The sequence below is a fragment of the Tiliqua scincoides genome, chromosome 2 (assembly GCF_035046505.1).
Source record: "Tiliqua scincoides isolate rTilSci1 chromosome 2, rTilSci1.hap2, whole genome shotgun sequence".
Classification (NCBI taxonomy): Eukaryota; Metazoa; Chordata; class Lepidosauria; order Squamata; family Scincidae; genus Tiliqua; species Tiliqua scincoides.
In genome coordinates this window covers 102,891,168-102,962,325 of record NC_089822.1, presented here as the reverse complement: position 1 = coordinate 102,962,325, position 71,158 = coordinate 102,891,168, and the positions used below count along the sequence as shown (strand labels likewise).

Genomic DNA, 71,158 nt, shown 5'->3' with positions numbered 1-71,158 from the left:
ATTAGTGTACAAAATCCAGTTAAAATAATGAAAATCACACACTCATTCACTCAATCCTGATTTTATTGTTAGTGCTATTCTTGTGCAAACCCTGATCCAGTGCTGTGTCTGATGGTGTGTGTTTGATGGGTGAATAACCTTGCTGCAAGGGCAACAGTAGCTTGCTGCCCATGGAGAGCTATAGCACACTTTAAAACAAACAGGCTAAATATGCATATCAATACTGGCAGAGAAAGTGCACAGCCTACAAAGGACTTTGTAAGGTGAAAAAAAATACCCATTTCTACAAAGCAGAAGGTTTATGAAGGGTTGGGGAAGTGCTGTAGGGCAGTGTTTCTCAAATGGTGGGTTGGGACCCACTAGGTGGGTCATGAACCAGTTTCAGGTGGGTCCCATTCATTTCGATATTTTATTTTTAATATATTAGACTTCATGCTACTATGGTATGTGGCTGCATTTGGGGAAATGTTACACATCTGTACTTTTAACAGGCTACTCTGTGTATGCTTTTAACAATGACAGCCAATGGGGCTTAGTCCTGGGTACATGTTGGTAGGATTGCAGCCTAGAATTGTTAAAAATTGTCCTGCTTGATGATGTCACTTCTGGTCATGACATCACTTCCTGTGGGTCCTGACAGATTCTCATTCTACGAGGTGAGTCCCAGTGCTAAAAGTTTGAGAACCACTGCTGTAGGGGATTGGTTTGCTATTCTGTCACTTGGTGAGGTGAACACTTCTACACAGGCTGGTATAGGTGGAAGAGTTAGAGTACTCAACTCTACAAAACAGTAATAAGCAAACTAAAAAAGTCTTGAATTGCACAGTCATGGACATCAGATGTCATGTCACTCCTTACTAGTGACGCTGCAGATGATGTCCAATAGGTATCCTATTCATGTTCATTTACTGAATGTTCAATCACTTTCTACCTGGTGCTCATGAGAAATAAAAAACCACAGGTGCTATCTGTTGCTGGGGGCATGTTTCCAAGGACAGAACACTTGCAAGTTTTGTGTTGGGAAAATGCAGCTTTCCCCAAGATGAAAGCACATTTGGAGGGAAGGTGTCCAGATCTCACACAACAAATGAACATACAGTATTTATTTATTGTTTAATAATGTTTGTGGTGCAGAGAGAGAGAGAGAGAGAGATGGCCTGGAAAAACTCAGAGAAAGGAATGGAGAAGCAGACACAACCTCTCCAAGTGAAACATGACAAAAGAGAGAGTGGCAGCAACTCAGTGGCTAAAGGAAAATTGTGAGATGTTTTAAACTAGTGTTTTTCAAACTGTGGGTCATGATGCACTAGGTGGGTGCAAGCCAATTTCAGGTGGGTCCCCATTCATTTCATTATTTTAATATATTAGACTTGATGCTACCATGGTATGCGACTGCATTTGGAAAAATGTTACAGACCTGTACTTTTAACAAATTATGTATATACTTTTAACTATGATAGTAAATGGGACTTACTCCTGGGTAAGTGTGAGTAGGATTGTAGCCTAAGATTGGTAAAAATTATCCTGCTTGATGACATCACTTCCGATAGGTCCTGACAGATTTTCATTCTAAAAAGTGGGTCCAGTGCAGAAAAGAGAAGATTAAAAATTTCTTGGACCTTTAGTCCAAAGAACCTTGGAGAAAAATGCACACTAGCACATGCCCAATAATGAAATTGTTTTTATATATCATACAACATTCTGTATATTGTATACATATAGAAGGAAAAACCATAAATGTAATAAGGCTGCACTTTAGATGACAATTCTTCTAACCCACTCAGGCCCATGAAGTGACATCATCAAGCAGGAAAATTTTTAACAATCCTACGCTGGAATCCTACCCATACTTACTCAGGAGTGACCATTATTTTTAAAAGTATATACACAGTAACCTATTAAAAGTACAGATCTGTAACATTTCCCTAAATGCAGTCACATAGCAGTCTAATATATTAAAAATAAAATATTGAAATGAATGGGGACCACCTGAAATGGGCTTGCGACCCACCTAGTGGGTCCCAACCCACAGTTTGAGAAACACTGCTCTAATCACTTCAGGTAAAACCAGGTACAGTACTGAGGAATAGATGTCACCTCTGCTCTGCAGTTAAGCTGGATTTGCACAAGCAGCAGAATGGGAGGATGAAAGAGGTACAGCTCATTCTAACTGCAAGTGAAAGATTACCTTTTTTAATGGTCCTTTATGTTAAAAAACACACACAAAACCCTCTGCAAATTAAAAATTAGCGCAGCGGTGGGCAGACTGAGCTAAAATCCTTCTTCCACATTTTTATTTATAGGGGTTTTTGAATTTATTTATTTTTTCCGTGGTAAAGAAATGGCATTCCTCATCCTAGGTCTGAAATAAAACAGCCCATTCTGTAAGCTCAAGATCCTACCGCCTTATTCACAACATATATAGTATTCAGGCCTTAAGCTGCCCCTCCAAAAGATTAGAACTTCTCTACATGTCACAAGAATGGGAAAGTACCATAGATTGAGTTGGTAGAATTTTGAACTGTACCACTTCAGAATGAACCTATAAGGGTCTTGTGCTTTAATGTTCCTCTCCCCACATATGAGGCATTCTACATGTAGACATACAGAACATTAAGGATAGGTATTTTAAATGTGCTGGTTCACAAAAGGTTTCTGCATGGGTGAACATGCAAAAATACGACCCCACACAGCAATACGGAAGTATACAGTCCAGAATTTTGCTGCTTCAACCTACATTGTCATTCTGTACAGGTAAAGAGCCAGGTTGCATTGGGCCTTTCAGGGGGCACTGGAGATCTTTGGGCCCCATCTGCATACACATATACAAGGCCTTCCATGGTCACCCAATCTCTCTCTCTCTCTCTCTCTCTCTCTCTCTCTCATGCACTGCCTCTTCTCCTCCACTGAGGCTACCTTCTCTCTCTCCCTCTCACAGCTTCCTCCATGCTCCCATGCATGCCCCTATGCATCAAGCCCACCTGCCTGACCACCACTGACTGGGCTTGATGTCACAAATGGGTCAGGCCCTCCCCCTTCCATCCCTGGCTGATTAAACATATAATTCTAAATTTTCAAACTGACTGTGGCCTGTGAGGCTTTTTGAGGGCTATGGGCCTCCAGCACATGCTCTTAGGTGAAGATTAAATAATCAGCCTCAGAGTATTTGCCACATTAATTAATTCTCTTTACACACACACACAAACATGAAAATTGTGACAGTATTGTGCATAATGTACAGTAGCTTAAATGAATCGACTACTTTTGATTCAGTCATACAACAACTGTATATTCAGACATGTTTTATAGTAAGATGCGGATATTTGGAAAAACTTTATTTCCATTTTATAACTTCATAATGCATGATGGTTTTGCCTGTAATTTTAATACAATGAATATACCTTTAGCATTCTTAATGCCAGTCTAATATGTTTCCATGCCAAGTACTGAAGCCCTTAATTAATAGCAGTGGTAGCATCTGCTGTTGTTTAGGAGAAAATGCTTGGATGACTAAAAGCACTTTCCTATCTGGGCTAGAATCTCCTTGGTGATTGGTATTGTACTAAACTGCAGTGGTGTACCTGGCAGGGGGTCCAGAGGGTCACATGGTCCAGGGCAACAGATGCCTAGGGGTGGCATTCGCATGGTTTCCCCGGCCCTCAGAAGGCCTTCTGGGGGCTGCAAACCATCACTTCCAGTTTTCAGCAAGATAGATTGGGAGATAGATTTTTAATATCTCTATTTTACACAGAATAGAAGTTGAGATTTCCTGCCTAAGGTTGCAATTCTCTACACACTTACCTGGGAGTAAGTCCCATTGAACTCAACAGAACTGAGTAGAGATGAATCAGGTTGCACTGTTAGCCAGGCCAACGCTTTGTCAACTACTCCACTTTCACAATATGTGGTATTAGTAATTACAATGCTTTACAATGTGTTTTTGACCAATCACATACTTTGTGACTGAAATCCTACTTTCTGAAATATCTGAAGAAATGTACAAACTGTGAAGTAATGAAATCCAGATTGCAAAATTCTGGACTACACTGATCTAAACTCACATTGCACATGTGCGAAATTATTGCATTTGAACACTGTGTTCACAAAGTCGGTTTGGAATACTAAAATTAGGTAAGTCACAAGATCGGTCTTTTGTCTAACTTGTCTTGTGAGATCAGCAGGAAACGTCCCAATTCCTTGTTGCTCACACATATGCAACCTGATTCAATGCATCAGTTACTAAGTCCCACTTTCAGTGGTGCTTTACTCCCAATCACATGTGCATAGGATTGCAGTCTTACAGCAGAAGCCTAAGCATTTTGTGCAGGAGTAAGTCCCACTGAGAATGAAGAAGAAGAACACAGTATCAGTTCAGTGGACTTTCAGTTCAGTGATAAGTAGGCTGAGGATTGTAGCCCTGCTCACATTGCAACATCAACTGTTCCTGCATCTCAGGGCTTAACAGCTGGAGGCTCCTAGGCCTCCTACCTACCTCCTACCTTTCCCCCAAGTAGTTTAATTTGGCCAACTGCAGAGGCAAAAGTGGATGCTGTAGCAAGGGAATTGGCAGCAGGCTATTTGGGAAAGGATGCTTGCAACCTCTACCCACCATCCCCCAAATCCTTTCTTGAAGCGGCAGAACTAGTTGCTTTAACATGTGCCGATTGCTTGGACATTCTCACACAGACAAATGACTCAGAGCCCAATCCTGAGCTCACACTGCGGGGAGTGTCACAAACAAGCACATTCATGGCCCTCAGTGCTGGTCTGCCCTGGACCACTGGGTGGCGGAGAGGTAGGTGGGGAGGCAGGGAGGAGGTGTTCCAGGGTGAAGGGAGGGCAGGGAGAGGGCAGGGAGGAGGTGTGTGGGGGAGGGAGTGGGGCAGGAGGGAGGTGGGACCCGAGGAGCTCTGCTTCTCTTTATCCAGAGCCTCCACGTAGGGCTGGTGGCCCAAGGGTTGCCTCAGAATGAAGTAGCCCCATTGCGAGGCTGCTTACCTTACCCAGGGGAAGGGGACAAAAGTCCCCTTCCCCCAAGGAGCCACTGGCAGCTGCCCGGTTGTACTCAGGATGCCTTGGCAGCCATTTCTGGCACCGCAGCAGCCCCGTGCTCCATGCAGCATAGGACTGAGTTGCCTGGCTGCAATCCTATGCACGCTTTCCTGGAGCAAACCCAACTTAACACAATAGGGCTTACTTCTGAGTAGACCTGCATAGGATTGTGCTGTAACAAGCCCAATCCTATCCCCTGCCACCAGCATTGATGCAACTGCGCCAAAAAGTGCATGCTGCATTCTATGATGGGGGAAGACCCGAAAGCAAACAGAGGGTAAGTAAAAATAATTTCAGCCCTAGGGCTGCCAATGGATCTCCTTGGACATTCACCACCTATTTTCTATGTCTGAGGACAGAAAAGGGGCAGAGAGGTTTGCAAAATGCAGGATAAGATCTAGTATCCAGTGTTGCTGTCTCACTCACCCACCGCCTCTTCCCTGTCCCCCAGTTCCTCTTCTTCCCTACTTCCCCCTCCCCATTTCTCATACCCCCAGCACCACTCACCAGAGCCAGCAGACGGTAGCTTTTCTGCCAGTCTGCACATGCAGCCACCAGTCATTGCACTGGTGGCCTTGTTGCCCTTGTTGGCAGAATGCACATTCCGCCAATGTAGCCAGCAGGGAGAATTGGGCCATACGCTTTTGTAAACAAACTATGTATATCGCCTTTGGTAAACTGTATAGAAAACATACTTTTTAAAACAACAAATTATCCATGATTTCCTCTCATACTGAGCCAGTGTTGGGTAACAGCCAACAACAAGCACTGCAATCAGTCAGTAGCTTCCAGATCTCAGAATGCTGAGGATGTCTGTTGGGGAAGAAAAGGAAAATGCAGAAGGCTTAGAATTGGCTTGGTTGACCATATAGGGGTGAGAGAGTAGCATGCCATGATTTTTAAAATCTCCTCCCTCTACTAGTGGAGAGGGTTCAGGAAAAAAAGGAAAATAGCACCTTTTCCCTTTTCTTACTCTCCAGAAACCTGCCTATACAGGTGTGCACCACTTAACAAATGGGATACCTTCTCTGATACCCACTGTTATGCGATTAGGTCCTTAAAAGAACATCCAGCCCAGTCTAGTGTCTTTGTTGTGTAAACAGACACTCCCTGCCAGACATTCACTGGCTGCATACACTACTGGATAGGCTACTGGAGGTTACAATGCATAGGCTACATTGTCTCTTCTTTGCATTAAGAGCCTCTTTGTTGTGCAAACAGACACTCTGCTGCAGGCTGTGGGAGACCTGACTGCCTCTTTGTTATGCTTTGACCACATCATATATGCGGTCAGTCCTTAAGGGGAAGGTTGTTAAGTGGCACACGGCTGTACAGTATTACAGGTTTGGGGCTGCCAGCTAGTACTTAACCTGAATCCTTCAGAGGGATAAAGTCTAACACAGGGGTGTCAAATATAATGCCTGTAAGTTGAGTGTGGCCCCTAGAAGCAATTTCTCTGCCGCTGTTATTTGGGCTTTCCCAGCTTGATAATTGGGCACTCTCATATCTTGAAGATTTGCACATTTTTTCTTCTGTCATTTGCAGCTAATGTGTTTTTACGTGAGAACAAAGTGCTTATTCCTGGCCAACATCTGCTTAATGATGTCACTTTCTGCTTAATGATGTCACTTCTGGCCCTCAGCAGGCGCCATGAATGCTAACTTCTGCCCTCTGTATGAAAGGAGTTTAACATCCCCAGTTTAACACCTTATGAGGTTTCTGGAAGGTGGTGATGGGGGAAGGTGGTGCAATTTACCCAAAACCCTTCCCTGTCACAACCCCGGAACAGCAATATAGGCTAGCTGGAGCCCCCATAATTTTGTTCCAGATTCCAATGTGTGTAAGTGCATATGTGAATGTGAACCAGCCCTAACCACATTCTGTCCAAGGCCAATGCCTTACTGTGGGGTGAGCTGGCGCCAGCAGGGCTCTGCAGGGGAGAGAGTGCCCCCTACTGAAGCAGCGCCCACACCACTGCCGGCCTGATTGTGCCCATGGCTCCCAAGTCTTCCCCCTCCACCCCCAGCGCCTGCTCTTGCAACTCTTTCCACTGAAGCAGGTCAGAGCTCCATGCCTGGTCTTTGCTTTTGCCGGCCTGGAACTAATCAACATGCAGAGCCTTGCCTGAAGGATTACACAAACCGCACACACTTCAATTGCTCTCTCCCTCCACTCCCCCCCTTTGCCTCTCTCCATCTTTCCCTCCTGGAGCCTGTTCTATCTCCCCCCCCCCACTTTTTTTCCAGTTACCAGGCAACGGCACAAAGGGAGAGAACTAGTGCGGAGGCCAAGAGAGGGCCCTGAGCCCTTGCAAGAATGGAGGAGAATGTAATGTAACCCAATCGGAGCCTCTGTACCTGGGAAGCAAGCAAGGAATAATTGAGAGTGAAACCCATTGAAAGAAGTGGGGGAGGACTGGTGGAGAAAGAGGGACACACAGACAGGGGTCCTGTTATGGGAAGGGCAGGCAGGCAGGCCAAGTCACCCAAATGCAGCAGCACCGTCCACCACAGAAGCTGGAGTGAAGATAACAAATGTGACATTCAGGCGCAAGCTTGGTTCATGGAAAGATGGCCGGCAGCACACTTCAGGCTGCAGCCAAAGATCTTCCCTGCAATTTCTGCCTTGGAGCAGGCAAATGGAATTTAACTCCACTTCCTCCAAAGTGTGTGATTGGGGAGGGGGCATCTTCCTGTGAAAATAATGTAACTAGAAATAGAACAATATTTTTTACGGGTGCAGTTGGCCCCATCCGTCCTGTTCTAACCATGCCCGTTTAACGCTACCCACTCCCTCTCCTATCCATGCTCCTTTATAATGTATATTTTTAGAGTGTGCGTGCATTTAACAGATACAACACCCAAGGCCAGAACAGCCCTTTCTTTAAAGAAGCATATGGTGTAATGTTATTTAATAAATAAATGCTCATCTGAGAATGTACAAAGTGCCTTCACTGACCAACAGCAGCCTGGAGAGACATACTGAGAACTAAGGGGCAGACTTTCTTAGCAGAGCAGAATATTGGGCTCCCACACAGTTCTATGCCCTATGAGCACACCCTCTCTCTCTCTCTCTCTCTCCTGTCCCCAGTACCACCATCCAGAGGTCTGGTCTAGAGGGTAGAGCCTCCGTTAGCGGAAGATAACATCAGAAGGTCGCCAGTTCGAGGACACCGAACTGGCAGCTCCCTGAACGACTGAGAATGGCAAGACCTTATCTTGCCATTGGCAAGACCTAATGGCAAGCTGACAAGCGGAGCTGAGTGATTCCACCTGCTCTTGGAGTGAGCAAGAAGTGTCTTGGCTGCCCTCCATGTGAGAGATGGAGCTGCTTGTCAGCCTGCATGGGAGAATTGGAGGCCAGAAGTGAGACCAAACCAGGAAGATCCATTCTGAAATGTTGTTGGTTCTTGAAAGAGAGAACCTCTATGTTTGTAAAAATTCCTTGAGGGATTTAGAAATGACTGCCTACGTAAACCGCCTTGAATAAAGTCAGAGAAGTAATCCGATGACCAGAAAGGCGGTGTATAAATACCTAGTTATTATGATGATGATGATTACTAGCTTATAGTACTATTTCCATTCTACCACTAAACCTTATGCTGATCCATATCTGATCATATCTACTCACTTTCAACACTCAAAAATATGCCTTAGTTCAATGTTTCTCAACCAGTGTTACAAGTGCCACCAGTGGTACTTGAGGTGCTGTCTGGTGGTACACACAGGATCCCTGGACACCTGCCGCCCAGCAGTGAGACCAGTGACATGACATGACAAACAGTGGTAGCAGACTTGGCATGGTGGGCAGAGCTACGAAGCATGCTTTTCACATGCTTGAAAAAGCCGTCTCATCCATCCTAAGCCTCTTACTGGTGTTTTTCACATTGCATCTGGCTTTCCAACCCAGAAGTAACTGATGATGACATCATCACCAGTTACATCCAGTGGTACTTTCAACAGAGTGGACTGTGCAAAATGGTACAGTGGGGGACAACTGTTGAGAAACGCTATCTTAGGGCCCAATCCTATCCAATTTTCCAGTGCCGGTGCAGCTGTACCTATGGGGTAAGCACTGCTTCCTGTGGTGGTGGAGGTAGTCACAGAGGCCTCCTCAAGGTATGGGAACATTTGTTCCCTTACTTTGTGGCTGCGTTGTGGCTGCACTGGTGCCAGAAAGTTGGATAGGATTGGGCCCTTAATTGTTCTCTCATCGTAAATCCTTTTTTTGTATTTCATAAAGAAGGGTAAGCAGACATTAGGCCCACAGCATCTACTTTGTCTTACCAGAACCCCAAGATGCACCAACCAGAGCCAAATGCCAAACAGTAGCTCAGGGTAAGTTTGCTGACCCTACAGGATTGGCCTGGAGTCTCTAACACTCAGCATGAATCACCAGGTGACCAGTAAAAGCAATCCTGGAAATTTTAATAGATTTTGTTTAAAGAATCTGTAGGAATAGCTTTAGACAGAGTTGGCAATCCTACACTGGGTTGTGGAATCAGATGCAAAGTAGTGGCTTGGGGGTAGAGCCAATTACCTACTGTATCCCATGAGTCTTATACTGGGATAACCTGCATGTACAAATAATCAACATTTCAGTTACTACAGGTTAGAGATTCTTAACACAAAATTGGCCAGCAGAGCTGTACATGAATGACATCAACACCAACCAATGTACAGCCCAATCCTAACCACCACCATTGTCTGTGATGCAGCCATACTGATGGAGAGCACACTGTGGGATGGGGAATGCAACCGGAAGGCCAAATGGAGAAAAGTAAAAATTATTTAGGTAGGCCTTTGGGCCACCTATGGGTCAATTGGACGCACACCAGCTATGTAGCTACTGTGTGCAGCTATGTAGCTGGTGTACATCTGAGTAGAGAGAGGGGGTGGAGTGGCCTGGGAAAAGGGGGATAGGATCCTGGTTCAAGTTGCTACCACCAGGATCCATCCCCTCCTTCCCCACCCCCAAACACCCCTTCTCTGCTCTCACCACCACCCATTTTCCAGGGTCAGTGCAGCCTGGGTTCTGCAGAACCCAGTTTAAGTTGCTACCACCAGGATCCATCCCCTCCTTCCCCACCCCCAAACACCCCTTCTCTGCTCTCAACACAACCCCACCACCCATTTTCCAGGATCAGTGCAGCCTGGGTTCTGCAGAGGCGGACAGACAGAGTTGTCAATGCCCAGCAGCAGTGTGATGTTTGCACTGTCACTGGGCCTTTTGTGTGGAAGTCACAGAAGGCCTATACAATTGAGCTGTTAAGTTTCCCATTTTACAGGTAGGTACCACTAAAACTGAGAGACAATTGGCACAAGCCAGCTGTGGCACACAATTTTTTATTAATTTGCAGTTTTACTTATTGTTATGCTGTTGCAAGTTTGAAACCTTTGCTGATCTACTACATTACTTAACCTGTCATTTTAGTGGGTCCTGAACAGCAGAACTTCATAGGGCAGCTTTTCTTCAACCAGTAGTTCTTATACCACTGGTGGTACCTGGGCTGCTATCCAGTGGTACACCAAGCTGATACTCATCACGAAGCTTCACATCTTTGGCCTGAGCTGATTTTGGCTGGAGGATCCGCTTCTGACTCAGCAGGCTCCAGCTCACCAGCTGACTGTCAGCAGCACTGCTGACAATCAGCTGGTGAGCTTCTGGCCAGTAAGAGTGTGAATGTTTCCCGCCTTCCCCCCTCCCTGGAAGCTTCCATGCGGCAGGGCCATGGGTTGATGTCACCAGTATTGGTGGTAGTACTTAAGATAAGATAGACCATGAAAAGTGGTACAGTGGGGGGGGGGGACACAAAGGTTGAGAAATGCTGTCATAGGGGATTGTGCCTTCTCTGCCACTGGAATGAAAGTCCATTTTAAATAATAAAAGGACAATGTCTCAAACATTCTATTCATGGTAATGTACAATCCAGTGCCAAGTCCATGATATCTCACCACCATGTAATGCTTTGCTCTAGGATAAGTATTGGGGCACATACATGACAGGATAACGATATTGGAATGGTTATTGGAATGACCGTGCTGCTGTTGGCAGTTGTGTTTTTTTTTTTAAAGAAAAAGTCCAAAAACATCCCTAAAATGTTGATTATGGGAAGGGAACGTAGCTATTTTTTCCCCTCTTTTTCATTTTCAGTAGCACTGAGTTAACATTCCAACACCATACTGAGGAACACAAAGCCTGGTTTTTGTTTTTGAAAAGCAGGAATTCAGAAGGAACATTTTATTTTCCAGAACTCAGCACAGACATGGAGCGCATTGTATCTACTCTGACCAATGATTTCACTGATGCTAGCCAATAGGTGTCTGATACTCTCACAAAATCACATTCCATATGTCTGTTGTAAGAGCAATGGGATATACTCGCCAGGGGGCAAACTGCATTTTTCCAATGACAAATTATTGTGGCCTGAGGCATAGGGAAGTGTGGTAGTCCCACAATGAAAGTGGGGCTTTGTAAGCAAGTAAGCAAGCTGGATATTGTATGACCCCCACCCCCCAAAAAAAAGAGTGCAGAGGGGGGTGAGCAGGCACTGTGAGAAGGCCAGTATTACAAGGAGACTGAGGGCCTTCCCATCTGATCAAATTATTTAACCATTTGTTTGTCATGTTTCCAGAGGAAGGCTTACCACAAAACAGTTGATTTTGGGAAGCATTTTGGATGGCAGAGTAGGAGACAAACAGATCTGAACCACTAGGCACAGTCTAGCAGGAAATTCTCCTGTATCAGCCCAACTGAAACACACTGGAGTTATGCCTTGAATATGTGCTGTTCCTTTCAATGAGATCTGTGCATGACAACTCCCCATTGGATTTTGCATCGCGTTAATTTGAAAGGGGATATCTCATTTTGATATTGGCATTAGGCACCATATTGTCTTGGATCAACTCTTCTGCACAATCTTCACTGTGTCTAACCTATGATTCTGTCATGGGGGCCTTGATGTTGCCCAAAGCACAATATTTTGTACGTGAGAATATGTGTGATAATCCTCCCAGTTAGCGCATTCATCAGTATTGTTGTTATGCTGTAAAATATGGTTATGTGAGTGGCAAAAGCACCTCTAAGATACCGTTTGTAGTGTATTAAATTAATTCCAGACACCGGATTTCCCAGCAATGGGTTGCCCTTATGCCAGAGCTAGAAAGTCAGTTAGGATTGCGCCCAAAGATGATTACTGGGCTGGGGCACCTTCTTTATAAGGAAAGGCTACGGCGTTTGGGCCTCTTCAGTCTAGAAAAGAGGCGCCTGATGGGGGACATGATTAAGACATACAAAATTATGCACGGGAAGGATAGCGTGGATAGAGAGATGCTCTTTACAATCTCACATAACACCAGAACCAGGGGACATCCACGAAAATTGAGTGTTGGGAGAGTTAGGACAGAGAAAAGAAAATATTTCTTTATTCAACGTGTGGTTGGTCTGTGGAACTCCTTGCTGCAGGATGTGGTGATGGCATCTGGCCTAGAGGCCTTTAAAAGGGGAGTGAACAAATTTCTGGAGGAAAAATCCATTATGGGTTACAAGCCATGATGTGTATGTGCATCCTCCTGATTTTAGAAATGGGCTATGTCAGATGCAAGGGAGGGCACCAGGATGCAGGTCTTTTGTTATCTGGTGTGCTCCCTGGGGCATTTGGTGGGCTACTGAGATACAGGAAGCTGTACTAGATGGGCCTATGGCCTGATCCAGCGGGGCCGTTCTTATGTTCTTATGGTGGCTGCAAAACCCCGAAGTGAAACATCAGAGTTATTTGTTAGTACAGAAATGTGGAGCTACTGCCTCTAGTTTTATGCCACAGTTGCTGTCCATGCAAGCCTAAGAGATTTTGGTGTTTGAGTTGGAAAATCCAAGAGGTGCTTTACAGTTACAAAGAAAAATAACTGACAAGTTGGTGCCCTTTAATGACATCCATAATCTGCTGCCTTAAAGCTATACAGTTCCAGCCTATTTATACAAGGATTTCTTATACACTGATTTGACTCAACAGGAATGGCCCCTGCAAATGAGGAGTTTGCTGATCCCTGGAGAAGGGGAAAATGCATCCCTTTAAAATCAGTTTAAAAACTGAACAGTCCTTTAACAATAGCCTCCTTAATGAGAGGGGGGAGGCAACTGGCTGACAAACCAACAAACTCCAGTCTCTCCAGTAGACCCCTCCCTTCCCCTTGAGCATGTGAAAGAAAGGTGATCCCTTTGCATTGGTGAAGGGAGGGGCTGAGTGTAAGCTCTCAGCTCTTTATAAACTCTTAGAGGACTGATTGATGGATTGTCTTGTTAATGACTCTTATCTTACATCACAAAAGTCAGCAAGGTTGTTTTTAAATCAACAGAGCAAAGAAACTTTGTTTTTTAAATTGATTTGCTATAGTGCATTTTTTTACCATCCATGTGGAACCCACAGGAATAATTAGTCTCACCCTGTACTTAATGATAGGACTAGCTCTGGTCAGCAATCCTTTCCTCCATGTTGAACTCTCATAACTAACCTCTTTGCATATCTGCCAGCCTCATACTAAATAAAACCTGCAGCGTAACAGGTCTGGAAGTGAGGAGTCAAGAATGAGTGCTGACAAACACACAGATCCTCCATACACAGTTTCACCATTTGCTAGTCTACCATAATCTTCAAAATCCTTCCCAACAATGCTAGATAGTTACCACCTGACATATATCATCATCATCATCATCCGCCAAGATATTTTCTTTCTTTTTAGCTTATGAAGAGAAGTGTTTCCCAATTTTTTCAGTGTCATATTAGCTACAGTTTAAACCATCAAAGAATAAACAAGAGACTCTTCAATCTGCATGGTTCAGTCACCACAGGGGGACACCCATCAGGAGCCACATGACATAAGAAAGCAAACTGCCATTTTAAGATGACCATGCCCTAGTTATTTAAGTCAGTGATACATTTCCAGCAACACTATGATCCACTCAGCCAGTGGTCTATGCATAAAGCTGTGTATACTGTATTCTATTATACTGTGTATAGAGATAAACTTGGTACCTAGGTATGTAAACCTTACACAAAGCTGAATTCTAAGACCTGTATACATTATTTACACACATTTCAGGCCTTTGGTGAAAAAGTCACTAACACCTAAAATCACTAACAATCAAAAATAAACTAAACAAACCATTAAAAAGACAGCAAAAATCAAACCACTATCCACATCTACCAGCAATACACTAACCAGGAATACTACCCATGGCCAACCAAGCATAATCTTCGCCCCAAAGCAGAAGGAAGCCATGTTTGCATACCACGTCCAAAGGAGTGTAAAGCAGGGGCCAATCAGGCCTCTCTGTTTAATTATATAAATCAAGCAAATGTGCATATTATTAATTGTTATAATGCATAATTTAATCAGCTTCTGCTGGTTATGGGGAGAGGCAAGGAGCTGTTCAGGGCACGGAGATCTCACCTTTCTGATAACCGAAAATCTTATTCAGCCACTCTTTTGAAACTGCCTGCATGCTACTGTCAAGTATGCTTGATTTCACAGTCATTAACAACTACACACCTTTTTAAAAAAATGAAAACTTCGGTTCTCAGGAAGATAATTTTTGCAGCAATACCACATTTGGTTCTTTTTCTGCACTTGCACAGAATCACAGAATTCACACAGAGCGGATTATAGGCACAGTCAAAATTCAGTTTAACTACCATAAAGACAAACAGGCAGCCCAATCTTACAACTCCCCGCGTGGCAATGCAGCAGTGTCAACATGGTGTGCACTGAATCTTGCAGAGGAGTTTAAGCCTCTGGAGACTGCGTCATGGTAAGAGAAAATTTGTTCCATCTTGCCCCCAGGTAAGCCTGCACCAGCCTACCAGGTTTTGGACCAGCCGCTGGCTCTATAGGTGCCCCAAGTTCTCATGAACCCGAGTCGTGGAATCAAGACTGGGATGAGGACAGGATATCGGCATGCACTGCTGCCACTGATACAACCTCCTTCCCAGCCCTGATCTGCCTTCATCACCACCCTGTTTCTCCCCCTCCCTGCCTCCTTTCCACCTCCTGCGCTATTTGCACCTGTGGGCATCCTTGGTCCACTGGCTTGCGGAGCTGACCACTTGCCATTTGGGGCAACAGCCAGGCTGTGCAGACCAGTGTATCACTTTTTGCGACAGCCGTAAAGGGACTTGCACCACCAGAATGCTCATTCTGATGGCATAAAGCCTGAATAGTATTGGGCCATAAATATTCAACACAAACATGCCTAGCCATAGACCAACAGTCTTTTTTGTTTTGTAAAAGCCACTCTGGATTTAAGATGACCGTGTCCTACGTAAATAATAGCACATAAATAATAGCAGAGAAGTTGCAGGAGGGGGAGACAGTGGGGTTTCCCTCACCTTTCCAAATACATATTTGCAATCCTGCAGAATGAGAAGCTGCTTGGGGGAGTGATCTGAAAGAAGGAAAACAGCAGGCCATTAAAGGGTTAAGCACCCCCCCCCACACACACACACACACTTTGCCACTATCCTTCATGCATTCCTGTAGTGGTATTTACTATAGAAAAAAATAATTTTCAGGTTACAGTTACACACATGTTACAGTCTGCATGTAAACATATAATTTGACCTAAGATAGGTACTGAAGTATGAGCTATTCCAGTACCTTTATGTGACATCCCTACTAGGGTATCCTTACTCAAGAATGAGGACATGAGGCACTTCTGGGTTTTACAGAATTGATGAAGTCAAACCAACTGCCAAGGCACCTGCACTTGTCACCTGACAAGAGCTATGCACAACCAGCATCTTGAACTCGTTACCCTCAGAATCTTGCATATGGATATTCTGAAAGCCACCATCAGCTTGCCATGAAGATAAACTCCCGTACCGGTGCCCATCATATAAGGCACAGAGAATACTCTTTTATGCTAACTTCTGCTAGGGCTAGGAAGTTCGAAGGGCAGCTTCGTATCAGGCCAGTTTCCATGTTGTGAGTATTGGAGACTTATGGTGCCTTTAGAATAATTGTAATTGTTTATTTAAATATACAGGTTGAGCAAGGTGGGAGGTAAGCATAGCCACTTCTACAGCATCAGTTCACCAAAGTAACAACAAGCCCCTGCCAAGGTGTCTTCTTGCCAGCCAGCAGTAAAACAGAAAAAAAAATAAATCAAATTTCTTACCCTTTCCATGGCCAAATTCAAACAGCCTCTTCCTCTCCCACCCTGTCATTCTTCCCCAAATCTTGGCACACATCCTCACAGGCAAAATCTTGATCTCAATCCCCAAATAAGTAACTAGAGATGCAAACCAACTGCCTTGACTTAGCAGGCCTTGATTGATATAAGAAGCTTTCACTGCAATGGCCAAGCATCGAAGCAGGGCAGTGTGGTTCATAAGAAAATGACACCCATGCAGTGTAGTCCCTATTTGACTCCCCCGCTTTGCCATACACTCAGAGAGAGACACAAAGGTATACAAGTGGAGATTTTCAGGACTCACCAAGCCATTGAGAGGTATTGTGAATCTGCAAGATTTGAACTTGTTCTGAGTCCAACACTCTACTATACCACACTGTTATTTGTACAAAGGACAACACAATGCCACAATACAAAAAGATGGAAAGGCTCCAATTATCCAAGTTATAGCGACTCTCTATGGAAAACTGATCATGCCTCTAATTATTGGGTCCTTGATAGCCACACCTCAGTATTTGATAACACTGATTGTGAGGATCAGCAATGAATAGTAAACCTTAGCTGGAATCCCCAGCATGTATGCACTACTGAAACAGACATGCCTGCATTGGTTTGGTCATGTCGTGAGAATAGGCAATGGCCGGATCCCAAAGGATCTCCTCTATGGAGAACTCATGCAGGGAAAGCGCCCTACAGGTAGACTACAGCTGTGATACAAGGATATCTGCAAGAGGGATCTGAAGGTCTTGGGAATGGACCTCAGGTGGGAAACATTGGCCTCTGAGCATCCCGCTTGGAGGCAGCCTGTGCAGCATGGCCTTTCCCAGTTTGAAGAGACACTTGCCCAACAGACTGAGGCAAAGAGGCAAAGAAGGAAGGCCCGTAGCCAGGGAGACAGACCAGGGACAGACTGCACTTGCTCCCAGTGTGGAAGGGATTGTCACTCCCTAATTGGCTTTTTCAGCCACACTAGACGCTGTTGCAGAAACACCATTCAGAGCGCAACACCATAGTCTTCCGAGACTGAAGGATGCCAATGATGATTTAAAAGTTCCCTCTAGCAGGACAGGCAGCCACACCTTATATATTAGCCTAATCCTGTGCATATACAAATGCATTTAATAAGTAACTCCACTAAGTACTTCAGCCTGCATTTGATGTTCTTGCCTATGAAAGTTCATACCACAACAACTAAGCATCCTATGCACACTCACTTGAGAGTAAGTGCCACTGAACTTAGTGAAATCCTATGCATGTTGACTCAGAAGTAAGCCCCACTGAGTTCAATGGAACTTAGGGCTAAATCCTATCCAATTTTCCAGTGCTGGTGCAGCTGTGACAATGGAGCATACACTGCATTCTGTGGTAGGGAAGCAGTCATAGAGGCCTCCTCCAGGTAAGGGAACGTTTGTTCCCTTTCATCAGGGCTGCACGGGTGCTGGAAAGTTGGAGAGGACTGGGTCCTTATTCCATTGCAAGTGTGCATATAACTGCAGCCTTAGTGATACTTCTGAGTAAACACACATTGGATTAGGCTGGAGACAGACAATAGTTTTTAAGAGAGCTGAAAGTGGTTAGGAAGAAGTATTGTTTCTGATGGTTTTCTTTTTGTCCAGTTATTGTCTATGATCAAACAAGGTGTGCAAGGTTCTGAAACAATAACATCTATTTAAAGGCAATACTAGGCTGAGTGTATGCACAAAAATGCAGCAGTCCATTTAAAATTTAACTCTCTGAACAATCTGTCTTCAAGCTTTGTTTTCAAAAATGCCACTGGACGGTTGCTGGAGACAAGCAGTTCCTTTTTTCAGAGTCGAAGGCAGTTGTTTTTTTTCTCCTGGTGTATCCATTTTCACCTCTGATCAAACAGATTTTGCAGGTTTTGGTGCTGTTAAAACCTGCAAGACCTGTTTGACTAGACTAACGCAACAGCGGGATACAATAAATATTTGTGTACACTGTTGGGAAGGAAGCTTCTTTGAACCCACTTTCAACTCTCCTAACAACGGTTTTGCATCCCCCATTTTTGGTTGTTTTGTGCTACCTGCTAGAGTCACTGCTGGAAGGATAATTGCTTGCAGGATGGGACACAAAATTAATCCAAACACAAAGTTTTGAAATGATATACTAGAGAACAATAAAACATTGCCCAATACCATCACGCATGCTTTTGCCACTGTACCTGAATGTCGCTCTGTTCTTCCACACTACAGATGGCCTTCAGCTTTCCATTCATCGGCTGACACTCTTCAACTTTGGCCTGCAGGCTGAAAATGTTAGAAATCCAATCTTGGACAACATCCCCACTTCGCCTCCTCAGGTTTGTCAATTACAAAGCCAGCCATTTATTAACTCTTTCACCTTTTTATTATGTCATGTTTAAGCTCCTGTCCTGACATGCCTCTGCCCTCTAGTGGAAAGCACACCGTCCAACGCCTTGCTCAACTGCATCCTGTCTGCTTCCTTACCTGTTGAAGGGATCACATTTTGAAGAGAAGAGACTGAGACAGGAAATAAAATGGAGTTTTATGCACTGGTATCTGGACTACAGTTCCCAGAGTGCTCCTTGTTATGATCCTTTGTGAAACCCAACAAACAGTGCCAACTTGCCCACTGGCTTGTATTAGTCCAAGGAGGAGTCAAGAGCCATCCACAGGGCTCTGTGTGAAGGTGGATGGCTCTGGGAATGGAGGGTCTGGCATGTGCCAAAAACACAATGTACTTTAATATCAAAAATGCTCCCTGCAGGCCATGCTGCAGTAAGGTTTGCATTGATGCTTTCATTTTTTAAAGTGTTTTAAAACCAGCATACACACCACAGGTGAAAATAGGGAGACTCAGCAGCACTTCTCCAAATCTCACAACAAGGAGAATGGCTTGAGTGTTTCCATTTGTTTATTTATTTGATTTCCCCCCCCCATCTTTCCCCCCCCCCACAATGGGGCACCCAGTATTGCACATGATCAAAAGGCTTCTCTGCCTGCTATACAAGCACATTCAGTAGCACTTACATTTACTCATCTACTCTCTCCTTGTGGGAAGGAAGATTATGAAATGGGAGTTTAGCATCTGTGCAAGGAGAAGGCAAGTGGACCTCTGAGTTTTGGAGAAGGAGGACTCTCTGAGTTGTGAAGAGGAGAGGAGGACAAGAAGGAGAAGGTAAGTGTACTCTTTCTAACTCTTTGTCTTTCTAACTCTTTGTCTTCCAACTTTAAATCAACCTTAAATCAACATTGAAGTTTAGCTTTACCTTTAGCTTAGCTTTACCTAAGCTTTACCTAAGTTAGCACCTAATCTAACCTGAGGGAGGGAATCTAAGGTCCAGCAAGTTGGGGCACAGGAGTTAGGCGAGGGCAATAAAAATAAATATGTGTGTACATAAATCTACTCTGAGCAGGAGCAGAGTCCTACTTGTGAGTAAGAGACCAAGGGTCGGGCACTTGCAAAACAGATAAAACAGAGGAGGATAAAGTGGAAAGCAAGTTTGTCTACTTTGTTTAAATTAACCCTATACTTAACCCAAGTTAAACTTAATCTAAGTTAGAACATAATCTAAAAGGTTCAGTAAATTGGGACACAGGATCTAGGTGAGAGCAATAAATAAAAAAACAAACTCAAATAAAAACTAGCTTGAGGTTAAAAAACAGTCCAGCCTAAGAGAACTGAATTAGCAGGGTAAGAACCTAGGAAGGGCCCTTTTCCCAGCCAGCCAGGGCAATTTAGCATAGTCATTGCCCTTTAGGAGTTGATAAGAGCCCCATTAAGCTAATCCAAGCAACCCATTTAGGAGCCTGCAGAGCGGATTAAGCCCATCAGCGGCCTTTTCTTTTCCTGATCTTTTGTAATCTTACCTGGGAAGACCAGCCCCCTTTCAATCAGCAAGGAGGGAGGGAAGAGGAGCCAGCTAGGGGTATAAAGCTAGTACCTGCCACCACATGAGCCTCCGCATGAATTATTAAGGAATTGAAGAATGAAGTTGCTGAGCTCTTGACTAAAATATGCAACTTGTCCTTCAAAACAGCCACGGTGCCAGAAGATTGGAAGATAACAAATGTCACACCGATCTTTAAAAAGGGAAAGAGGGGGGACCTGGGAAACTATAGGCCGGTCAGCCTAACATCTATACAGGGTAAGATGGTGGAATGCCTCATCAAAGATAGAATCTCAAACCACATAGATGAACAAGCCTTGCTGAGTTCATCTTTTGCAAGGGTAAGTCTTGCCTCACGAACCTTATAGAATTCTTTGAAAAAGTCAACAGGCATGTGGATGCAAGAGAACCCATGGACATTATATATCTGGACTTTCAGAAGGCGTTTGACACGGTCCCTCACCAAAGGCTACTGAAAAAACACAGTCAGGGAATTAGAGGTCAGGTCCTCTCATGGATTGAGAACTGGTTGAAGATCAGAAAACAGAGAGTGGGTGTAAATGGGCAATTTTCACAATGGAGAGAGGTGATTGTGAGGAGCTCCAGAAGGATCTCTCCAAACTGGCAGAATGGGCAGCAAAATGGCAGATGCGTTTCAATGTAAGTAAGTGTAAAGTCAGGCACATTGTGGCAAAAAATCAAAACTTCACATATAGGCTAATGGGTTCTGAGCTGTCTGTGACAGATCAGGAGAGAGATCTTGGGGTGGTGGTGGACAGGTCGATGAAAGTGTCGACCCAATGTGCGGCGGCAGTGAAGAAAGCCAATTCTATGCTTGGGATCATTAGAAAAGTATTGAGAACAAAACGGCTAATATTATAATGCCGTTGTACAAATCGATGTTAAGGCCACACCTGGAGTATTGCATCCAGTTCTGGTCGCCACATCTCAAAAAGGACATAGTGGAAATGGAAAAGGTGCAAAAGAGAGCGACTAATATAATTACTGGGCTGGGGCACTTTCCTTATGAGGAAAGGCTATGGCGTTTGGGCCTCTTCAGCCTAGAAAAGAGGCGCCTGAGGGGGGACATGATTGAGACATACAAAATTATGCACGGGAAGGATAAAGTGGATAGAGAGATACTGTTTACACTCTCACATAACACCAGAACCAGGGGACATCCACTAAAATTGAGTGTTGGGAGAGTTAGGACAGACAAAAGAAAATATTTCTTTACTCAGTGTGTGGTTGGTCTGTGGAACTCCTTGTCACAGGATGTGGTGATGGCATCTGGCCTGGACGCCTTCAAAAGGGGATTGGACAGGTTTCTGGAGGAAAAATCCATTATGGGTTACAAGCCATGATGTGTATGTGCAACCTCCTGATTTTAGAAATGGGCTATGTCAGATGCAAGGGAAGGTACCAGGATGCAGGTCTCTTGTTATCTGGTGTACTCCCTGGGGCATTTGGTGGGCCGCTGTGAGATACAGGAAGCTGGACTAGATGGACCTATGACCTGATCCAGTGGGGCTGTTCTTATGGGAGGGGGCACGAGGGTAGAAGTGAAGTGGCACGCCAGCATTTTGTACAGGTATACAGCAGGTAACATCTTGATCTGGTTGCATGATTCAAGAATATAAGATGTGTCCTGCTAGACCAGGCCAAAGGCCCATCCCGTTTCCCACAGTGGCCCACTCACTGCCTCTGGGAAGCCTACAAGCAAGAAATGACCATTCTCCCCTGCAAGCAGCATACTGAGACACTCCAACCTGACAGCAGCATATATGTATTAGTCGTCATGACCAGAAGCCAACGTAAGACTTGTCCTCCATACATTTATGCGATCCCCTTTTAAAGCCTTCTAAGCAACAACATCCTGTGCTAACAAATTTCATAAATCAATGATAAGAACATAACAACAGCCTCACTGGATCAGGTCATAGGCCCATCTAGTCCAGCTTCCTGTGTCTCACAGTGACCCACCAAATGCACCAGGGAGCACACCAGATAACAAGAGACCTCATCCTGGTGTCTTCCCTTGCATCTGACATAGCCCATTTCTAAAATCAGGAGGATGCACATACGCATCATGGCTTGTAACCCGTAATGGATTTTTCCTCCAGAAACTTGTCCAATCCCCTTTTAAAGGCCTCCAAGACACATGCCGTCACCACATCCTGTGGCAAGGAGTTCCACAGACCAACTACATGCTGAGTAAAGAAATATTTTCTTTTGCCTGTCCTAACTCTCCCAACACTCAATTTTAGTGGATGAGCCTGGTTCTGGTGTTATGTGAGAGTGTAAAGAGCGCCTCTCTATCCGCTGTATCCTTCCCATGTATAATTTTCTATGTCTCAATCATGTCCCCCGTCAGGCGCCTCTTATCCAAGCTGAAGAGACCTAAACACTGTAGCCTTTCCTCATAAGGAAGGTGTCCCAGTCCAGTAATCATCTTAGGGCGCAATCCTAATCTGCACGGGAGCAGGCAAGCCAGGAGGCTTGCGCTGCATCCAACGCAGGATTGCAATGAGCAGCAGCTCAGCCACGGGCAAGGGGAAGCTTTTCTCCTTACCTGTGGGTAAGGGCTGCGCGCCCCTATGCGTCTCCTTGGACCTGCGCCACCCCTGGAGGTGGCGCAAGTCCGAGGAGAACGGAGCGGCTTGAAGGAGCCCCGCCCCGGCTCCCAGTGTACCCACCCCCGGGCCCGCACTCCCCCGCCCAGTAACGTCCCCTCCCGCCCCCACCCCACGCCCCCCATGCCTACCTTTGCCACTTATGTCTGCGCCCTTGTGCCGACGCAAGCAGCAGCATGGGAGCCGCGGTGGAGGCTTCTGCCTCCGTCTGCGTGTTGGCGCATCTGAATGCACTGACACAGCTCCCGCCTAAGGAGGCACAAATGCTTTACGGCACATTTGCGACCCTCCAGGGCCACCTATACTGGCATAACTGCCGGTTAGGATTGCGCCCTTAGTTGCTCTCTTTTGCACCTTTTCCATTTCCAGTATGTCCTTTTTGAGATGCGGTGACCAGAACTGGACACAATACTCCAGGTGTGGCCTTACCATCGATTTGTACAACGGCATTATAATATTAGCCATTTTGTTCTCAATACTTTTCTAATGATCCCAAGCATAGAATTGGCCTTCTTCACTGCCGCTGCACATTGGGTCGACACTTTCATCGAGCTGTCCACCACCACCCTAAGATTTCTCTCCTGATCTGTCACAGGCAACTCAGAACCCATTAGCCTATATGTGAAGTTTTAATTTTTTTGCCCCAATGTGCATTACTATACACTTACTTACTTTGAAACGTGTCTGCCATTTTGCTGTTCATTCTGCCAGTTTGGAGAGATCCTTCTGGGGCTCCTGACAATCATGTCTGGTCTTCACCACTTGGAAAAGTTTGGTGTCATCTGCAAACTTAGCCACCTCGCTGCTCAACCCTGTCTCCAGGTCATTTATGAGCAGGTTGAAAAGCACCAGTCCCAGGACAGATCCTTGGGGCACACCGTTTTTCAGCTCTCTCCATTGTGAAACTTGTCCATTGACACCCACTCTCTGTTTCCTGGTCTTCAACCATTTCCCAATCCACGAGAGGACCCGCCCTCTAATTCCCTGAATGTGGAGTTCTCTCAGTAGCCTGAAGTGGGGAACCGTTTCGAATGTCTTCTGAAAGTCCAGATATATAATATCCATGAGTTCTCCTGCATGCCTTGGGGAGACCCAAGGCATCCACATGCCTTGGGGAGACCTCCAGAGGCCAGAATTCTCCCTGAGATGCAATGGGCGCCACATTGGCCCAGCTGCATCAATGCACAAAAACTTCTGCTGGATTGGGCTGTCCAACTATCAAATTACAGAGCAATTCAAATTGGATATATCTTTGAAATCCTTTGGATGGGTGAATAAGAGGAATTGTCCCAAGTCTTTTTACATCTGAGGACCAAAGGAGAAAAAAAATTCATTCCCAAAATGAATAAAGACTTGAAAGATTTGTTCAGAATGGGACAATTTAATGTAAAAAATTTTATAGACTACTTTTAAAAGGACCCTTTTATTTTGTAGAAAGGAATGTAAAAGTGTCTATTTCTAATACACATATATCAGCAATTTTATGTGCACCTTCAAAATGCTAATAATATTTTAAAAGATTTGTGTCCATTTCAAAACAGACAATGTTGTCATTGCTTTTTAATTTTATGTTAGGTATTGTTTTACTATTAACTTTTTAATGGAAGATTTTACAGCAACCACATTTATAGAAATAGAGTGGTGTTCCCCCCACCCCCAAACTCAGTATGACAGTATTTCAACAGATCTATCATATCTTGATGGACGGAATCCTAGGAGGCAATGGCTCTAATCCAAAGATTTCTACAGGCGGTGGTGGCAGCAGCAGTTCACACCGCAAGAGGACATGGACATGTGCAACAGATGGCCAGCGCCATCAGTTTTGACAGAGCACTGATTGCTTTTTAGAAGGAAAGGAGCTGGATGCAGTCCCTCCAGGTGACTGGTGAAGCAGGAGTGCTGGATATGGGGTTCAGCTGAGGGAACTACGGTTGCAGATCTGCCCCAGGTCTAGCACGTAATTTGATTCTGTGCATACATTTTTGTTGTTGCATTAGGGGTGCAATCCTAACCCCTTATGTCAGTGCTTTCCAGCACTGACATAAGGACAATGCAGCTCTGAGGTAAGGGAACAAACATTCCCTTACTTTGAGGAGGCCTCTGTGAGTGATACCCAACTGCAGGATGCAGCACATGTCCCATTGGCACCACTATGCCAGTGCTGGAAAGCACTGACTTAAGGGGTTAGGATTGCGCCCTAGAATGAATAAATATATGTGAAGAAATTAATAACTTAGGGCCCAATCCTATCCAATTTTCCAGTGCTGGTGCAGCTGTGCCAATGGGACATGCACTGCAGCTTGTGGTGGGACAGCAGCCCCAGAGGCCTCAAGGTATGGGAACATTTGTTCCTTTCCCTTGGGGCTGCACTGCGACTCCACCGGTGCTGGAAAATCAGATAGGATTGGACCCTTAATGATCTGAAGGTACCAGTACATATGTTTGATAGGTTCAAAGTATTCTATTAGCCCAGGAAAGCTTTTTTAGATAAATAAAATTGTTTTGGTGGCAGTTATCACCAGTAGGACTGAACAGAATGTATCATAATTTTACACCTAGAACTTGGTGCTCATGCTATGAAAAAAAAACCAAACAGATTTTGTGCTGTACACAGAAATATTTACAAAAAAAGTATCTATCTATCTCTATATACCTAGGAATATATATGTGATATACTGCAACTGATCTATCATTGATTGAAGGTTATATGTTGCCCGATTTTGGAAGTAGCTACCATTTTAAAAAGCAAGCAATCTACCTTGGCTCACAAAAACTTGATTTACGATGGAAAAGAAGAAATTGACCTTTCAGTAAGCAACCCTGGAAAGGGCGGCAATAATGGACATTTCACTGGTGGCTGCCTAGTTTGCCTTTTGGAGTTCCTAGAGTGAGCTGAGATTGCAGAAATGGAAAGCTCCAGGGTGGCTTTCACTCCCCACACCTTCCTGACCAGGCTAGAATACAAACATGTCCAGGCTTAGTCTGGATTTTAACCTGAGTAACAGTCCACTTGCCCATTCATTCATTCATTCATTCATTCATTCATTCAGAGCCCAGTCCTGTGCTTGGTGGCACGGGTCTGTGCCACTGAGCACTGTCGCAAACATGCCGTAAGGCACATTTGCCAGCCTCACGGCCAGGCCAGTGCTAGGCTGGGCTAGCACGGGGTGGTCGCCCGGCTTCCGCGGCTCGGCAGTCTCCCAGACCGCCAAGCTGTGGAACGGTAGGCAGGGGCGGGGACAGGGGCGGGGAGGAGGCTTTCCTAGGGGGGGAGGCCGGTGAGGGGCAGAGAGAGGGCGGGGAGGAGACGTGCTGGGGAGGTGTGATGCGGGGAGGGGGGTGGGGATGGAAGGCGGGTCTGCGAAGCTCTGCTCCGCAAGATCCAAGGCGCTCGTGTAGGGCTGCACGTCCTACACGAGTGCCTTTACCCATTGTGGAGCTGCTTACCTTACTCGGGGGAAGGGGACAAAAGTCCTTTTCTCCCAAGGCACCTCCTGTGGTAGCCTGGGAGGTGCAGGATCCGGCAGTAGCCCTTCTCAGTGCTGCCAAGCCTGAGCACCCTGGGCAGCTCAGGATTGGGCTGCCCTTCATTCATTCATTCATTTATACTCCGCCTTTCTCCCTGAAGGGGACCCAAGGCAGCTAACAATCAAAGCCATGAGCTTGAACAACTGCCCCGTGTTTCCCAACCTTTTTTGTAGATGCTAAAAGCACATCAAATATTATATGTAGATTGCCAGCAGGCAATGTTTGCCATAAAACAATGCCATTTCAACAGCTTTATCTCTTTAAAGGATATTTACTAATCCAATAACTATTCCTTTAGAAATATATTTTCAAATGACATTTTACATATCATCATATGAAGGATTATTTGGCTGACAGGAATCTCAAGAGGCACAGTCAGGCAGTGGCGTAGCTAAGAGGGGCCAGGGGGCCATTACCCCAGGCTGCACTCCTCCTGGGGGAACCTGGTGCCCCCTGAACCTCCCCTACTGAGATTGCCACCTTCCCCAGGGGAAAGCAGGGATTGCAGTCTCTGGCTACTCGCCAGCCACCCCGTTGCTCTGCTGCCCTCCCAGTTGCCCCCCAAAGCCAAGGAGCAAGGAGACAGCTGGTGAGTGTCCAGAGAATACAATCACTGCTTTCTGCCCCAGTGAAAAAAGTGGCATTTTAAGACTATGCCACCAATTAATGATTTACCCACACAGTGGCGGGCAGTGTTTTAAAATACCACCTTTTTTGCTGGGGCTGAAAGCAGCGATCATAGCCTCTGGCCACTTCCCAGCCACCCCTCACTCTGCTGCCCTCCTGGTTGCTCCCCAAGCTCTCAGCTTTTTTTAGTTTTTTTTAAAAAACTGTGGGTGTGTGAGTCTTTAAAAAAAACTGTGGGATGTCCAGGATGACATCATGCCTGGAAGTGATGTCACTTCTGGGTGTGACATCATGGGAGTTTTGCCTCAGGTTTCAGGGTGGCTAGCTATGCCACTGCTGTCAGGAATCTAAACAGGGGTTCCCAAACTTTTAGCTGCCATAGGAACATCACTCGGACTTGCTCTTAGGAGTGGCCTGGACCAGGTCAATTGCAGAAGACAATGTACATAACTCTAAGAATGTTCACAATAGGAGAAAAGTATTTGGAGCTGCATGGCTGTTTGCTGACTCTCTCATTGGCTCTGAGTGAGAGCAGCCCAGCAATCACTTTATGCAGCAAAGAAAGAGGCAGGGAGGGGTGGAGGAAGAAGAGGAAGGCCACAAGGGGAGAGCCACATGTAATTATAATGCCACTGGGCTCTATGGGCTGGATGTGGCCCATGAGCCAGAGGATCCCTGGACTAAACCAAGAACTTTGGCTTTGAGGCTCGGACCTAGCATTGGGGGATCCAAGGGATAGTATGCGCTTGGCCTCCCAGCCCTCTTCGAGCACACAAAGCACTTTAGGAGTGTGCAGCATGAGCCTCTGTAACGGCAGAGAAGCCTTTGGATTCACCAAGCCTAGTTTAAATACTGGGAATCTGGCCTTCTCCCTTTGTCTGATCAACAGCAACTGTTACCCTGCACATTCCTGATCTTGTCTGATCTCAGAAACTAAGCAGGGTCAGGTCTGGTTAGTACTTGGATGGGAGACCGCCTGGGAATACCTGGTGCTGTAGGTTTATACCAGAGTCTTTCGAGACTGAAGGTTGCCAACCACAACAGTACCTAAACTTTAGGCTCAAGCTGCTGGCCTCCAAAGACCCTGAGTGGCACCCTCAAAGAACAGCTGGATTTGGTCTGGATTCAGGTATGGCTGTCCATGGCCTAAACCTGGACCTGACAGGCAGACCAGCAGCCATATATTTCCTCTGATATCATCGTCAGTTTTGTTTCGAGTTTAGAGAGGAAAGGGTGCCCAAGTGGACTGTGCCTGCCAGTCGGAGCCACTGCAATCCACTACTAGAGCCAAGGCAAGAGCCAAGGCAATCCACTACTAGAGCCAAGGCAAGAGCCAAGGCAATCCACTACTAGAGCCAAGGCAAGGCATGTTGCATGTATACAAAATTTGGCATAATTTTAGAATTAATATTCAAATTTGAAAATTTCAATATTATTTACATCATTTTGAAATTTGACCTTGAAGCCTACTTAGAAAAAAAAACCCCAAATTTCTTGATTAATTTTAAAGGCAGTAATGACCCTCTCCACCAACAGACTCCAGTTCTATAAATGTCAATATCCTCCCTATTAAACTTTCACAAACAGATCTATGAGAGATAAGAGTTATAGAGCAGGAAGGTCAGTGGTCACCCAACACAAAAACAGACCCTTTCTCCCTGGTTATCCCAGGCATATTGGTTTTCTTTGGCTGCATTCCCCGTATTGGGGTTGCCAGATCCTAAAGTCTAACCTGAAGGCTCTGGGTTTCAGTCTTTTTTTGGGGGGGATCTCTGGAGGAAGAGGGGATAAAATCTAAGAGTAAGGATTTAGATTCAGGGAGGTAGGTTATTTCCTACTTGGCTTGACTTTTGCCATTTATCCTGTCCTGTTCCCCATGTCCATCAGCCAAGGCACCAGGCACAGCCAGGTTCTTCTTGTAAGAGGATAGGTACCATCTTCTGGGGCTACTAAGTGCCACTAGGCTTTGCCCACATCCCAATATGCTCCGCCCCCTCATTTGCCAGGAACCACCGCTCCACCCCCACCTGTGTCTCTAGGTCTCAGGGCTCTTCCATTTCCCTCTCCCCCTAGAAAAACCAGAGATGTTTCAGGCAGAGGCAAGAGACTCAGGTGTGAAATAGAATTTAATTGAGCTGAGGGTTTCTTGGAATTTTTTTTCTGGGTTTTTGTCATTGTTGTTCCATTACTTGTCGCTGTTGCTCAGTTGAGGGTGAAACTTCCAGAGGTCAAAGCAGAAGTGACAGGACAGCAAGATGGTAAATGGGTGATGAGGAAGAGAGAGCCACGTGAGCAAACATCCAGAGGGTGATGGGAAGGAGAGCAGTCTGAGCAGGGTGCTGACCGCAGCAGCACACCCACAACGCACTGACCAAAATCAAACCACAAAGCATGGCACAATGACCCGTGTATTGCAGCAGCACATCTTGCTCTTATGTTTAAGAAAAACACAAGCCAACACAGCTTTTGGATCAGATGCAACCTAGCCTTAGGCATGGGCACTGCACCTCACACACGCACACGCACCACACTTGAAACTAGAGAGAGTACATGGAGATTGGCAGGGATGGGGAAGGACACACGTACACAAAGCAACCAAAGCAATTGACGATGTGCAGTTCACAGCATTAACAAACTCATATCAAGTTGCAAAACACAGACTCAGGCGTCCAAGTGGCAACAACACAGGCGCACACAATCTGGCATCAGGAAGCAAACATAGCCAGCACACCAATTCTCAGAGCAACCTCCAGATATGTGCACATTTGCCACACACCCTGGAAAACATGCTCACAGTTCACACCACTTTACACTTGGGCATCAGGATGATTCAAGCAGGCCCAAAGAGCAGACACACGCAAAGCTGGCTTGCAGCACTGCACCATGATGGGTGGAGGGACACTTCCTTCTTGACATTCTTTGGGTAATTCCAGTGGGGGGGGGGGAGCCTGAATTCACAGGGACTGTGGAGGAGAAACTGGGTAGCTGGAGTGGGAACTGAGGACTGAGGAATAGGGGAGATGGAGAGTGTGGTCTAGGACGGTTTCAGAGTCTGTGCACTGGGAATTAGCAGGCAAGCCGGAGTGTGCCAAGGGCAGTGTTTATAGGACACTCGGGTTACGGAAGTTGTGCCCAGCAAAGCGAGCTTCGTCACCAAGCTCCTCCTCAATCCTGTAGAATGCAGACAGATAGTTAGTGCAACTTATTTCATAGGTCTTGGTTCACATAATGGACACTGGCCAGGGGAATTTAATTCTCACTAAAACTTAAGCACAAAACGTAATTACTTAAGACCCATTGATTTCCATACTGAGACTCACTAAACACTGGTATAACATAGTCAGTATGAGTCGAGAAGCCCATAGTTCAAATTCTGCCTCCACTATGAAGTCACTAGGGCTGTAGGCCAGGCCCTACCTCTCAGCCCCATCTGCACCATAGGGATAATGTGTATATTCCTTACAGGACTTTTGTAGGGATTACTAAGACAATATGCGTGAAGTGTGCGCAAAGCACTGTTTCAGTGGGATAAGTGCATATGCATCCAATGGAATTAATCTAGATAAACCCTTTCCTGATATCATTTTATAGCCCAATCCTATTCAACGCTGGTGCAGTAGGGCTGCCAGGCCCATGCTGTATTAAGCCCTGAAACTGAGCAGGTTGGTGGTCTTCTCCGGGTAGGGAACATGTTCCCTTCACCCTTGTAGAGTCCCAGCGTGCTCAAAGGGGCTGCTCAGATCTGCACCAGCTAAACAGCTGGCACAGAACCAAGTAGCTTCATGCAGGTGTCCCCACCCCCCCCATCCCGGGCTGAACCACCCCCTTCCTGCCCTCCCCCTGCCCCAAAACACCCTCAACCTGCTCCATCAACCCCCACCTAGTGCAGCACTTACCAGTCCCCGGCTAGCACCACTAACTCCCTGGGTGTTGAAAACTGCTCTACAGCGCTTTTACAACATTCAGGGCCAGCACTGCAGGTGCTGCGCTGGCACTTGTTGACCTTAGGATTGGGCTGTTAATGGCAAAAACATGAATACGTCCTGCTTTTCCTTGTGTTATCTGCTACCAACTTTGCTTGGAATCCATACAGGACACACAAAACTCTGTAATGCTCAAGGTTTTGTGTTCAAGGGAATGGAAAAGCAAAATCCTTTTATGGAGTGCTTTGGGAAGCCTATGTCTTATGCTACACCAGATCTAGGCAAGTGTTTTTTTCTGGGGACAGGGTGTGTTGTATAAATACAGAACCTTACATGATAAAAGCCGAAAGAGATTCTAAACTTGCTTGTTGTATCCAGCATAGTGTGTGTCCCTGATTCCAGAATCAACCTTGGGCAATGCTAAACACTGCAATAGCAATTGACTCAGGAAACATTCTAAGACAACAGATCCCCTCTCTTGTGTGTTGATCTATCCCAGTCACACCAACACTCACTCAGGGGATGTATTTTGGCATTTCCCCCACTTCCCCTGCATTCCTACCTCATTAGTTGATTATATTTCGCCAGTCGTTCAGACCTGCATGGAGCTCCAGTCTTTATCTGTAAAAGTCAATGTCAGTTCAATAATCATTCATGGGAGGTTCAACAAGTGTTGTCGAAGGGTACAGACCTATCATGGTCAAAAGGAGACAGCCCAACTAAGTACTATACACGATTCACTTCTTATTGGCCACATGGCTCTGAATGTGTCAGCAGCTCATCTGAGTTCTCCCATGGCAGAGGTCCATAGGAGGGGAAGTGGACTACCCAAACCTTCTGGCAAACGGAATGTGAGTGCCAGCATCTTCTGCTGATCTCTTGTTTAATTTATGCTTAAACAAGCTAACTGAGGAAAAACAACCTGGGACATTATCTGCAAAGGGACAGAAGATGCATGTGGAAAGGGCATTTGGGAAAACAAGAGGGAAGGAGCTATTCCAGCAGCTGATTACACCTCAGTGAAGGAAGGTCTGCAGGAGAAAAGGAGAGGTGGCTGTGTCAAAATTGGTTGCAATCATACTTGCAATCCATAATTATGCCAGTTCTCCAAAGATGGAATTTCACATGCAGGGCCCAGTCTCTTCTATCCATTGCCCACTTCTAATTCAGCAGTAGGCAGCAGCTTCTCTGCCAGCTCTCTTCATCTCTTTACAACATCATTCTTCTGTTTTAAAAAATCAGTACCTGGTATCTGGAAGCTTTAACACACAAGTTTCCTGTTCCTTGCCCCTCCCCCTGATGTCTGCATGGAGCAATGAGGTTTCAATCCTATCCAACTTTCCAGTGCCAATACAGCTGCAATGCAGCCCCAAGGTAAGGGAGTAAACATTATTTTACCTTGAAAAGGCCTCCTTAACTGTCTGCCCCCCAAGTCAGAATGCAGTGCATGCCCTGTTGGCATGGCTGCATCAGCACTGAAAAGTTGGACAGAACTGAGCCTTGAGCCTCCTTCAACTGTAGAAAGAGATTTTATCTATACAACAAATCTATACAACAAACTGTTCTAGTTTTCACTTCTCTGTTACATCCCAAGAGGGCACCCAAGACATGGATTTCTACCCAGTGAGAACCTACCTGCCCAGTACAGAGTCCCACTACCAGGTCAGCAATGAAGGTATCTTCAGTCTCCCCTGATCGGTGACTCACCATCACCCCCCAGCCATTCTCCTGGGCCAGCTTACACCTGTGGGGACATACAGCAAACTCATTAGATTGACCTCCCAACAGGTCTTGAGTCCTTGAGACTGTGACTGAGCACTAAATAGCCCAAAGACTTTGGGGGAGTGAAGTGCCTTGGGAGAACTCACGCTTGGATGGCTTCAGTGACAGATCCAATTTGGTTGACCTTGAGCAGGAGACAATTGCAGGCCTTCTCCTCAACAGCTCGTTCAATGCGCTTGGGGTTGGTCACCGTCAGATCATCTCCCACAATCTGAATCCCTACATTTGCTGTGAATTTAGACCAGGCCTCCCAGTCATCCTGATCAAAGGGGTCCTCAATTGACACCACTACAGAGATAGAGCAAAAGAAGATAATGGCAACAGCCTCAAGGCACAGCCCCAGTCTGCCAACAGCAGAGATCACCTACAATTGAGGTTTTGGGCTCACCTGGGTAGTCTCGTACAAAGCTCTGGTACAGGTCGCCTAGTTCATCTGCTGAAATGTAGCGGCTAGGGTCATCGGGGGATTTGAAGTCCAGGTCATATTTGCCATCCCTGTAGAACTCAGATGCTGCCACATCCATACCAATCACAATCTTGTCAGTGTAGCCGGCTTTCTCTATGGCTTCCTTGAGGAGTTCCAAAGCTGAGGGGTTGGAAGGGAGACTAACTGAGATTGACAAGCATGTTTGGAAAGGCCTCTTAACAACCTGAAGTATCCCTGCTGGAGCAGGCCATGACCCTATGCCCACACAATGGCTCACCTCTGTGCCCAAAAGAGGGTCTACTGCTGCTGTTCCTCACTGCTGCCAGGTAAGCCCAAGCCCAGGATCGTGTTGCTCAGGGGAGCTGCAGGGCCTGGGATGTACTCACCAGTCCCTGAGCAGCTGTCAGGGTTGTGGGGAGCCCTGTGCGAGCGTCTGCAGGGCTCCCCAGCCTTCTAAAAGTGAAAGCGGAGCGATCACACTCCACTTCTAGTTTTGTGGAGGTGGAGCACCGTCGCTCCACTTTCACTTTTGGAACGTTGGGGAGCCCTGCAGGTGCCTGCGCAGGGCTCCCTGCACCCCGGGAAGGCTGCTGCAGGGACTGGTGAGTACATCCCAGTCCCTGTAGCCCCCCTGAGCAATGCAATCCTGGGGATCATGTCACTGCTTTCCCCCTGCCTCTGCCCCTTAAGGGGACAGAGGCCACAATTGTCAGGTTGCGGTGTCATGACACCCCAGTTTGAATAGCTCTGTCTTAGAGTGTTAAAAGGGCTTATATATTGATGAGCTCATTCCAAAATGGCACTTAAATTTTCTGATAATCTAATCTATAATTTCTCACTCTTTTCATAAATCCATAATTTGCTGTTTGTCATTTGCTATTTCTGCCCACGCTGACCAACTACACAGACACACTTATGATTTTGTGTTCAGTATTATGAGATTTGGCACCTTCTTGAATGTGTTTCTCTTGTTGCAAGTCAGTGAAATTTCTGCTGGTTGGTCCAATTCTTAAGGTGACTTGGGGCCCAATCCTATCCAACCTTCCAGTGCTGATGCAACTACAGCGCAACGGTGAGGTAAGGGAACAAACATTTCCTTACCTTAGGGAGGCCTCCATGACTGGCCCCACATTGCAGGATGCAGTGCATGTCCTGTTTGCACTGCTGTATCAGTGCTGGAAAATTGAATAGGATTGGGACCTTGGCTTCTTTTACACATACTGTGATGTCCAGATTAAACGGCTGTAATACACACCATAGGGATCTACCTTTGAAGATTGTTCAGAAACTTCAACTGGCATAGCCTAGCCCAGGGGTGCTCACACTTTTTTGGCTCGAGAGCTACTTTGAAACCCAGCAAGGCCCAGAGATCTACCAGGGGGGAAGGAAGCGTCTGACAGACACCCGCTTTAATGTATGGAGCCCCTGCTGGAGTCTAGTCAGTTTCGTCAGTTTTGTTGCTGCATGCCTGAAGAGCAGCTAAAGTGTCAGTTTCAGTGTCAGTTTAGCTAAATGTGTCAGTTTCGTCTAGTCACTAGACGAAACTGACATATTAACAGTTTGGAGAGACAGGGCTCTGCGATCTACTCAATTTGCCTCGCGATCTACTGGTAGATCGCGATCCACCTATTGAGCACCCCTGGCCTAGCCACTCAGCTATTGAGCGAAAAAGACCATAGTAAACACATTTCACCAGTTTTAAAGTCACTGGCTGTTGGTTTCTGAACCAGTATGACCCAATAAAAGGTGTTGGTTTTAACCTTTCAAGTCAAGTGGTCTGATCTCAGACACTGCTTTTACCTACATGATCCCCCCTAAACTGTGAGGTCAACCAGGGAGGCCTCACCCCAAGTTACATCCTGTACAGATATCTTGTTTGGAACAGGGCCTTCTTCTCACCTTCGCTGTTCTCCAAAATGTTAGGGGCAAAGCCTCCTTCATCTCCCACATTGGTAGCATCTTTGCCATACTTGTCCTTGATCACACCCTTAAGATTGTGATAAACCTCAGCACCAATGCGCATTGCATCCCTGAAGCTTTCTGCTCCAACAGGCAAAATCATAAACTCCTGCATGGCCAGCTTGTTTCCAGCATGGGATCCCCCGTTGATAACATTGAAGGCCTGGAAGAGTTCAGCAAGAAGCAACAGGTGAATTTCAGTCATACAGGTTGGAATATATTGGTGTGGCAAGTTTCAAGTAGTTTTTACTACTTTAAATAGCATGGCTTCTCTCAGAGTATCCTGGGAACTGAGATTATGTGAGGGTGCTCAGAATTTGCAAGCAATCCCTAGCCTGTCAAGTTTACTTTCATCGGCCCCCATATTAGCTAAGCAGGTTTGAAACTGGTTGAAATTCATAGCGTGTGTAGTCCTATCACTGGGAGGTATATGAAGGGGATTGTGGTAGGCATGTATGTTTTGATTATGAATTCAGCTACTTTGTACGTTCATTCAAGTTCTCAACTGCCTGCTCACCCCTTTGTACTCTCTATGTGAAATCAGGAGTAATAGATTCTTACAGGTACTGGCAGAATTAGATCTGAATTTCCAGCCAGGTCAGCAATGTGTCGATACAGGGGAACATCCTTCTCCGCAGCAGCTGCTTTGCACACAGCCAAGGAAACACCCAGGATAGCATTGGCTCCAAACTTGGCTATGAACATTTTAAAATGAAGAACAGCAACAAAGTACTGTTAATGTACATGGTGCTTTACATAATGACATAAACTAAACAGAAAGATCCCCGCCCTGAGAATCTTACAATCATCCTTCTGTCCCACAGTATCTGCCATTAATCTAGCCCTCCCCATCTCTTCCATTGCCTTATATAGCCAGGAAGCTTGCAATTTCTCTTTCAACCTGAAAATAGCCTGCCCCTCTGTGCCCACAATTTTTCCATTTTCCTATAAGCAGAGAGAGTAGAATTACATTTATTTTCTGTCCCATCCAACTCCAGCATGAGGTTGTCTATCTTCTCTTGCTCCACAACGGAAAGCCCCTGCAGAAAGAAACACCTCTTAAATGGGGAAGTCTGGGTAAAACGGTGTAGTGCTCTGGAAGGAAGTGGCATTTTTCTGAAGCAAAGCAAGCACGCACACACATACCCTTTGGAGTTAGTCCAGGAAACTGAATGAGCACAGTTCATCCTTGCTTTCCTGAACAGAGTGGGTCCGTGTATCTGAAGCAGGAACCTTAATAATAGTTTCTAAAACAGTTGAAGGTGGGCTAATACAATCTCATTGGCCCTAATGTACATGTGAACATAGAACTCACTTCTTTTACCTCTTTCGTATCTAGTCAAAAAGGTTTTGCAGGGTTTTGTAAAAACCCTGCAAAATGTTACCTGCTTGAGCAGAAATTAGAATGGGATGAAAGACATGAGTGCCCACCCACAAGCAGCGATGCTTCCTGCAGGCCTCTGAAAAAAATGAACATCTGTCTCCAGCCTCTGTTATATGCACAGCTTGGCCACAGAACTCTTCAGTACTTGAACAGCAGGAATAGTTTGAACCTCTCGTTGCCTGACAGCTGACAATTTTTGAAGCAAAACAAACAAAAACAAAACAAAACAGCAGACTCTGATCAGAGACCACAGCTTGACAGAGAAATGAGTATCTATTTCATGGGCGACTTCCGCAGTGATCAATCATTTTGGCAAAACTGCACTAATCCCACAGTATGAGGCCATGCCAATCAAGTGTATGATGCAGTCTATATTCACCCCATTCTCTTGCACCTTGTAATAGTTTTGGTGAGTCAGGCAGAGGGCACTTGAACATGGTTAGAGAGGTGGGCAGAAGCGTAGTCTGAATTATGCTTATAACTCGGCCATAGCTAACTCCACAAGATCTCTTCCCAGAGACTCCTGCTTCCTGTACTCCATGCTCAGCCAAGCTGCTTTTGAGCTTCTGAAAAGCTAATGTCTATACATGGTGTTGGTTATGCAATGGGTTTCTGTAATAGCCTCCAGTGGAAACAAGATTTCTCCATCCTTTGATGATACATACGCACACACAGACATACACACACAAACAAACGTACAGTGTGCCTCGACATCTAGAAAATAAAATAGAGGGTAAAAGGATAGAGAAAGAGCAAGGAGAGAGAGAGAGAGAGAGAGAGAGAGAGAGCACAAGTAGAGGCTAATAAGGAAATGAAGAACAAAGGGGGATCCTTACAGCGCTCAGGAGAGCAGGGGCGATAGTGCTGTTGATGTGGTCCACCGCCTGCAGGACCCCTACAGAAGGAAAAAGACACGGAGAGTGTCAGAGAGAAGCAGAAGGAAACAGAGACAGAGAGGCACATAGGACCGTCAACTCTTCCCTCTCACTTCAGCTTGAAGCCAGCAGAATTTCACCAGCCAGCATACATCTGCTATTGCTGCCGGTCGAAAAAGAGACCACAACATGCACAGGCACACACACAAACATACAGTTCTTAGAATCACTCCTCATGGTTCAGTGAAAAGAAGCTATAAAGGTCCTACCTTTTCCAAGGAATCGGGATTTGTCATTGTCACGCAGCTCTAGAGCCTCATAGATGCCAGTGGAAGCACCACTGGGAACAGCAGCCCGGAACATTCCTGAGGAGGAATGAAATGTGGAGGTAGAAAATGTCAGGATGAAGGAACAACTGAGATCACCTAAGCCTGAACTGCCACTCCCTGAATGTTGAGTTGTCATTTTTTAAAAAGGAAATTGCCTGCTGTTTTACTTATGGGGTTATAAAGGAAAACATGCAGGAAGATTCTTTCTAAGCACCCCTTATGTTCTAGAATTATGGCCCACTGAGTGAAAAAGCACTGGGATATCTGACAGGACTTGGGAACTTGTTAGAATTTATGAAAATGTTGCTTATTATATAACTTATATAACATATAAATGATATCCCTTTAAACATATCAAGCTACCTGCACATAAGTTTTTGCTTTTAAAAAAAAATCCTTCACAGTGTACATTTAGACCCACTAACCCCAAATAGTTTGTCTCCAGGTCTGCTTAAATTACTGCTAATATTAGCAATCCTTGTAAAGAAATAAATAAAATGACAACATAATTATTAATTAATTAATTTAATAAATACATATTAATTTTACAATTTATTAATAAACATGTGGTCAATTTATTTATAAATTAATAATTTATTAAATAATCAGTAATTTATTACTATAATAGGCTTTAGTAATAAAACTTTTTCTTAAACATATTTTAATAAAATAAAAATAGCATTTTAGTAAATAATGATAATAATATTAGTATCATCATCATTAATACCTTTCCCCCTCTCTTTCTCTGATAGTTTCTTCACCTGCAATGGCTAGAATCCTATCCCCCCCCCCACCAGCGCTGATTCAGCCAAGTCAAAAACATGCATTCTACATCCAATGGTGGAGAGGCAATCCAAGAGCAAAGTAAACATTTTTTTTTTTACTTACTTCTGTGTAAGCCACCTATGGGTTTTATTGGACAGGGCATTTGCCACCTCTTTTGAGAGTATATGTCCAAGAGCAAATATATTTTGGTCTGCTGATGCTTTAGAAACCTTCTTTCGATCATTCTGTCTCCCATTTCTCTATTTCCTTGTATTTCCAAAAATCCTTTTATTTCCCAAATCATGAAGCATCCGGTACTTTCTCACTTTTCTTTCTGCTAATTCACTTTTTGATCAATTTCAGTCCAGCTTTTCTGGACTTTTTTTAAAGATTTATCTTCAACTTCAGTACTGCAAACCATCCTTTTTTTTTCATTACTGCTTCTTTACATGACCTTGACTTTTGTAATAATATGCTGTCTTGGTTTCATTCTTATTTGCTCACTTTTGGTTCTAAGTTCTTGCTCCTCCTTTTCTTATGTCTTTGGAGTATCCTAAGGTTCCATTCTTTGTTTCAGTCTGTCTTTCCTGTTTAGCAAGGCTTATAACTCTGTTCTGGTTACTGTAGTTATAATTTTAATGCAACCTTCTCTTTCTTTTCCAGATCTTTCACCATTTCCTGTTTTTCAGACTTGTTTGTCTTGGCTCTCATCTATTTTTTCTACAACTGAGGGCACATTCCTAACCAGGCCTACTCAGAAGTAAGTCTTATTTTGTTCAGTGGGGCTTACTCTCTGGAAAGTGTGGTTAAGATTGCAGCATAAATGTTTCTAAAACTAACCCCTTGTTTATCCCCCATAATCTTCTGCAGTTCTTCTCTCCATGCACTAGTTAGGTTCTGATGTAATCTACTATTCTCAAGTGTGTTATCTTATAGCCATTGCGGATTCGTCTCTTTCTTTTCATTTCTGTAATTAGGCAGCTGACAATTCTTATCATTTTCAACTTCTTAATCTCTCTCTGTGTCACTGTTTCCTTCTGTCCCTCTCTAAAAAGTGTTGTTAATGCCTTAATTCTATTTCTTTTGACTGCTTTTGCTTTTCCTCTTTTCTGCTTCTTAAATATAATTCTTCTGCCTTGTACTCTCAGCTTGCTTGTCCTTCTTTGTATTGCGCATGTTTAGCCATGGGCAGACATTACATTACCTTGACTGTATGGAAAGAATGTGTGGCTGGAGGCAGCAAGAACATGCCCAAGGCCCACCTCCAGCATCAATGCGCCTTAGGTCAGATCCTTTACCCACCATGCTTGTAGCATTTGTCTGTAGGGACAAATGCTGTGTTTGGAGAGATCCTCCCTCAAGAACTGGAACTTTAAGCATAGGAACATCCAGACAAATACAATTGTCTGGAGCTGGACTTACCAGGGTTGAAGGGCAGTGGGAGTGCAGCAGACACACCAAGCAGCCCTGTACCCTCAGAGAGCTGCTCCCGGCAAGAGGCACGACAGCAGCCCACGAGAATCCATGGGTTCAGCTGTTAGGCCTGTCACATGGCATGGGCTGCAGGGAGGCGGAAGAGAGCAGCAGGCACAGGTGCAAGAGGCAGGTCCACCAGCAGGTTGATGGCCAAGTTGCTCCTGCGCAGGCGGGAGGGGACCAGGATGGTGGTTCTGCTGGACCTACTCCTCAAGGAAGGCCCTGAGGGCCAACCCATCCCAGTCGGGAGAAGACTGGTTGGGGAGGCTGGGACAGGCCAAGGACAGGACCTGGAAGGGGAAGGATCAGCCCAAACTGAGAGGATCTAAGTAGGAGGCAGAGGATGAGAAGATGGGCTGCCGCTATCCCATATGGTGCCTCTGAGCAAATTTGAAAAAGTTGCCCCTTCCTTAAGCTTGTGTGGCAGGGCTGCTTGAGATAGCCAAGGCAGTGCTGTTGGTTGAGGGTGGCCATAATTGAGCTAGGCCATTTTGGTTGCTGAGAGCAAGGTCAGTGCCTCATCTGCTTGGCCAACAAACCCAATATTCAAGCATCTCCTCTTCTAACTGGGAGAGTCAGCTGGGGTGGGCAGGAAAAATCTTTCATATCACTGGGTAGAGGACCTATCTTTCATAGAGCGCAATCCTAACCCCTTATGTCAGTGCCTTCCAGAACTGCCATAAGGGCGATGCAGCTCTGATTTAAGGGAACAAACCTTCCCTTACTTTGAGGAGGCCTCCGTGAGTGACACCCAACTGCAGGATGCAGCACACGCCCCATTGGCACCGCTATGCCAGTGCTGGAAAGCACTGACCTAAGGGGTTAGGATTGCGCCCTTAATCTTTCATGTATTGGGTAGAGCACCAGTCATTCCTTTATGGGATGCAAAGGTCACCAATGTGAATGGCACCCCCTTAGATGTGGCGCCCTTGTGCAATGCACAACCTGAACAACCTGTGGCAGACTGTATTTGAGGGAGGGGGCTAGGAGCAGTGTTTGTCACTGTAAGCATAATGGGCAGGAGGTGTGGCTTGAGGGCCAGAAATAGGGCTTGCTAACATACTCTTGCTTCTCCAACATGTGTTGTTTCTACACACAATTAAAATAATGTCCAAACAGGGCTTCTATCTTATCTCTCTTCTTTAGTTTACACCCCAACTTTGGCTTCATACAGCTGGTTCTTCACAAATGATCAAGTTCGTTCATCTATTTCCTGTCTTCACCCCTTTTCTTTTTCAGTTCCTTTTCTTGGGAATTCTCTCCCTTGTGATATTCAGATGGCCTAATTGCTTCCTGAATTTAAAACATGCCTTTTATCACAGGCCTTCCCAGCCTAGCAGGTCTCTCTTGTGCCCTCTTCTACCTCCTTGCCTTTTGTGTGTTCTTCTGTTTGCTTATTTGTCTGCCTTACAGCTAGATTGCGAGCCTGCAGACAGGTCTTACCTCCTAAATTCTTTTGCAGCGCATAGTTGTGAGTGCTGTATAAGCGATAATGGCAACTATTATAAGCACTGCATCCCATTGCCGTAGCTTTCCTTGCTCAAGAGGCAAAAAGTATATCTCTGCAAGGAAGAACTGGATTTTCTTTACCAGGTTCATTTTTCTCTCTGGAAGCCACAGCCACGAGATGAGTGTATCACAACTACCAAATGCTTACACGGAATGTTGATTAAAACAAATTGTTAAACATTGTTGTTTCTATGGCATCTAATCTTACAAGCACTACAGGTGTTGAATGCAGACAGCTGACAGTTTCAGGGGCTACACTCAACACCTCTGCTTTGATCTCTCCAAGTAAGTGGGAGAATAATACCCACCCATTGCTGCTGACTTCAAAACCCACACTGAAGGAGGCTTATTGCTATCACATGTCCCTTTCCCATTCTCATTTCTGCACCCAAAGCAGACTATCACAGAGTGCAGCTCTGTGCAGAGTGCAGCTAAAATTAAATTGCTCAGATGATTTTCCTGTGGTAAATTTGTGTGTGAGAGACAGCTTCACCCCCAGGCCATCTCCACATGGTGCCTGGCACCCTTTCCAGCTCGCTGCCTTTGGTCAGAGCTCATCTGTTAGCCCAGTGTGCTGGGTGCAGCTGAGACACCAGCTGCCTCACCCGCATCAGGACATACCCTTAGCTGTGTACAAATCCACCTCCACGGTGGGATTCCCACGGGAGTCCAGGATCTCACGAGCATGTATCTTCTCAATGGACATGGTGGAATTAGTCCTTCTTTCCTGAAAAGCAAAATGAGTCTCAAATGAATGGTCCAAGGAGAGACAGAAAGTCATCACATTGGTTTTGGTACACTAACTGATGATCTCTAGCACCGCTATTTTCATCATCAGGCACTGCACTGTCAAATTGGATGGAACTGTATGCAAAGCTTCAGAAGGATGTGGGGAAGAAGCAAAGATTCACAATGCCTTTGGCAAGAACCTGCCGAAAATATCTGCCTCCTGCCAAAGCTGAACCATCACTGCTGCTACATATCTTGTGCTGCCATAGTACACTGATATGCATAATCAGCCACCTGAGGTAGCTGGGAGCTGAATTTGTAGGGTAGTGCACATGCGTGTGCTTTGAAGACTTCGTGTTGAGAGCTCAAATACACGCACTGTTTTGGTCCAAGCAGCTCCTCACCTTCATAAGAAGATACAAATTTTGTAGGACGTGCTTGGTGAGAACGCACACACATCGGTCCTACAGCTGCCGAGCTGGTGAGTCAACCAAGCCAAAGTGGCACCCAGTGACTATCCGCCAACTCATTTCAGGCCGCCACCCCTAGAAGCAAAACTCTCTGATCAAGAAGGCTTTCCCCTAATCCCCAGTTTGTATCTTATGGATGCAATTGTATTGATGCAATGGTGAGGGAAACACACTTTGCACATCCTGAGGCCATCTCTTCAGGGTTGAATCTCTGGCATTGAAAGGAGATGTTGAGGCTGAGCCCAATGGGAGTCTTGGCAACTTTTCAGGCAGCCCAGCTTTCCTGGAGCCACTCCATTTTAGACAGGCAGGGCAGAGTTGCTAACTTTGCCTGTTGGAAATTCCTGGAGGCCTCTGTCCAAAATTTCCAGGGTTGCTTTCAGTAGTCACCTGGAGATTGATGTGGATTCCTGGAAGCTCCAGACCAGTCTTGGAGAATTGGCAGCCCTATGGCAGGGTGCAAATGTAACATAGATTCATTCCATCTATATACCTCTCAGAGGAAAGCCACTCTACATGCACAGTACACAACACTACATATGCTCAGTGACACTTTGCCTTCAGGCTCATTAAAAAGAACCTATTTTCCAACTGTGAAAAACTTGTGAAATTATTATTAGTAGTAGTACCGTGTTTCCCCGATAATAAGACACTGTCTTATTATTATTTTTGGACAGAAAAACACCAGAAGGCTTATTTTCAGGGGAGGGCTTATTTTAATGAACATTGACAGCAATTTTAATAAACAGGTAAATGTGAACAAATCATGCCCCCTGAGTTCTTCTTTTATCCTCCATCATGCCCCCTGAGTTCTTCTTTTATCCTCCATCATGCCCCCTGAGTGCTTATTTTATCCTCCATCATGCCTCCTGAGTTCTTCTTTTATCCTCCATCATGCCCCTTTTATCCTCCATCATGCCTCCTGAGTTCTTCTTTTATCCTCCATCATGCCCCCTCACTCCCGCTTACATACCGGGTTTTTATGTTGTCCTGCCTCAGCTCTCCTCCGCGGCACTGCTCTCAATGGCGCCAGCAAGCAAATCACTGGGGAAGAACAGGATGACGCGCTCACTGCTGCAGCTCTGATTGGATGCAGCTCGGAGCGCGGCGTGTGTTTCACCCGGGGGGGGGGGACGGTGCATACAGAGGGTACCGTAATGTAGCGTGTAGCGCAGGGGATCACCTTCACTACAGTAGCAATCTCAATAGGGCTTATTTTCGGGGGAGGGCTTATTTTAGAGGAATCTTACACAGTAAGGGGAGGGCTTATTTTCGGGATAGGTCTTATTATCGGGGAAACACGGTAGTAGCAGTAATAGCAGTAGTATTAGTAATATTCCACCTTTTCTCTAAGGAGCTCAGGGCAGTGTACATGGTTCCTTCCACCCTTTTGTGCTCACAACAACCCTGTGAGGTAGGTGAGGCTGCAAGAGAGTGACTGGCCCTGGATCTAACTCCTGAATTACTCCACCATCCTGGCTCTTAAGTCAGATCTTCGTTCAGTCTGGAAACACTGGTTGGAAGCGGCTCTCCAAGGTTTCAGAGAGAGAAAGGGTTTCGACTCTACCCAAAGATGCCAGGGATGAACATGGGACCTTCTGCATGAGCTCAGACAGAAGGAGCCACTTTGGGAAAATCTCCCTCCCAGGTTAACAGGGATTACCAAAATCCAGGGAATTAAGGTTTTCCCCTTAACAACAAACAGCAGCAAAATGTAAGCAGTCTGGGAGTTGTGACAGCCCGTTCACACCTGGGTGAACTGAGACCTGGCAGATAAAACAGTAAAAGTACAAGAAGTTTATGAACAGGTTGCAATATACCAAAGCAACGGAGGGGAAAATGCAATCATAATAAGCATTTTTGGGGGTTGAAATCCTAAGCATGCTTACTTGGGAGTAAACCCACTGAACTCAATGGAACTTACTTCTGAGTTAACATGCATAGGATTGTGGTCTTTCTCAATAAGCATTCAATAAAGGGAAAGTGGGGGGGGGGGAAGGCTGCCATACTGCTCCAGGTTCTTGCTCATTTGTTTTTATTTGCTCTTTTTTTTTTAACTTACTAATGGGACTTCAGGCTCTGGGTCAGCAACTTTTAGCAAGATGGAGACGCATCCAATGCATCTTGTATTGGACCTGGGCAAATGTGCAAAGGTGTGCGTTTGACGCTGCCTTTTAACCTGTTTTCACCTTTGGATGGGTATTTGGGGACACCTGAACCACCTGAATTTCCTGTGTCAGAAAATCAAGAGAGCTTCACGGTCCAATGAGTTGGCTCCAAACCAGGGTCTTTGTTTACCAGTTAGTCGGGAAAGAAGAATATCCCCAAACAATAAACAGCAAGACAATAAAGCAAAGATGGCTACCGCCTTTGAATGACTCAGCAACTCCTTCAGAATGCTGAGGCATTGCAGGAAACTCTGAGGTAATAAAAAGGTCCAAAACAGGAGAAAAGTTGACCAAAAATAGGAGGAAATCAGGGATTTTCACCACATGCCTCATCTGTGTTACTGAAATTGTGGGTCCAGTTTCCTTTTCCCTGAACCGGACTGTTGCCTGTGAGAAAAGGATTACATTTCTCACAATGGGACATTACCACCAGAGAACTGATGCTGTCGTTGCTACCAGTGTGAGCGTTGTGGCACGAACCCAAGGCAAGCCCAACTGCTTCAGCCCAAGGATCACCTGGGCCAGCATACTATTTGTCACAATGGCCTACCCTCCACCATTTTTTAGCAAAGTAGCAAAACTATTTTTGATTTTGCTACTCTGTACCATGTATCAAGCCCTTGGTGGGCTCCCATACAGTGACTGGTCAGCTTGGCGAGTGACAACTTGTGTAGATCAAGGTTTTCAGCTGTTGGAAAAAGACCAATGCAGCAAGAGAGGTGACTTAAGCAAAGTCCACTTCCCACCTAAAGGGGAATGAATAGGTGTCCACTCAAGTGTCATGGAAGAGGCTGAGTACAGAACAAAATAGAAATATCCCTTGGGCCCACATTATACAGAGTGAAAATAAACAGAAATTTAGTAAATCATTCTGCCAATAAAAATGCACATTGTGCAAAAAGAGTAACATAATAATTACCTCTGGGATGTGAATAAATGCATTCAGAAGGCTGATACTAGCAAATAATCAGTAAAAGTATAAGCGACAAAGTTATACATAATCCCAATGGGCAATTCCTGCTGAAGGCCAGGTGAACCAACTGCAATTCATCTGTGCCAGATGGATTTTGGCCAAATGGTCTTCATCAGTGGTGCTCCAGAATTTGACATATGGCAGGTATACCTCCCTCCATACGCTTACTGAAAAAGCTGTTCTATGAGAAAGCATAGCCACTAAGAGTAAGTTCTCATGAAGTTTGCAAATACTTATTGGAGTGCTCACAAGCTAGTGCGTATAGCTTGGTCCTGTATTCAGCAATCAAAGCCAAAGTGCGAAGATTTGAAAGGTCACCTGCCATTGAGGGCTTCATGTCTGTCTCTGCCATGCTGCCCTTAATTTAATGGCTGTCAAAATCTGCCAGTTTTTTCCCCCACAGTATAGTGTTTCTCAAACTGTGAGTCGGGACCCACTAAGTGCGTCGCAAGTCAATTTCAGGTGGGTCCCCATTCATTTCAATGTGCATTTTATTTTTAATATATTAGACTTGATGCTACCATAGAATGTGGCTGCACTGGAGGAAATGTTACAGATCTGTATTTTTAACAGGCTACTATATGCTTTAAACAATGATAGTCAATGGGCTTACTTCCGGGTAAGTGTGAATAGGATTGCAGCCTTTGGGATGTTTGGGGCATTTTTTTAAACAACTGCTTGGGAGGGTTCAGAGGTTACTTAATTGATTTGATTTGGTTGTATGGGGGAGTGTTAAAATTTTTCCTGCTTGATGATGTCACTTCCAGCTATGACATCACTTCTGGTGGGTCCCAACAGACATTCTAAAAAGTGGGTCGTGAAGGTGCAAAAATATTTGAGAGCCACTACCATGGTAGTGCTAGCCTCTGCCTTTGCTATTTGTGTGGATGCATGTTAAAAGGAGAGTTGTCGCCAAAACATCTGGGGAATTTTGAGAGATGCCAAAAGACTTTGGAAGATTCTAACTAAATTTATCAGGAGGGTTCTGTACATTCCTAATAAAACTGCCTGTTCACATTTGTCTTCACACTAGAAGTTCATATGAGCAATCACATTTTCTATGTTAAGTGTAATTTTTCTACATAGGCAATAACATAAAATCCAGCACCGCCCTTGCTCTGAGAGGCAAACTGGATGATCTGACCTTGAGCCTGTGAAATCACTGACACTGATCTAATCTCTAAAGTGTGCTACTCTGGAAGGCTTGGGGAGGAGACAACAGTTTCCATGCCCCTGGGATGAAGACAATGGAGATTTAAGGACTCCCTTGTGAACAATTTTGTAGGAAAACAAAGAAGAATCCATTTATTTTTACCCTGCTATGTGTATGGGGGGGGGGGGGACACTGTGCATCTGTAAAAGATCATGTATGGCAGTACTACAGAGACTGCAATGCACCTCTAGATAAAGCTTGATGTAACCCAAATGTTTATATATTTATATCCACTTTTCAGCAAAGTTTGGCTCCCAGTGGGTATATCTGGGCTCAAATTTCCATTCAGTCATGAAGTTCAGTAGGTGACCTTGGGCCAGTTACTCTTGATAAACCTAATGTATCTCCTTGATAAATACTTGTATAGTGTGTGAAAACACGTAATGCTAAAGATTGCTTAAATATCTTGCTTACATTTATTTAAAGATATATCTTTGCTTTTCTTTGCAAGTGTTTTGAAAGCTAGATCTTGGTTTCTGTAGTGTTTTATTTGTAATTGTATTGTGTTCTTCAATTTTTTTTGTTCGTTCACAAAAATTAAAATTTTTTTAAAAAAATTTAAAAATCCAACTCACAGGATTGTTGAGAGGACAAAATGGTCTGGTGGTGGTAGAGGGCAGGGACAATCAACATACGCTAGTCTAAGCTTCTGGGAAGAAGAGTGAGATAAAAATGTCATGCATGAATGAATGAATGCTGTATGCCATAAAAAGTATGGAATGTCTGCTCTTCAATCTCTTGTTATAACCGCCCTCTGAAGTTGATGTGCATTGCAGTACCAACAGCCCGTTGTTGGAACAGCAGAATTATAACAGAAACTCTTTGGCTGTAGGGATTGGGGGATACAGATATTTTTTCACCTGGACATGCCTCATTATTGGATACTTAGCCCAAATAAATAAAACACCAACAAAGCTATGTCCTTTCCAGGGATCAATGCCCTCCCATGAGGGATTCTTAAAAAAAAAAATGTCCTTGTCAAATGTATGTTTTAGCACATGTACCTACCTCCATTTCTTCTTAACAAAGAATGTGCTATAGGTGCGGACTTTGTGCTTGAGCAGTGGAGATGGTAAGCATGGGGTGGGGGGAGAAGATGTGCTTCCATCTTAAAATTATTGCCTTTATTTAACATCACTGCTTCTCTTCTTCTCAGAGCACCTACCATATGATTCCCAGGCAGTGTCATCCAGTTTACCTGTTTAGTTTAAGAATAGAATTGTAGCAGGAGTCTTCAGACCATTATCTAGTACAGAAACACATAGACCATTGGCACCAAGGGAAAATATGGAGTATTTGCCTACTGGTTTCAGTGTACAGCATCCACCCGTAGCCGCAGGTCTGGTTTCTCTTGTTTCAGTTATCCGTAGATTGAAAATATTCAAAAATATTTTTTTCTGCATTTTACGGGTGCAGCGCAGTGTCTCTCTACAGTCTCTCTTTGGAGTCTCTCTCCAGCTCTTGTTGTTCCAGCATGTTCTGGCGTTCCCACTTTCTCCCCATTGGTAGGATGTAGCTCTGTACTTGGGCTCAGCTGGGCTTTGCACTCCCTGGCATGCAGGAGCCACTGGAAATAGCGTCCAGGGCTGGACAAAATGGCCAATGGGGGGAGGGGAAGCAGAAGCAGCAACAGGAAAAATGACACGAAACCCTAACTCAGGGCACAATCCTAACCAACTTTTCAGCACCAACGTAAGGGCAATGCAACTCCAAGGAGGCCTCTGTAACTGCCCACCAACTGCAGGATGTCCCACTGGACACTGGACATGTCCCACATGTCCCACTGGAACAGCTATGCCAGTGCTGGAAAGTTGATTAGGATTGTGCCCTTAGTTTCACAAATTTCACAGCCTAACTCTGGCAGGGAAAATTTCCCAAGTTAGGTTGTGTAGGCGCCCGGGCAAACAGAAAATGACTTATATATAGGGGGTTCACTACTATCCACGGTTTCAGGTATCCGTGGTAGGTATTGGAATGTATCCTCTGTGAATATGGGGGGACACCTGTATTCTCTAATATTCACAAATATCTGATTTGTGTTTATCTGTCAGCTTGCAGACAGACTGTCCAGATTGGCTAATTTTTATGATCAAAGGCTTTCAGGGCAGGCAATTGTGGAAAGGATGTTGGTAGATGAATTCAGTCATTCTTCCTCCCAGTAAGCTCTCCCACCAACAATCAGTTGGCCTGTCTCCTTGTTGAATTGACCCCTTCTTAATTGTTGCTAAGCCCTCTGGCTCGCTACTGCTATAATCAGGAAGGAAGAATTAATGTTAATGCCAATGCCATGCTGACCTTATGCTATGCCAGAAAGCGATTTATGGACCCCCCCACCACCTGCATTGTGTGTGACGCAGAGGGCAGGCTACAGAAGAAAGGGGGCAGAATGGAGAAAGCTGTCGTGCTGCAAAAGGAAGATGAGGAGGAGCAATGAGGATGGAGCGCACCACAGCATGGAGCAGACAGGAGGGCCAGAGGTTCAACATGTAGCGCAGTAAGGTTTTTAGTCTCCCTTCTGTTGTCCTAAACAGTAGAAATTGCAGAAATTGCATGCCAGCAGAAGCCTCCAGAATCTGGAAGCTTCAGCCAACAATATTGGGATTCTCTGAAGCCCACGCAGATCTGTGTTCCCCTCCCACCTTCTTCCCAGCACCTTCTGGGCTGGTGTCCCCCCATCAGCTGCTTCAGCAGCTGCTCTGCATATTGAAATGGCTTGCACAGTCTTTCAGATGCCACAGATGCTTCCTGGAGAGTGCCAAGACCCAGGACTATAGAAACCTCTCTGCCACGGGGACAGAGGGAGCTGTAGTAACCTGGCATCTGTGCTTGAGTTTGTGTGAGGACTCCAGTTCCGCAGCAGAGTCCAAGCCATAAGCAATATATACCACATCACTCCTAGTCGCTCATCAGCACTGATCCCAGCTTTGTGTCATTTCAATTCTGATGGAGGTTGCAGAAAGCTGTTGTCTTTGTGCCTGCTCAACTTTTCCCCAGCCCTTCCACTTCCAGGGGTCCTCAGATCCAGAGGCAGGACTTCTCCTAGGTCTCCTTAGTTGCCACTTGTCTCCTTCCACCCTTCCCCTCTCTGACTCTCTTATCCTCATCCTCCCAAACCAGCAGTGGGAAGAAAACAGAGGCAACAGCAGTGGCACAGTCCTGAAAGGAGGTCAGGGCCAGATAAACAGGGATAAGGGATGGGATAAGAGGGGGTGGGAAGGAGAGAGATGCACAGCTGGAAACCCAGAAGCAACCACTGGGATCAAGGATACAGGCTGTGGGAAGCAGGTTAAAGGAGAGCTACCTTTGCACGCAGTGCTGCTCTAGCCTTTCCAAGTCAGCCACTGCTTCCAGTAGCACCCTGTCCACCCGACATTTTCTTCGTGTCTCCTAGGTTTGTTTGTATCCTTTTTGTGTTCTTAACTGTTCTTTTTTTTTTTTTTTAAAGAAAAAATGAATAATTTTTTAAATACGTCCAAGGCTTCTATTCAAGTACCACCAGGATACTATCCTGGGAAGCACACTGCAGTCCTAAGGATATTGCATTTAGCCTTACTTGACTGCCTTTGCTTTTCCTACCCTATTCTCAAAAAGAGCACCAGGAGTCCACCATGTGATGACTTTTCATTTCTTGAACACCAGCGTCTGCAACCTGGCTCACTGTCTGTAAAATTTGTGGGTAAAGCAGTTTGATCCCTGGGGTTAAAAAGTCCCATCCCTTGCCAGAATCCTCTCCCATCTCCCCCAAAGAAGGCTTGGTATCAGCACCCTGCTCCCTCCAACACCAAATATCTCCACAACAGAATCCCAGAGATATTTGCAGCCAAATGTGGAGTAGGAGGCTCAAGTGTCAATCAGTATGAAGGAAGGGGGAAAAAAAGGATGGGAAGAAAAAAAAGAGAAACAGTTTGGTGGTGAGTGGGGAGGGAGGGAAGAGAATATTTTGACACACTTAAGGTGGAATGTTAGAACCTGGGCTTAGCCATGGGGAGAGGGGGAAGTCACTTACCTTCCTAGGATAGCAGCAGGAAGGCTGGCTGAGGCAGCAGCACTGCTAAGAGGTGTTGAATGAGGAGATGGAGGATGCAGGACCTGAAGGGGAGCTGCTGTGTCCTCTGAGCCAGTGGCAGGAAGAGCAGCAGCAACAGCAGTGATGGGATGGAGCCGCCCCTGATAGGGCCTGGGCGGCAGCATGTGACCCAGAGCCGAGATGAGTCAGGATTTCAAGGGAGCTTTGCAAACAGCACGTAGAGGATGGAGCGGGAGGGGGGAGAGGGAGGGGTGGGGGTGGCGCAGGAATGAGATGTCAAAAGCAAGTCTGGCTTCATTATCAGCCTTTTTTTAATTCACCCAGTCAAAACACACAAGCACCCCCCCCCCAGGCCTCTGGCACTGCAAGAGGAGCACACCAGCTTCCAGGGGCATAGCTCACTCTGGGCCAGTGCTGTAAACACAGGGAGGAAAGGCTCTCAAAAGCAGCCTGCAGCTTCCACTCCACCTTGGGATCCAGGATCCAACAGGGGACACCTGAACTCTGAAGGCCCCTGTGAGCAAACCAGTGTCTGAGGACTGCCATGCATGTGTCACTCGGGAATAATCACTGTCACTCTGGAATCTCTTCTTGGTTTGCATCCTCCATTTCCTGCAAAACAGACAGAGCAGAGAAGAGCCAGCTTAGAATCCTTCTGGAGAGGATCTTTAGGAGTTTTGGGGGTAAAAAAATTGGGGTTCATCCACAAGCCACAAAAGAAATGCCCTTCCCCCACCTTGGTAGTCCAAATCGTAAATAAGGGGCATAATCCAGCAGCGAGTTCTCCTGCATAAGCCGCACCTTAACAATGAATGGAAATACATCGCTCCCATTTATTTCAAATAGGGGTTTGCAGCAAAAAACGTCCTGGTGGTTTATGCCTACACTGCTACTAAGTCCAACACTTTTGTATGTTTATTTCTGGGGGTATTGCTCCCTTGACTTCTGCTTCTAAATCACACAAGCAGCAGCACTGACGGCTGACATCAACACACAGTCTTAGAAAGAGGGAAGCCAGCTCCTTTCAGATACTGTGCTGACCCAGTGTTCTGTTCCCCATTGTCCTATCTAGGATTGGAGGTCACATGTGGCAGGATAAAACAGGGGTGCTTACAGAGTGATTTCATCCCTTCCCTATCCATGACTACTAGTTATGATGGCTACATGCTGCCTCCAGACTCAGAGGTAGTATGCCTCTGAATACCAGCTTCTGGGATGCAGTGGCAGGAGAGGTATATTTGCCTTCATCTCCTGTTTGTGGGCTTCCAAGGGGCAGCTGGTGGGCTACTGTGGGAAACAGGGCCTTTGGCTGGGCCTTTGGTCTGATCCAGCAGAGCTCTCTTCCTATATTCTCATTTACTTCAACCCTGATAACGATTTAAGGACAGTTACAGAACAGGTTGCTGTGCTAGTGATTAATATCCAAGCCTACAAAATGCTAACCATATAACTACAACTTCCTACGTTTGCCTTGATAGAAATATTTCCTTGCTACTTTCAATATTCCGAGAATGTAAGAACTGCTTTGGATAAGACCAAGGCCCAGTATTCTGCTTCCAACAGTGGCCAGCCAGATTCCTTAGGGAGCCCACATGCAGGTTATGAAGGCTATGCCCTGGCCACAATATCCAGTATATCAGCTCTGTTGCTGTGTGGAGGTTCTGTTTAGCAAACACGAATAACAACTGCTGACAGACCCATCTGCTATGAACGTGTCTAATACTATTTAAAAAGCCTGCTGTGTTGCTAGGAATCACCACATCTCACTGCAGAGAACTTGTCACAGAGTGCACAAATATCTGGTCAAAGAAAAATCTGCCCTGAACCTCCTATTAATCAGGAATCAGCTTCATTAAATGCCTCTAAGTTCTCTACTCCTCAAGTCCTGATTTTATACACCTCTAGCAAGCTCTGGTCTCAAGGCATGAAACAGCCATCTTGCAGAAGGCAAGGAGACCTGGGTGGTCCGGCCAGTGCCTGAAAAGGGGATCACTGGAGAACCTCATGTATGCTGCCTTAGGTTCCAATATTGCCTAATGCTGAATTTGCCTTGTTTTGTTTTATTGCTGTGGCAAGACCCGTTCTCTGAAGAAAGAGGACAACATTTCTATACTAGGAACACTCCATTCTGATACAGTATTTCTTTTCATCTGTATTTTGGAGTGTTTTTGCTAATCCTTCTACCACGTTTCAGACTTCTCCTTGAAGAGACACTCTGGGGAAACTCATGCCCATTCCTTGTGGTGTAACCTTCTCATCCAGCCAGGACCAACACAATCCTTCTGTCTCCCATACTTATGCTATCGCATGAACTTAGACAGCAGTTTTCCACAGACTGTCCTCCCCCACCCAGCCCAGGCTTCTTGCATTTCTTTCAGAGCAAATGACTGTCAAATGCTCAGTTTCAGACTGAAAGCTACCAGTCAGTCAAGTGTCTGATTTCTGGTTTCCCTCCTCTTAGGCAAGAATCCAAGTTCTCCACATGCCCCTTTGCTATCCCCTCTTGTGCCTCACTTGTTCTAGCTCCTTCTCTCTTTCCCTCTCTCTCTGTAGCTCCAACTCTTCTTCCCGTCGCCGCTGCCGGATTTCGTCAGCTTCAGCCCGCTCTTCCTGCTCATAGAAATCCTTGTCGAGGCGTTCCAGGCTTGGGAGCAGCACCAGGGCCTCCATCCGATAATCCCCTTCATCTGAACAAGGATTGTCTAGCAAGACCAGGGCTCGTAACATGGGCAATGCCTGCAGTTTGGTCAGTTCCTGGAGCTGCACAACTGCATTCCCCCTGCATCAATAGGAAATGGATGGGATGTTTCTATTACAAAATGAAAACAATTATAAGAAAAACAAACCAACAAATCTGAACTGTTAGAAGTACAAATGGCACAAAAATGAGTGAGTAGACCTATATATTGATAGCTTCTGGGACCCCCCCTATTTAAAATCCTCAGTATTACAAAGCAGACAGCAGACTTCCATTGAGTGCATTGCACACACTCACATACATTTACACATTCACCTTGGAACCCATACCAGGGTGAGCTAAGAATGGTTGTGATCCTTTACAGGTACTTCTGTTGAAATGCCAAAGTTTGCACTGCTTGGATAGATTGCTCCTGCTCAGAAACACAAAAGCACCTGCTGGCTGCTGCTGTCCAATGTCACGGGTCTCTGATTTTCTGCCACCAGCATTGCTCAGTGATGCTAGGCTGAAGAGCTGCAATTGTGTTATTTTGAGTGGCTTGCTGCTAACTAAGAGCACATTCGTGGCCCTCAACACCAGCCCAGTGCCAGAGGTAGCTCAGTGCCAGGCGGAGTAGGGTTACTGCTGGTGGATCACTGGTGCTCCACTGCTCGATAGTCACATGGACCACTGGGTGGTGGAGAGGTGGGTGAGGGCATGGAGGAGGCAGGGAGGAGGGGGGAGGGCGGGGAGGAGGTGTTCTGGGGGAAGGGAGCAGGGAGGGAGCGGGACTAATGGAGCTCTGCTCCACCGCATCTGGAGCCTCTGTGTCCAGAGGCCTCCAGAAGGGCTGCCACAGGCCAAGGGCAGCCAAGGGTTGCCACAGAATTGAGTAGCCTCATTGTGGGGCTACTTCCCTTACCCAGGGGAAGGGGACTTTTGTTGCACACAGCATGCCGCAGCAGCCGTTTTGGCGCCATGGCAGTCCCTGAGCAATGGGCAGCTCAGGATTGGGCTGCCCACCTTTATACAAGCTGGTCTCTGGCTTTTCATCTGCCACCTAAATTATTCCATACTGGAAAGAAAGTGTTTTGCAATTAATTTTATTTTCAAAACTTTCAAATGATTTTATATCCATGTTGTCCCCCTGTTCCAAGTTGCACCCAGGGCATCCATCCTTATTGCTTCCTCACTCTAGTCACACTACTCAGTCCACAAATACCTCAGGGAAAAGAAAGTTAGGATCACATCTAGAGATTTTCAGTAAAGGTTAGTGTTTGCAGGGTAAATAGTTGGATATGACCAGACACTACGTTTTCCCCAAGTCACTCTGCTGTTACTTATAAGTGTGATAGGACAGTGCTCCACACCTCTGGTGAAGGTTTGGTTCAAGGGAAAACCTACCGTATGTTCAGGTACTGAAGAGATTTCATATGTTCTGAGAAGCCATCCAGAGTTTCAAGCTGATTGTCGCGCAGATGCAGAGTTGTGAGCTGTGTCATCTTCTCTAGACCCTCTATCTGAGTAATGGAGTTCTGGGCCTGGGATGAAAGATATTGCAGAATAAGAGGAAGACCAAGTGCAGAGAACATGCACTTTCAGTACATTCCCACTCTTTCCTCCAAGAGAGAAGAGATAACCAGCAACCTCTTGTCATCTGAGGGAATTTCTAAACCAATATTCATTTTCTAGCTGCTTATCATGGCTTCCTCTAAAGAAGCTTGGAAAGCTTTAGTGGTGGAAATTCTTTGTCAGAGAGGCCTAGCTGTCCTCATGGAACCATAGTCCTCCAGGTTCTGATTCAAATGCATTCCGTAAGCCACACCAGCTTTGGCTGATCTAACGGTCAACTCATTCGCAAAGTGTAAGCCAGAGACCACAAGCAGGGTTGGAGGCTAAAGATATCAGGGAAGTTAAAGCATCTGGCTGGGGTTCTGAAACTTAGGGTGCAATCATACACACTTTCCCATTGAACACAATAGGACTTCTAAGTACACAAGCATAGGAGTGGATTAAGGCTGCAATCCTAAAAATACTTACCTGAAACTAGGTCCCACTGAACTCAGTGTTACTTACTTCTAAGTAGACATAACTAGGATTGGGGTGAGAGTCACCTCCACTGTTGTCTGAAACACAATCATGGTGGTGACTGAGGACAGGTTCACTTACCAGATATAGATTTTTGAGCTTGGGGAGGCAGAGTCCAGCTGTAGACTTTAGGTTGTTACTCCGCAACTCTAGTGTATGTACATTGGATAACTTATCTGGATCCAGACCGGATATTACTTCAATTTCATTCCCTGGATGAGATTGATCAGAGGGTGATGAAAAAAATTAATTGCCCTAGGGTTCTTTTCGGGGGGGGGGGGGAGGCCTTTAAAGTGAATCATGAATGCACACACAAATACCCACCTTTCAGGCTGAGGCTGGCCAGGCGTGGGTGGCTAATGCCATTGGTGTCCTTTATGTGGTTGTTGGCAAAGCTGGCAATCTGCAGATATGGCAGCTCATCCATGCTGGCGCTGGTTAGCCGATTGCCATCCACTTTTAGCCACAGCAAATGTGTGAGACATGCCAGTGGAGACAGGTCCTTGAGCATGTTGTCAGACAGGTCTACATACCGTAAGTGGATAAAGCTTTGGATAAGAGTGATGTCTGTCAGTTCCCTGTCACAGAAAGAAGATGGGGAACTATTATTCACCAGTATCAGATTTCTAGTACTTGTTCCTAACTTAGCCCCATTTTTCCAGGAAGGTAGATAGTTAACTAATCCTTTGCAGGCAGACCAAATACCCTAGAATCTGGAAAGGGAGGACAAGTGTTGATCCAAGTAAATTTGCACTCACTTTTCTCTGGCTTCAAATTTCACAAACGCATGAGCCAGACCATTGCCAGTTTTACACAATAGCGAGAGGCCTTCCTTCATGATCTCTTCAGTGAGAGGATTTGAGACTTGGGGCTAGGAAGAAAAGAAGCATGTTCAGATAAAGAAAGCAGATAATATTAATACTGTTGGGATACAACCCATATATTCTACACTCTGTACCTTTAGATTTGCCATTGAAATAGGAGATGAGGCAATGGAGGCTTTTCTCCAGGCATCTCCCCTCAAGTTTGTCCACTCTTCTCACACCAATTGTGATACACCAGTGGAGCAGCAGAAGAGGTTGGGGGTAAAATAAGTGAATGACATCATCTCCCAACTCAGCAGCAAATGTAAAAGGCAGAGGAAATCTCTGAGTTGCAATATGGAAATCCAGGATTCTTTTCAGAGCACACAAATAAAATCAGCATCTGCTGTGCTTTTCAGAGATGTCCTGAGTCTAAAAAGGTGCAAAAGAGGACAACCAAAACGATCAAAGGGCTGGAGCACCTTCCTTATGACAAAGATCTACATCATTTGGGACTTTTTTGGGGGGAAAAAAGGCCTTTAAAGTGGAACATGATGAAGACCTACAAAATATGCATGGTGCACGGGGGAGGGGGGGAGAGAGAGAGAGGTTTTCTCCCTCTTTCACAATACTGAGACCAGGAATTGATTGGCAGGGCATTTACAATGGACAATAGGAGCAACATCTTCACAGAGCACATAATTAATCTGTGAAATTCCATGCCACAGGATGTGACTAGCTTGGATGGCTTTAAAAGGGATTGGACAAGACTATGGAGGGCAGGTCTATCAATGATTCTGATGCTCGATGGCTATGTGCTTCCCCTAGTTCAGTGGTAGTATGCCTCTGAACATAACTGGCAGGGCAGCAATGGTGGAAGAAAGGTATGCTTTTGTCTCTTGCTTGTGGGCTTCCCAGAGGCAATTAGCTGGCCACTGTGAGAAACAGGATGCTGGACTAGATGGGCTTCTGGGCTGATCCAGCAGGGCTGCTCTTATGTTCTCACAGACACACACATAACATCTAATCAGGATTAACCTCTCTGTACACATTCCTCCCCTTTCCCCAGTTTGTTCCCTTTGCTTCTTACTTATTTCTAGAGACCAGGATCATAAGCTGCTTTGGGCAAGATATTTATCAAAGCACCCAATACAATCACCAGCCAGCTGCAGTAAAGTCCTTTTAAGATGCCCTTTTTGTAGGAAAAGAAACCACGTGCTTACATCTCTCTTACTGATGTTGATTTATTTAATGGTTCTGGAAAAGGCCCAACTTGGGCAAGATTATGCCTTTTTCAGTTATAATATAGTAAATAATATTTACCTCCTCTTCTTCTGGTGCTTCTTTCTCCTCTTCCTCCCCTTCTCCCTCTTCTCCCTTATCTTCCACCTCTTCCTTCTCTTCTTCAGCATCATCGAAATCATCATCAGGTTCATCATCTGACATCTTCAAAGGCTAGTCCTTTCAGTCTAAAACCAAGATGGAAAGTGAATCTCAGCAGCTGGCAAGAGAGAGACACCACTCCTGTGGAATACAAGGGTACCGGTTGCAAAAGAGAAAGGACCCTCTTTTAGAGGGCACCCTACAGGTCAGTGGGTCCTTAGTAACATGAACTTGGGGCTTTGTTTTTAGTGGAAGCCCTTGCTCTCTGGCTGGAACTGTCCGATCACACTTGTCAGAGACATCCAGCAGAGGGCAACCAGGGTTTTGAAAGGGATATAGATCCATATCCCTCTGTCTTGGTCCTCTTTGACAATGCCAGGATGACATGGAGTGTGTTCAAAGGAAGTGCATAAAAAGGGAAGGCACCACTTGACATGCAGCTGGACTGAGTGAAGCTGCACCTGAGTGAAGCGGCACTTCTCTTTCACACCAGTAGTAAGGGTATAGTAAAGGTATAGTACCATTCTGCAGCCTCCTGCCTGTGCACCAAGTAGCTTGCCAAGCAGCCAACCCCAGACATGTAGATTCCTTCAGCTGAACCACCTATCCCTCCATCAACCTATTTGTCATTAACCCCATCCCTCCCTTTGTGTGTGTGGGGAAGAGAAGAGCAACCACAAACCCCACACCACCACCGAGGCTCGCAGCGCCTGCAGCAATTGGGGCCAGGCAAGGGCAAACGGGAGAACGTTTGTTACTTTCGTTGCTATGGCCACATTGGAAGCCCGCGAGGAGGTGGAAACTGTTACTAGGAGCCTTGCTCCCCTAGCAACCGCGGGATGATTGACAAGTTCCTCCAAGATGCAGAGGCAGGGAGGGGAGAGCCCAGCACTGAAGCTGAAAAAGTGGCCTGCAAGCTGATTGGATAAGAGGGCCGCGTGGTTTGAATGGACAACTGGAACATGACTCATCACTAACCTCATTTAAAGGGATAGGACAGAAGCAAAGCATGATCAGAGGAAACATGTTCACATTCCTCCATCTTCCTCTTAGGCAGCAGAAAATAGGCAATGCCTAATTTAGGATCAACCCAAAAGTAACAAGCTTTTGAATCCTATAGGTAGATACAAAGGGGGACAGAGTGCCTATACCAGTGATTTTCAACCTTTTTCATCTCATGACGCACTGACAAGGCACTGAAATTGTCAAGGCTCACCATCACTTTTTTGACAATTGACAAGGCACACCATGCTGCTGGTGGGGGACTCACATCCCCCAATGACCCTATTAATAAATGACCCTCCCCCAAACTCCCGCAGCAAACCAGCAGACCATTTGCGGCACGCCATGGCACAGTGGTTGAAAATGAACATAAGAACAGCCCCATTGGATCAGGCCATAGGCACATCTAGTCCAGCCTTCTGTATCTCACAGCGGCCCACCAAATGTCCCAGGGAGCACACCAGATAACAAGAAACCTCATTCTGGTGCCCTCCCTTGCATCTGGCATTCTGACATAGCCCATTTCTAAAATCAGGAGGTTGTACATGCACATCATGGCTTAACATAACATAAGAACATAAGAACAGCCCCACTGGATCAGGCCATAGGCCCATCTAGTCCAGCTTTCTGTATCCCACCAAATGCCCCAGGGAGCACACCAGATAACAAGAGACCTCATCCTGGTGCCCTCCCCTACATCTGACTTAACCCATTCCTAAAATCAGGAGATTGCGCATACACATCATGGCTTGTACCCCATAATGGATTTTTCCTCCAGAAACTTGTCCAATCCCCTTTTAAAGGCGTCTAGGCTAGACGCCAGCACCACATCCTGTGGCAAGGAGTTCCACAGACCGACCACACGCTGAGTAAAGAAATATTTTCTTTTGTCCGTCCTAACCCGCCCAACACTCAATTTTAGTGGATGTCCCCTGGTTCTGGTATTATGTGAGAGTGTAAAGAGCATCTCCCTATCCACTCTGTCCATTCCCTGCATAATTTTGTATGTCTCAATCATGTCCCCCCTCAAGCGTCTCTTTTCTAGGCTGAAGAGGCCTAAACGCCGTAGCCTTTCCTCATAAGGAAGGTGCCCCAGCCCCGTAATCATCTTAGTCGCTCTCTTTTGCACCTTTTCCATTTCCACTATGTCTTTTTTGAGATGCGGCGACCAGAACTGGACACAATACTCCAGGTGTGGCCTTACCATAGATTTGTACAACGGCATTATAATACTAGCCGTTTTGTTCTCAATACCCTTCCTAATGATCCCAAGCATAGAATTGGCCTTCTTCACTGCTGCCACACATTGGGTCGACACTTTCATCGACCTCTCCACCACCACCCCAAGATCTCTCTCCTGATCTGTCACAGACAGCTCAGAACCCATCAGCCTATATCTAAAGTTTTGATTTTTTGCCCCAATGTGCATGACTTTACACTTACTGACATTGAAGCGCATCTGCCTTTTTGCTGCCCATTCTGCCAGTCTGGAGAGATCCTTCTGGAGCTCCTCACAATCACTTCTGGTCTTTACCACTCGGAAAGAGTGTATTACGGCTTGTAACCCATAATAGATTTTTCCTCCAGAAACTTGTGCAATCCCCTTTTAAAGGTGTCCAGGAAAATGGCTGGCCTATACCTTTAACCACTGTATAGAAGAGGGAATTTGGGTGGGTGCAGCTTTTTAGGCTGCTATCCTATGCACACTTTCCTGGGAGTAAGCGCCATTGACTAGAATGAGACTTACTTCTGAGTAGACATGCATAGGAGTGGGCTGTTAAGCCCTTCCATGTTGCGAATGGTTAAGGTATAGGCCAGGGCAGATCCAGTGTTTGTGCTGGGGGGGGGGCATGAGCACTACCAACTCCAGAGCCCAAGTCAACCAGGCAAGTAGTCCTGGGCTCTGGGTTGAACCTGATGGCCTACATGGCCAAGGTTTGCTGGGTGGGTAGACCTGGGCTCCCACCTGGCCTTGAAGTCCAGGTCTATTGGGTGGGTAGACCTGGGCTTCCATTCCAGCCAATCTTGCTGGCCCTCCCCCCCGAGGGTGTTCCCCTCGCACCCAATTTTGCTCCCCAGCCCAGCAGGTGCCCTTGCATACTGGCAGACAGTTTGGGGGGGCCATGCACCTATGGCCTCTCCCTTGGATCCGCCCCAGTATAGGCACTCTGTCCCCCTTTGTATCTGGTCACCCTACCTACAGGATTCTTCATCAGGCTTGATGGTGAACAGAATTTCCAGAATAAGGTCCTTCCTTCTTCCTCCCATTGCAAAACCTTGGTCACCTCTTGCTTTGATTGCTGCAACCTCCTCTTCAATGGTTTTCCCATTGGCTCATCTTTGTCCTCTCACTTCCAACCAGCCCTCTGCTGCTAAAGCTTGTGGCCTCAACCATTTTGCTCGTGGAACTGATCATATCATTTTTCCCCCTTGAAAATGCAATTGGATGTTCAGAGACTCAAGGCCATCATCTCAATCGTGTCAGTCTGTCTATCAGTCATTTTGTGGAAGTATTCAAGTCCGCTTCTGAATAGGTGCACTCAACAGATTTCCATGTTATTCCACCATCAAACATGTGCCCCCCCTCCCTAACTGGGCAAAGAAGTGCCTTTTAAAGTGGTGCCCTCTTATAGTTAAAAGGTGGAATTGCAATTGGACAACAATAAAACCCGTCTGAAAACATCAAACCCATGTGATAAAAATATTTGTTCTTGCTCTGAGAGGAAAAGCAGTGTGATATACTGTACTGTATAGTGCTGGAGTAGGACTGAGGAGTTCAATCCCCCCAGCCATGAATCACATGACCTTAGCCTAGTCACTTTCTCTCAGCCTAACCTACTTCCCAAGGTTGTTGTGAAGATAAAATGGGATTGGGGAAAACCATGTATACCACCCTGAGCTCCTTGGAGAAAGGTGGAATATACATGTAATAAATAAACACGTTCAATAATCTCATGCGACCGTGTTTTTTTCAGGGGGAGATTGGAAGTGAGTGAGCAATCTGCCTTCTAAGAACGTTTGTCAGTTATCTAATTGAGGAATCTCTGAAAACAAGCTTCCATGAACAGCCCAGTTGTGAGGTTGGCTGGAGGCAAACTGGCAAGTGATGCCCTACACCTGCTTGCCCAATCCTCTTCTCCTTTGCTCTTGTCTCTCTGAGAGGAAGATACTACTTCTTGAAAGGTGGCTGAGAGTGTGCGTGTTGGGACTTGGGAGGGGAGAGGCCTACTGGAATTTAAATTAACTTGAATACAGAAACAAATGTTTGCAGTGGAAAGACCCAGTTCATGAGTTCAGCTGAGCAGTTAAAAGTCTTTTGCCCTGGCAATGGTTCAAAGACATCAGAATTTTGTTGTTCTCAAGTGTCACTTGCATTATCCTTGAGCGTACCCACCAAGCAGATTGTTTTTAGGACTCAACAAGGTCTGGAGGCTGAATGTTCATTTGAGGCCCCCCTTCCTTCTAACTACATGGTGTCAGTGTCCTTTTCTCAATTGAAGTGTACAGTTTGTCAGTGGTGACATGTCTTCCACGTGTGAGGCCCAGGGAAAATTCCTCCCCGCCCCCAGCCTACTACCAAAGTTTGCTCTGTTCAGACAAATGGATGTGCTTAGTATTTGCTTTTGTTACTGTTTGGCGTTGACTTTTATCATGTGCTGTTTTTATTATGGATAAGTCGACTAAAAAAATTTCCCCTTCCTCTTTTGTAGAGGAAGGATTTTGAGCAGGTGTAACTACTTCTGTTTCCAGAGTGACAAGCCACATGTGTTTAATTACCTTCTTCTACAGAGCTATGGAAGAGACAGGGATCTTCTCTGCCTTTGCATCTAGTTACTCAAATCCCCACTTGTGGTGGCTTTCCACTTCTGATATTCACAGAGAGCATGGTTTCTGATATGCAACCAGTGCATGAAGCAGGAGGCAGAAGGGAAGAAATGTGATGAGAGTGGCAGGGTGGCAAGAACGAGGAAGGATAGCTGCAAGAGTAGTAAAAGAACTTTTCATGAGAGGGCGTACATAACCCCCACATCTGGAGATAACAGGGTATCTAGCAAGGTGTGGAGAAAAATTTTATCTCTCTCTCTCACACATGTGCACCCGTGCACTGTCTGTCTGTCTGTTCTCTCTCTCTCTCTCATACACACAAAGAGCCAGAAGTGCTTCCTCTTTGTCTCTCTGTCTCTCTGGATGGAGTGTCAAGAATTCACTCCATCGACTTGCATGGAGAAAATGGAAAGCTCTGCAGCCTTAGGATTACTGTGGATATGATAGAACAAGACATATGAGTGCCCACCATGAATACCCACCACAGCTAAAGACCAGTCTAAGAACCACTGAGTTAGCATCAGGCAAACCACAAAGAAAATAAGAAAAAAAAAACTTAATAGCAAAGCAGTCCTAATTATAAATACCACTGCAGGTGAAGGAGGTTTTATAGAATTTATAAAATAGACCAAAAATTGAAAGGCAAAGGGGGACACTACAGATAAAAAGACCAGTGCTTGACAATCTGTCTGGCCTATACTTCCCGTAGCTGCCATTTTTCTAGGTCATTGCTAATTTTAGTAGCTGAATTTGAAGATGGAAGGGATTAGCAAACATGCTTTCAGGGTTTATATGACTGAAGCTATCCCTCCCTTCAACTGGAGCACACTCCCATTCATTCTTATTCATATATTACATCTGCCTATTCTTGCTTGTAATTGTTTGCATCTTATTTATAATACTTATTTTTACAGCCTTTAGCACCAGTACCCCATCAGCAGACATTTTGGAAGGTTACTCTTTGGAAGATACCTTCTACCTGTATTAGGCTTTATAAAATTGATACTTTGGCTACCTACCAAATCCTATAAAGAGTATCACAGCAGGCTGGCAGAGGAAGCAACATAGTCCGGCTCCATCTGGGTGAATGGGATCATTGCTGTGGTATGTCCGGTCTCTAGTGGAAAGGACGTTTGGTCCTTCTGCTCAAATGGAAGACGGCCACCTTGATTTACCTGGACTTGGGCCTGAATTGGCTCCTTAGGACAAGTACTTGCAACTTGTCCCTCAAAACGGCCAAGGTGCCAGAAGATTGGAGGATAGCAAATGTCACACCTATTTTTAAAAAGGGAAAGAGGGGGGACCCGGGAAACTATAGGCCAGTCAGCCTAACATCCATACCGGGTAAGATGGTGGAATGCCTCATCAAAGATAGGATCTCAAAACACATAGACGAACAGGCCTTGCTGAGGGAGAGTCAGCATGGCTTCTGTAAGGGTAAGTCTTGCCTCACAAACCTTATAGAATTCTTTGAAAAGGTCAACAGGCATGTGGATGTGGGAGAACCCGTGGACATTATATATCTGGACTTTCAGAAGGCGTTTGACACGGTCCCTCACCAAAGGCTACTGAAAAAACTCCACAGTCAGGGAATTAGAGGACAGGTCCCCTCGTGGATTGAGAACTGGTTGGAGGCCAGGAAGCAGAGAGTGGTTGTCAATGGGCAATTTTCACAATGGAGAGAGGTGAAAAGTGGTGTGCCGCAAGGATCTGTCCTGGGACCGGTGCTTTTCAACCTCTTCATAAATGACCTGGAGACAGGGTTGAGCAGTGAAGTGGCTAAGTTTGCAGACGACACCAAACTTTTCCGAGTGGTGAAGACCAGAAGTGATTGTGAGGAGCTCCAGAAGGATCTCTCCAGACTGGCAGAATGGGCAGCAAAATGGCAGATGCGCTTCAATGTCAGTAAGTGTAAAGTCATGCACATTGGGGCAAAAAATCAAAACTTTAGATATAGGCTGATGGGTTCTGAGCTGTCTGTGACAGATCAGGAGAGAGATCTTGGGGTGGTGGTGGACAGGTCGATGAAAGTGTCGACCCAATGTGCGGCGGCAGTGAAGAAGGCCAATTCTATGCTTGGGATCATTAGGAAGGGTATTGAGAACAAAACGGTTAGTATTATAATGCCGTTGTACAAATCTATGGTAAGGCCACACCTGGAGTATTGTGTCCAGTTCTGGTCGCCGCATCTCAAAAAAGACATAGTGGAAATGGAAAAGGTGCAAAAGAAAGTGACTAAGATGATTTCGGGGCTGGGGCACCTTCCTTATGAGGAAAGGCTACGGCATTTGGGCCTCTTCAGCCTAGAAAAGAGACGCCTGAGGGGGGACATGATTGAGACATACAAAATTATGCAGGGGATGGACAGAGTGGATAGGGAGATGCTCTTTACACTCTCACATAATACCAGAACCAGGGGACATCCACTAAAATTGAGTGTTGGGCGGGTTAGGACAGACAAAAGAAAATATTTCTTTACTCAGCGTGTGGTCGGTCTGTGGAACTCCTTGCCACAGGATGTGGTGCTGGCGTCTAGCCTAGACGCCTTTAAAAGGGGATTGGACAAGTTTCTGGAGGAAAAATCCATTATGGGGTACAAGCCATGATGCATATGCACAACCTCCTGATTTTAGAAATGGGTTATGTCAGAATGCCAGGTGCAAGGGAGGGCACCAGGATGAGGTCTCTTGTTATCTGGTGTGCTCCCTGGGGCATTTGGTGGGCCGCTGTGAGATACAGGAAGCTGGACTAGATGGGCCTATGGCCTGATCCAGTGGGGCTGTTCTTATGTTCTTATGTACTTCAGGGAAGGCCGGCCTTAGGGCAATTTGACCAATTTGGCAAATTGGGGTACCTGGAGGGGCCCTGCACTGGGGTGGTGAGCAGAGCACCCGTAGCTGAAGCCGGCACCTTGCTCTATAGCTGACGCCCTAGCATGGAATCTTACATGCTGCGGGGTCATGAAGAGAGTGCAGTGAGTGGAGCATTGCTGCTGGACGGCGCTCCTGCCTGTCTGCCCCTGGGTCAACTAAAAATTACCCCCCAAGCAGCTGGTGGTGATGTCGCTACTGGGTGCTTTGCTGCTGCCACTCATCCTTGTGAGTAGGGGGCCCCATGAAGGTGGGAGTCCCCACATAAATGTTTTGCATTGAGCCCTACTGGTCCTGCTTCAAGGTATTTCCCCTTAACCAGACCAGTTAGAAACTGGAGGATGGCCCACTTTCTTCTCATTCCTTATTACCTAATGCATTCTGTGTGTGTGTGTGTGTGTGTGTGTGTGTGTGTGTGTGTGTGTGTGTGGTGTTCTTGTTGTTTTGCCACTTTTCAGATTCATTTGGGAACTTTAAGTCAGCCATAGTCCTTACGAAATTGAAAGGGCAACGTTCCCCCCATCCCTTGAAGAAGTAGACAAAAGTTGATATGAGCCCTGCCTCCCACAAATGGATAGGAGGAGTCACCCACCTCCTTTCAGGGTTCTTTTTTCTAGCTAAGCAGGAGGAGGCTTCACACTAAGGCCAAAGTACCCTGTTATGGGCACAGAAGAGTGAAATCAACTGTACTGTATCTCTAGGTAACCCACTAGAGAAATGCCCAGGCCCCACCTCCCTGACTGATGCTGCCTCAGCAGAGTCATCCTGGCAGCCATCGACATGCTGCTGCTAGATAGAATGAAGTCCAAGGCCATCATCTCTACAGCACAGTGATGATGTTCAGTCTGGCATGCTAATAGCTCCTGTTACATAAACAGATGGCTTCGATGCAGCTCTCTGTATTTCAGGGGCAGGACTGAGCAAACAAAACTCTCCCCCATCTCTGACTTATTCCCATATTTGTTACAGCTGCCTTTCAGGTGGGCTGGTTAAAAATATGCACCTGATGAATCATACTGTGGCCATCATATATATTATTGATTAATTAGACAGGCCTACAAGAAAAAAACACTTTTTTTTTTAGTTACCAAGGATGTTTGTAGAATATTTTTGGGATGGGCAACTGGGAGTTGGACCAAATCACCAGGTTCTTTTTGAAAGGGAGGGGGAGAGTGAATCCCCTACAGCTGCTGCTCCCCTGGCCAGTAGTTGAAGCCAGGCTTGTCTTTCCCTGTGCCATGCAACCCTCCCCCCCACCCAATTTCTTCTACTTGACTTGCAATTCCTTCTACTTTGATCTTGTGATTTAAGGTGTTCATAAAGAACAGCAAGTGGAAATACATGATCTGTGCTATGCTTTTGCACAAATATGCCTCTTAAGGGAGTGGTTGGCAACCTTCAGTCTCGAAAGACTATGGTATAAGCCTACAGCACCCGGTATTCCCAGTCGGTCTCCCATCCAAGTACTAACCAGGCCTGACCCTGCTTAGCTTCTGAGATCAGACAAGATCAGGCATGTGCAGGGTAACAGTTGCTGCTTGTTAAGGAAGTAGTACACTGATAATTTGTCTGTATTTACCTAGAATTGATAAGTATGTACTTTAGTGTTCTCATGAAAGTAGAGCTGTGGTTTTTGTCTCTCCTAAGTTGGTTCTCTTTTAATAAATTACATGCAATAATCTGCAATGTGGCATTTCCCAGATGTGTGCCTTGGTTTTCTTTTGAGAGGAACAATTTTAAAAATGAAATTAAAATGGAGAATAACAACAATATTGCTGGTCTAGAGGATGTGGTCTGTAGAGCACTCAGGACTCAAAGAGCTCAAATTGAGACCTTTCACATCATTGGCATCCTTCAGTCTTGGGAGACTATGCTATCGCGCTCTGAAAAGTGGTTCTGGAACAGCGTCTAGTGTGGCTGAAGAGGCCAATTCGGGAGTGACAATTCCTTCCAAACTGAGAGCAAATGTAGTCTGTCCCTGGTGAGTCTCCCTGGCTGTGGGCCTTCCTTCTTTGCCTCTTTGCCTCAGTCTGTTGGACAAGTGCCTCTTCCAACTGGGAGAGGCCATGCTGCACAGCCCGCCTCCAAGCGGGACGCTCAGAGGCCAGGGTTTCCCACCTGTTGAGGTCCATTCCTAAGGCCTTCAGATCCCTCTTGCAGATGTCCTTGTATCACAGCTGTGGTCTACCTGTAGGGTGCTTTCCTTGCATGAGTTCTCCATAGAGGAGATCCTTTGGGATCCGGCCATTGCCCATTCTCACGACATGACCAAGCCAGTGCAGGCATCTGTTTCAGCAGTGCATCAGCATGGCTATGTGGTTGTATCACTGTTGTTGGCCACATGAGGGCGCTCCAAGACAAACCATCAGCACCCTATTTTTTTTCTGGCAAATACTGTATGAAGACAAGGGGGTGTATGTGTGTGTATTTCTCTCTCTCTCTCTCTCTCTCACACACACACACACACACACACACACACACTTCAGACTTAAAGTGTATTCTTTTTATCTCATGTTCAAGCAGATCAAGCACCAACAGCACATTGTTCTGTCTTTGTGTAATGGAATAAAAGGAGTATTGGGAAAATGCCATTTTCAGATTGCACTCCCAGCAGAGAAAAATGGCAGGTAGGCATGTTGATCCACAGAAAAAATTAAAAATCTATAAATGCCTTTAGTAGGGCCACCCAAAATGACATGAACTCCTGCATAGCAGACTTTCAAGAACTTTTCATCTGGCAGGGTGTCTGGCAGAGCAAAAAGTGAGGGATGGGAGGTGGACACTGTTATAGTGCCCACAGTTTGCAGTTGGAGTGCACAGAGATGCAGATGGAGTGCCAGAGGGGTAGCCATGATAGCATGTTGCATCAGAAACTCATAGCACACCAAAGACTATTCAGTTAATTTCAGCATACGCTTCTATGAACTACAGTCTAGTTCCTCAGATGCATCATTCATCAGTTCAGAGTTTTGCAGACTTCTGTTGAACACCTGAGCAGAGCCAGAGCCATGAACTGGGGCAGAACCAGGATGTGTGAGTGTGGAATCTGACAGTTCAGGGGTGGACTGTGGTTGGTCCAGGCTATGGGGTCAAGAGGAAAGTAGCTGTGGCAGGCTAGCTCTAAGTGCATTGGCTTTTCAGACTCCAGTACTGGTTACCTACTTGAATAGGTAAGCCCAATTAAATAATGGGGCAGTCTGCGGCTTTCAAAACAGAGGAACACAAAGCCTTATCCAAAATGACACTGATATAGAGCATCCACACTAGACAACAGTTGCAAAATGAGCATGCCAGTTGCCACCTTGGTTTTTTGTTTCTGCAAGCAAAGCTGGTCAACCAGGTGTAACTTCAAACAGAAGGGGCCTGATTTGTGAGGGGAGCACTCACTTAGTCATAGTCACTACAGGAGTCAACAAAAGGCTATCAGTGGCCCTGGAAGCATAACCACTGCATATGTGGCTTTAGCTGAAGGACATTTCAAAACATCCCAGCAACTTGCCCAAGGTCACCTTGTGAGCTTCCGAGCTCAACCTGGCTAGCCCAGAACTAAACACAGCATGCTGGTGGTGGAGGGCAGGGAAGTTATATTGCCAGAGATGCCATTTGGTGTGAGGATTCACTTGTACAGTAATAGATCAAGACTTTGGGCAGCAAGTGGTTTTCAAAAGAGTGACTTGATGCATACAGAGTTTATGGTAGAGCCCCAATTGATCCCTGCATTACCAACTTTCTAGAAGAGTCAGTGAGCACAGTAGACAGGGTAATGCATGGAAAATAATGTTGGCCACCTTCACAAACTTTTGAATGATGCCTTGGTAGTACCTACCCTGCCTACTGAGAACTTCTTAAGTGATCCGTTGTCCATGAAAGCTTATGCTGAATTTGTTAGTATTTAAAAATGCCTCCGATCCATTTTTTTTGCTAACACAACTACCTCTGTGGAAAGTGTACATTGTAATTATCCTGTGCTCCCAGAGTCCAATAAAAATAACCCCTTAAGAGGATGACCTGCCTTATCAGAAAGCCTTTCATACTCAATGAATAGTTTGATCCCGATTTTGATATTTTGCTGTGCTTTTATTGCTAGTAACTGTAGTGAATTGATAGCATGCTATTGTTTACTGTTTGGAGAAAAGTGGGATATTTTAAAATAAAGTGACAGTGGCACCACTGTGGTCTGGCTTGCTCTATTAAGTGTAGCCACAGGGGAAAAGAAAACATTTGTGTGGGTAGTGGACATGCACCATTATATTTGCAAATGCACATCCTCATTATACAAGGCTGTTCAGACTGATCAGGAAGGCAGGGGGTTTAGTCTGTTTATGCTCTACTCTGCCCATAGGTATATTTACAGGAAAGCTAACAAAATCAGAGAACACACAAGTAAAGCAGCATACAGACATCACAGGAGAATGATACCTGCATGGGCAGGGCCCTAGCTGCAATTAACTTCTATTAGTTGAGCCAGATGGACATTTGGGATGGGGAAGAAAAGAGGATAGAGTGAAATGGCACAGCTGATGAAGCTAAGCAGCAGATAGCCTGCCTGTTCCATTCTGTACTCCCTCCCCCATTTTACATTTTCAGCTCATAACCCCGAGAAGGCAACAAAAACTCTGGAATGTCATGTCACAAATGGACATCTGGTAACATTGCCATGTCTCTCAGAGCATGTTTTGTATACTTCCCCACACCATCCCCAACTCAATGAATCTGATTTCATTTAGAGGAAGTTCCTTCATAGCTCAAAAGAAACAACAGAACAAATAAGTTGCATCTTAACAGCTTTATCCAGGGGAAGAAGACAATGCCTGTGGGGCAGATTTGTTTCTATGCATTTGAGTCTCCTTCTTTCATCAGCACCTCATTTGAGGGCTCCTGTAAATATAAATTCTCCATATGCACTGTAATTTTGCTCCCACATTTAAAGAATCACTATGACACAGTCTACTTTCCCTTCGTTTATTTCTATTCATTGTTGGCTCAAGGGACATGGAATAGAGATGTCTTACAAACAAGATAAGCCACTGGGTACCAACTCTGAATGGGCTGAGATGAGGAGCAACACCCCTTCCTCAGTAAGGCAGGTGACCCTAGAGCAACACAACACTGGTCAGAAGCAGGCCTCTAACTAACCTATGGGGAAAGGAGCAAGGCAGGAAGCCCCACCCATAAGCACAGGGGGTCGTGAAGGAGGCCTTGTCTTTAGTAAAGCTCTCAGCTAACCGATAAATAGCTTGGCAACAACCGTGTTATAGCAGTCGAGTTGGACAACAAGAGTGGGAGGAGGGATTTGAGGGTGAGGCTGTTACTTGAGCACAAAGGGCCAGTACTTTTTAAAAAAAAAAGATCGCTCTCCCATCCATGATGTTTCCCCCAGCATCTTCAGTCCCATCGACTTGGTTTCAGTGTTTTGCGTTGATGATGTCTAAAAATTCAGGCTTGAGAGACGCCCCACCAACAAGGAAGCCATCCACATCGTGCTGAGAAGCTAGTTCCTTGCAGTTGGCACCAGTAACTGAACCTGCAAAGATACAAGCCAATTTAGAGAAAAAGGGGAAAGGGAGGAAAGCGCAGCTGGCTAGGACTAGAGGATGTCATGC

The 71,158-nt window shown here is 45.6% G+C and overlaps 3 protein-coding genes and 2 pseudogenes across 3 annotated transcripts in view; 1 reads left to right on the top strand and 4 right to left on the bottom strand.

The window, feature by feature from the left end:
• Positions 1-27,779: 27,779 nt before the first annotated feature.
• Positions 27,780-27,899, top strand: LOC136642808 (5S ribosomal RNA; annotated as a pseudogene).
• Positions 27,900-29,006: 1,107 nt separating this feature from the next.
• ENO2 (enolase 2) lies at positions 29,007-51,048 on the bottom strand. Its single transcript, XM_066613857.1, has 12 exons — positions 50,887-51,048; positions 41,949-42,054; positions 37,518-37,613; positions 37,210-37,268; positions 35,960-36,029; positions 35,551-35,684; positions 34,930-35,152; positions 32,992-33,189; positions 32,690-32,891; positions 32,457-32,565; positions 31,384-31,442; positions 29,007-30,069 (listed from the first exon to the last, which is right to left on the bottom strand). Exons 2-12 carry the CDS (start codon positions 42,031-42,033, stop codon positions 30,000-30,002), a joined length of 1,305 nt encoding a protein of 434 aa, XP_066469954.1. The 5' UTR covers positions 42,034-42,054; positions 50,887-51,048; the 3' UTR covers positions 29,007-29,999.
• A 245-nt stretch (positions 51,049-51,293) lies between these two features.
• Positions 51,294-58,665, bottom strand: LRRC23 (leucine rich repeat containing 23). The gene is made up of 8 exons (XM_066616752.1): positions 58,541-58,665; positions 57,799-57,944; positions 56,431-56,543; positions 55,997-56,250; positions 55,754-55,884; positions 54,989-55,125; positions 53,422-53,686; positions 51,294-51,519 (listed from the first exon to the last, which is right to left on the bottom strand). The coding sequence occupies exons 2-8, from the start codon at positions 57,919-57,921 to the stop codon at positions 51,481-51,483; spliced, it is 1,062 nt and encodes a 353-aa protein (XP_066472849.1). The 5' UTR covers positions 57,922-57,944; positions 58,541-58,665; the 3' UTR covers positions 51,294-51,480.
• Positions 58,666-66,977: 8,312 nt separating this feature from the next.
• LOC136642441 (5S ribosomal RNA) lies at positions 66,978-67,097 on the bottom strand (annotated as a pseudogene).
• Positions 67,098-70,503: 3,406 nt separating this feature from the next.
• Positions 70,504-71,158, bottom strand: part of TPI1 (triosephosphate isomerase 1) — a 12,019-nt gene continuing 11,364 nt past the window's right edge. The window contains exon 7 of the mRNA XM_066617941.1: positions 70,504-71,079. Within this exon, the coding sequence (XP_066474038.1) occupies positions 70,961-71,079 (119 nt within the window). The 3' untranslated portion in view covers positions 70,504-70,960. The remainder of the gene's footprint in view (positions 71,080-71,158) is intronic.

Excerpts from the sequence above, each read along its gene's own strand:
- ENO2 (XM_066613857.1), bottom strand. The coding sequence starts at position 42,033 with ATGTCCATTGAGAAGATACATGCTCGTGAGATCCTGGACTCCCGTGGG. Across the intron at positions 35,685-35,959 it reads GGATGGGACAGAAAATAAAT|CCAAGTTTGGAGCCAATGCT; the intron begins GTAATTCTACTC and ends AAATGTTCATAG. Across the intron at positions 32,566-32,689 it reads GTCACTGAAGCCATCCAAGC|GTGTAAGCTGGCCCAGGAGA; the intron begins GTGAGTTCTCCC and ends ATGTCCCCACAG.
- LRRC23 (XM_066616752.1), bottom strand. The coding sequence starts at position 57,921 with ATGTCAGATGATGAACCTGATGATGATTTCGATGATGCTGAAGAAGAG. Across the intron at positions 56,544-57,798 it reads AAGCACCAGAAGAAGAGGAG|CCCCAAGTCTCAAATCCTCT; the intron begins GTAAATATTATT and ends TTTTCTTCCTAG. Across the intron at positions 55,885-55,996 it reads GGCCAGCCTCAGCCTGAAAG|GGAATGAAATTGAAGTAATA; the intron begins GTGGGTATTTGT and ends AATCTCATCCAG.